This window comes from Lygodium microphyllum, chromosome 5 (genome assembly GCF_053477565.2).
Source record: "Lygodium microphyllum isolate KBCC chromosome 5, Lygodium_microphyllum_v1.1.10, whole genome shotgun sequence".
NCBI classification, from domain to species: domain Eukaryota; kingdom Viridiplantae; phylum Streptophyta; class Polypodiopsida; order Schizaeales; family Lygodiaceae; genus Lygodium; species Lygodium microphyllum.
Genome location: NC_141139.1, coordinates 114,232,866 through 114,304,954, shown reverse-complemented (window position 1 = coordinate 114,304,954; position 72,089 = coordinate 114,232,866). Strand labels below are relative to the sequence as shown.

General features: G+C 41.5%; 1 protein-coding gene across 1 annotated transcript; it reads right to left on the bottom strand.

The window, feature by feature from the left end:
* Positions 1-23,409: 23,409 nt before the first annotated feature.
* Positions 23,410-67,638, bottom strand: LOC148036308 (Glutathione S-transferase family protein). Its single transcript, XM_087678304.1, has 3 exons — positions 66,729-67,638; positions 44,428-44,677; positions 23,410-24,677 (listed from the first exon to the last, which is right to left on the bottom strand). Exons 1-3 carry the CDS (start codon positions 67,610-67,612, stop codon positions 24,492-24,494), a joined length of 1,320 nt encoding a protein of 439 aa, XP_087534430.1. The 5' UTR covers positions 67,613-67,638; the 3' UTR covers positions 23,410-24,491.
* Between the last annotated feature and the right edge of the window lie 4,451 nt (positions 67,639-72,089).

Here is a 72,089-nt window from a genome sequence, read left to right as displayed (position 1 = left end):
TTCACACAAGTTCACTTCCACCATTACGCTTGCACTAGCCTCAATCCTTCCACCTACTTGTAGCCACCCAAGCTTGCACTATCCACTACATCTAGACTTGCACCACCTACCCCTTGCATCACCTAGGCTAGCACTACCCAATACACCTAGACTTGCACCAAGTACCTTTTGCACTACCAAGGATGCATGCACATAATTAATTTGTGTTAGCTCCTTTGCACCTAGGTTAGGTTAATTTCCTTTACACTAAAATTTTATTCACACCCAAGTAGGTGTGCGAAAGTGCGAAAGATAATTCTGCCCCTAGGTTCAAAGTTCATTCGCACTTAGGCTTCTTTGGACCAAAGATAATTCTGCCCCTAGGTTCAAAGTTCATTCACACCAAGTACATAAGTTCATTCGCACCTAGTTACCACTCCTCCACAATGACTCCACATTGTCCTACCAGTAGTTGCACCCTTGTACTCAGACTCTACCACTCACATATTGTCACACCCATTCTACTTCTATTACACACCCAATCCCATACACACACTTGTCCATCCTTCACAACATCAATTGCATCTAGGCATCTTGTTCTTGCATTATGTGTGACTAGTTTTGATACATTGATGTCTTGTTGATTAATACATACAATATTTCTTACACAAGTGCAACTTTGCTTTTTTTTGGGGGGGAAATGTCTAATTTTGCACAACTCACTCTTATGAATGTTGGAATGTTGGAATCAAAGTGTTGCCAAGTACCTACATTTTGGCATCAAGCATTGAAAGTAAATACCATAATGCTTAAGAACTCAACAAGGAGATTATTAAACTAAGAAAAAACTTCATCACACCACAATCCATTGCAAGTCAAAGGGGGAAAAATCATCCAAGCTTCCACCAAGAGCTAAAGTCCAATCACTATAATAAGGGCCTAATGAGAGAAAAGCTATTAACCAAGATATCAAGAGTACCAAGCCAAATTCACATCACTCCAGGAATTTAAAAGAATGAAAATACACACAAGAAACCACATAAGAGATTGAGTTTTAAGGAAGAGTTGATAATTTTGTCATCTAACCTTTATGAGCCTAACAATCAGCTCACATACCTCATAGCAAACTAGGTCATAGGTCTACGAGTCCTGAAATCTTAAGAGTCAACAACAAAGAGAATCATTTCCATCCATCTATCCATTGATACTATGATTGAGCTAGCAACTCAAGAACCCAGGCCACATCTAATAGACCAACACATTCACAAAGGTTGACCTCAAATGCATTGAGTGTGGCATCACTCACACGTATCATGTTTGACATGCAAGGAGTCTTGTAGCACCCCAACAAGGTATAAGAAACCTCACATTAAAAAGGTCCAAGCCTCAAACATTGACCTTGAAGATGAAGAGCTGATATCTCTAACATATCTTAAGGTCAAGCTAACTACCAAGTAAGAGCTCACCATTAATGCTCTCATTGACAAATGTTCAAATAACAATATTTTTTCTTACAATGTATGGACTAAGATTTGACAACCTAAACTCATCCCAACCAATGCAATCATTAGAGCATATGGAGGATCACCATATTCCCTCCTACAACAATGAATATTCTTTTGACTGTAGAGATTGAGAGCCTACCAGTCATTTTCTATGTGTGTCCAAACTGATAAGATATGGGCAAGGAAGTTCTACTTGGAATACCTTTCAAGCATGCAACCAAATGCATTGTGTACTATGAAGCACATTGAATATAGCTGAGCTTATAAGAAGCTGAGATCGTCACTAGTTTTAGCAAAGGGAACCATATCTCTTCTCTAGGAAAAGGCAAATAACATGTCTTAGAGTTAGACCAAAAATTTAGTGAGAATGGTGAGGAAATTCTAAAGGAATTGCTCCTCACACACGAAGACAAGAGGGAACTAGTCAATAAGAATCCTCCTAGAACCCAAGGAAAGACCAAAGCTACTAGGAAAACTACAATAGCCTCTAAATTTGTCAAAAATAGCACTTCATCTAAAAGGAAGAGGAAATCTAGGGTATATCCTTGCACATGTTGATGGAGAGTTAGTATAACACCGTGATGGGTTCCCAAAGTGTTGAGCCTATCATGGGCTTTTAGCTCTACATTGCTCATTTTGAAATCTTTGAATGTCATACCTACATGCATGTGCCAAAAGGTCAAAAGGGAAAGTTTAATGCTCAATCCAAGTGGGACATTTTCAAAGGCTATAGTTAGGAAATCAAAGGCTACATGCTTTTCAACCCTAATTTACAAGAGATGATTGTGCATTGAGATAGAATGTTCCATGTGAATCCTCCCATTTCTTCTTGTTCAAATGATGCATCTTCTCTCAGTAATCCTTCTTTTAGTTCATCATATTCCCCTCCTCCATTGGTTTATCATGACCCACCTCTTCATTTCAGGTTACCCCCCCTTATCCATGCTACAGAAACTCCTTCTTCACCTTGTCCCCCAATGCCTTCTTCACCAATGGTTCTCTTGGCATCTTTCCTAACTTTTAGAGACATGCTCTAATTTTGATGATAAGGAAATCCTTCCATATAGAAGATATTTAGAGGTTCTAGTGTGTCATTCAAAAGATTCTTCTTTCCATGTCCCTTTCTACTTCTATAGCATAACTAGGACTCTAATGTGTTGGTACCCTTTGTATATGTACAACTATACATTCATATATAAAGAAAAACAAGAAAGAATAAGCATACCTATAATTTTTTGCCCACAATACTCTATTGTGCTCTTCTATCTCTCAACCCTCTTGCACTCCATAGCTTCTATCTCATATCCCACCATTACTTCCCTCTCAACTAGTATCACAACAACATTTGATGTCCGTGGGAACCTCCTTCTTGGAGCAAGGAGTGCGAAGAGTGAAGGTTTATTGTGAAAGTCAAGGATTCAAACTTCTTATTCAACATTGATGCTTGTTGATAAGCAAGTGCTTCAGTAACCATTGAGGCTCAATTTGGGGCTGCAATAACCTACGTTGGTAGTGATTTGGTAGCCACTTGTGGCTTGGTTTGAAGAAAAATAGCTTGGCTTTGGATGTTTGAGTAGAGATCTCGGTACATGGTTTTTTATGCATGCAACTACAAGGGTTGCTTAAGCACATGAGTAGCCTATTTTTCAAAAGAATGGGGTTTAAGAAAGGGATTTTTTTGGACCTAGTAGGGGGCTTGATTAGTCTCAAACTCTCCTTCTTTTAGAAATAGGGGATTTTCCTATGTCTATAATAAAGAAACAAAAAGAGAAAGAGACTTGATGATTTTCCAAGATAGTGATGTCGTTGGGGTAGCTCTACTGATCCAATTGCTCCAAGAGGATATTTATGTTAAAAATAAATTTTAAGGATGCATTTTCATCAATGGGACTACTTTCCAAATTTTTTATTATTTGGAAGCTACATGGCATTTGTTTTATCGCAAAAAACCTTTCTATAAGGTTAAAAATTGGTCAAAAGTGACTAGTTTGCCCTAGAAGACTTCCGATCGCTCACAGCTTTGGATTGCACACGAATTCTGATGAATTCATCAACTTGAAGGATTTCCAATTCTAGTTTATGCTCAGTTTTTAGAGGTTATCCGGGCTAAAATTGACTTCTGAAGGCAATTTCCATGTACTTGGTCTCTAGTAAGATTATTTTATGCAAGACACTTGTTAGTGAGAGCTTTTAGAAAATTACTATGCCTTTGGAATAGTTAAAGTATTATTTTTACATCAAATTTATACTGATTTGATATTTAGAAAGCTTTTTTTTTTGCTTTATGGGACAGTCCACTTGTAGTCTATTGGTCTATTTTGAGCTTATAGTTAGGTATACCTTGTTGGTTTTGGTGTGAAGACATACTTTTGACATTATGGCTTCTTTACTAAGTTCATAGCCTATCAAATGTAATGGGATTAAGCTTAAGGACATAAATGCAAATGTATGGGAGGAATTAGTTGAGCTAGTGTGCTCTAATATCTTGTTTATACTTTCAAAGTCCATGTATTTTAATGTGAAAGGTACAACGTGTGCACGTGGTATATGGAAAAATCTTGGTGACCGATATGAAAAAGAAAGTTCAACCTTGCAAGTTTATTGGTTGAAAAAATTCATTGATCTCTGCATGGAACGGGATTTGACATAAAACTACCTCAATGAAGTCTAACACTATTTTCAACCATTTAACATCTTAATAGATCATCTTTCATGATTTAATGAAGTCCATGTTCTTGTTAGTTATCTTACCTAATAGTTGGGATACTTTCAGGACTACAATGAGGATATTTACATACAACAATCTAAGGGGTTTGTCGTGGAAGGAAAGGAGCAATTCACATTTAAGCTGCATAACATCATATATGGTTTTAGACAAGCTCCCAAGGAATGGTATCCTAAGTTCAATGCCTTTATGCAATCTCAAGGGTACACTATGAGGGACCACTTGCTACCTATATATGAGGAAGGCTAGTGGTGGTAGCCTTGTGATCTTGATTTTATATGTGGATAAAATGCTAATTGTTGGGAAATCCATAATGGATATGGATGCTCTAAACAAAAGGTTGCATGAAACCTTTACTAACTATGAAGTACTTGGAAAATGCTAGTCGCATTTTTAATATGTAGCATTATGCAAGATCAAGATAAAAAGATACTATATTTGTCTCAAAAAGGAATACATTGGTAAGGTATTCGAGCCTTTCAATATGAAGAGGGGGAAGACTATCAATGTTTCATTGTCTCCATGTTTGAAACTTAGCTAAGAGGACAACCCTAAGTCAAATGAGCAGAAGGAAGAAATAGCTAAGATTCTGTATATATCCGTTGTTGGTAACTTGATGTACGCCATGGTGACTACACATCCAAACATTGTCTATGCACTGGAAATAGTTAGTAGATACATAACAAACCCTAGAAAGAAGCATTGGAGACAGTAAAGAGTATCATGTGATACCTAAATGACAATAGATCTATATGCATATGCTTTAGAAGGAAGAATGCACTTCTTCTTGGATGTGTGTGTGTGTGTGTGTGTGTGTGTGTGTGTGTGTGTGTGTGTGTGTGTGTGTGTGTGTGTGTGTGTGTGTGTGTGTGTGTGTGTGTGTGTGTGTGTGTGTGTGTGTGTGTGTGTGTGTGTGTGTGTGTGTGTGTGTGTGTGTGTGTGTGTGTGTGTGTGTGTGTGTGTGTGTGTGTGTGTGTGTTGTAGGGAGTATAGACTCTCTAGGGGAGGTCTACTATAGGTTTCTCTTCACTTTGATAGGTGGTGCATTCTCTTGGATCTCTTGTTTGTAGCCATATATGCTTTATCTACCATTGAGGCAAAGTATGTTGTAGCCACAAGTCTTGCGAGGAAGCTATGTGGCTTACTTGTCCAATGGGAGACTTGGGAATTATGGGAGAGGTACCTCCATTGACATATGATAGCCAAAGTGCCATCTAGTTGGCATAGGACATTTTTTTTCATACAAAGACAAAGCAAAGTGAGGTAAAGTATCACTTCATGAGGAATTTTCTTAAGGGCAAGCACGTTGAGCTTGACAAGATCCATATGAATGATAACCATGTAGATCTTCTTATGAAGAGTTTCCCTTCAGAGAGCTTTGCACACAGTGCAAAGTGATGATGGACATTTGATAGTATTTTCAATTTTTTTAATACTCCCATAAACATGCATTGGCCTTTAAGTGGGAGGTTATTTTGTTAGAGGCCAATTGCCAATAGCCGAGCAGGCACCCCTTATATATGTACACATTGTATATTCATATATAAGTAAAGATAACAAGGAATAAGGGTACCATTCATTTTGTACCCACAAAACTCTTGTGTTCTTCTCTCTCTCTCCTCTCAACCCTCATACACTCCATAGCTTCTACTCGCATCCCACCATTGTTTCCCTCTCATAATATCATTTCTTTCTAGAAACATACATTAATTGACATTGACAATTGACAACTATGTCCATATGACCATAATTATGGACCTTTGGGAGCCTACCATTATTGATGAGGGTCTTTCCAAGATACATGGTGTCAAATTATTTAAAAAAAAGTTGAAATCTAATTGAGCTAAATTATACTTTGGATTATGTTTGATATTCTCCACAAAGAAAAGTGATTGGTGTTCAACAAAATAATAAGACCAAGTCTATGACAACCTAATCTCATTTGATGAATCAATCAAGTGTGTTTGAGATAAAGCCGATTAAATGTCAATATAAAGAAGTTTGGAGGGTATATTTGATAGCTGTAAGTTGGATCTAGTGCATTCTCCCATCTTCAAAAAAGTCATTTCATTAGGGAAGTTTTGAAGTCTCGAAAATGCCTCTTAAAAGGTGTAGAGTGAGTGCACTTTAAACCAATGGGACCAAAGTCTCCATATAATAAAAGTTCTAATTTTGAAAAAGAAAAAATTCCTTTTACAAAAAGATATGGATACAATATTACTACGAAGTTTTATTATGAATATCTTTTTTCATCATCTTGTAATTGCATTTATGACATCCTTTACATTAATAACATAGGGTCTCGACCACTTTACGTCAATGATATATCTCACATTATATGATAATGACAATTGAATCTAAACTTAGATTACAAAAAGCTTAATGCTCATCACTTTTTCGTCCCTTCTTCCTCTATGTCTCCTCTCTATGCCATGGATACAAAAAATTGACCTTCATCAAGGTACCTAAGCTCTAAAATCACATCCATATCTATGTTTAATTCATTCAAAATAGATGAAAGATGGATTCCTCCCATTATTAGCAAAGGTAGTTAGATTACCATATCCAACAAGCAAAATATAGAAAAAGACAAAGATGTGAGAGCTCTTTCATCTCTGCTTGGAAGGGTAAAATCAAATAATTTAGACTTGGAGCAAACAAGAATAGCATAAAAGAAGTTGTAGTCAAACATGTATTTTATGCATAGAGAGTTGCATTTGGAACTTGGAGCTTCAGATCTTCCATTGCATAGAGTGAATTGTAAGCATTCATTCTCAATACTTTTCTTTTATTAAACTTAGTATTACTTTTTTTAGTGATAAATTTTATTTTTATCAATAGATATCTATCCTTCAAATATTTCAAAATGGCATTTAGTCGATTCTATTATTGATGTTATTCATGTTATATATGGTTTGATTGGAGATAAAATATACAAAGATAGAATAAAAACACAGCTCGCAAAAAATAGAATATTTTTAATGACCATTCTTATATTATCCCTATCTAGCATGGCCACAATGGAGAGCAATATTCCTTCTTCCTTTGCCTAATTTTACAAGCCTTGGGTGGTCTTTGCTAAGTCTAGCTTCTAGTAAAAGCTATTGAAATGTAAAATGTTTTCCGAGATACATAGAGTATTAAAACCTAATGTCTCAAGCAGGCTAAGTAAGATTAATTTGTTATGCATATTAATATATTTATTGATTTCTTTTGCAATGTTAAGATAAGAATACAAAAGGTCATGTTATCAACCAAGAGGCTAATATATGACCATGTCTTACAATTTTTCAACAAGGGGTGGAATAATAGGATAGAAGGCAAGATAATTTGTAAGATAAATCAATACTACTACTTACAAATACATGCTTATAACTCAAAATTTCATGCTTAGCTTTCATTACAATAGATGGCATTATGCTAGTGGCAGTATAGTCACTTTGGACCACTATATCAAGTGAGGATGGATTTATAGAGTGAAGATATTTAATTGCCATATTAATTTATATTTCAACTTAACAAAAAATGACTAAGTTTGTACATCAAGTTATATATAGTAGATGTATATTTGATTCCACCTATTGAATGTCTAACTTCTATGGTAATTTTTTTGCAGATATCAAAGAGAATAGAGGAAAATATACAATGCAAGTATATTGAATAAAAGATCTCTTTACTTTCAATTAAAAGTTCAAATATTTAAAAAAAAAGTTATATTTGCTTTGTTCATGATTTACATACATGTCTTACAAGACAATATACAAAAACTATTTCTTTTTGTGATGAGGAACATCCTATTTAGGAGTTATTTGGGCTTTCTTTGATTCTTTGGTTGCCTTAGATATTGAGAGCATCTCTCATCTCCTCTGCTCCAACACTCTCTATGTCTTCATTGTCTCCTTGTTCTTTTTGTGAGAGTGCGCAACGGAAGAAGAACACGAACACGGAGGAGAGGAGAGAGAAAGCATGGAATGAAGGAAGAAAGTCTGCACTGACTGAGATGAATGTTGAATACACTGAAATGGACAGAGCAGTCTCTGCACGCAGCCCGGAGCGTCAATGAGGGCACCAGAACAGACTGGAAGCAATGGCAGCACCAATGCCGCAGCGGGAGACGACGGAGACAGTGCTGTACCTGCAGAATACAATGCTGGAATGACTGGGGGGTTGCTATATATAGCCCCCAGGCCAGTAAACTGGCCGACCTGCCAAATCTGGCTGACCTAGCCAGATTTGGCCAACCAGCCAGATCTGGCCGACCTGCCCAGAAAATTGGGCCGACTGCACAAAAACAGCCCAGTATGGGCTGTGTGTCTCCCGCAGGCTATGGACTGATGAAAACAGCCACTAAAGGACTGACAGAGCTCCTCTGTCTCCTGTCAGACTCTAACAGGAGCTCACAACCAGGAGTTGACAAACTGAGAATGATAAAGAGCAGGCTAACACCCCCTCTCAGATCCTGGGAGGGTCTGAAGACCCAAGAACCGCATGTGATGAAGCAAAGAAGCCTGAGACAAAGGCTTCGTAAAGAGATCAGCTGCATTGGCCGTCGTAGGACAATAGACCACCACCAGCTCCGAATCCACGATCCGCTCTCGAACATAGTGATAGTGAACCTCAATGTGCTTCGTGCGAGCATGAAACACCAGGTTCTTGGCCAAAGCAAGAGCACTCTGGTTATCCACGCGCAGCTCCGTAGGTCCGGTCTGGGAAAAGCCAATCTCCGCCAGTAAGCGACGGAGCCAAACTGCCTCCATAGCGGTCGAACATAGGGCCCGATACTCAGCCTCTGTAGAAGAAAGGGCCACAGTAGGCTGCTTCTTGCTTCTCCAAGAGACAGCACCGGATCCAAGGGTGAAAGCATAACCTGTAGTGGATCGTCTCGAATCCACATCACCTGCCCAATCAGAATCACTCCATCCAGAAAGAGTAATCCCATCTCCATACATGATCCCGAAGGATCGAGTCCCCTGTAAATAGCAAAGAATCCGCAAGGCTGCCTGCCAGTGATCCTGGGTAGGAGTCTTCATAAAAGAAGACAATAAAGCCACCACAAAAGAGATATCCGGCCTAGTGTGAAGCAGCCAGATGAGAGAGCCGACAAGGCACCTGTAACGAGTGGCATCTGTAAGGGGAACTCCATCTGTCAAAAGCTTGGACTCTGGGTCCATGGGGTATGAGATAGGCCGACACGCAGCCATATCAAACTCCGAAAGAAGCTCGGAGATGTACCTGTGCTGCGAGATAAAAATGCCCTGTGCCATCTGATAGATCTCCAGGCCTAGAAAGAAGTGAAGGATCCCTAGATCCGTCATGTCAAACTCCTGCTGAAGAATGGACCAAGTATGCTCCACCTACTGAGTGTCGCTCCCTGTAATGATAAGATCATCCACATACAAGATAAGGAACACAGAAAGAGAATCCACAACCCATAAGTAGAGATTGGGATCATAAGCGGAGCGCGCAAAGCCACTCTGTAGAAAGAAGCGGTCAATCCGCTGGTACCAAGCACGAGGAGCCTGCTTCAGGCCATAAAGAGCCTTCCGCAGCCTGTAGACATGATCCTCCTTCCCCTCCACAAGAAAACCAGGAGGCTATGAAACATAAATCTCCTCCTCAAGAACGCCATTCAGAAAAGCAGACTTGACGTCCATCTGATAAACAGACCAACGGTGGTGAGCAGCAAGAGCCAAAAGAACTCGAATGGTGGACATCCTGGCTGTAGGAGCAAAAGTCTCGAAGTAATCCAAGCCTACGCGCTGTGCAAAACCCTTGGCAACAAGCCTAGCCTTATGCTTGTCCAAGGAGCCATGTGCAAGATACTTGGTCTTAAAGACCCATTTCACACCTATCACCTTCCGTTTCTCGGGACGCGGAACAAGCTCCCAAGTATGGTTTCGCTCGATGGAATCGAGCTCGGCCTGCATAGCCTGTCTCCAAATATCCTGTGCAAGAGCCTCCTCCACAGTGGAAGGCTCGGAATCCTGAAGAATCTATGACATAAGAGCATAGTTCACACATAGTGAACTATCCCGTTGGGCCTGTAAACGTGCTGAGCGACGTGGACCTGTAGAAGAAGCAGGAAAGTGAGTAATACCTGAATCCTTCATGAGCCGGCGATACCATAAAGGAATCCTGAGAGACTCCTGCTGCTGTGAGGGAGACCGGGGGGTCTCCGGAACCTGCAAAGCACCCAAATCGGAGAGGGACTCCCCCTCACCGAATGAAGGTAGATCCTCCGCATCAAAAGAAGGCTGTGTATCCCGTGAAGATCCCGAAGTGGCGGTTGAAGAGCTCGTAGAAGACGGAGTCACATCCACCAAAGGGGAAAGGGAAGCCGAAGGAGGAGGAATAGGGGGGTGCTAAGGGGTATCCTGGAAGGAAGAGAAGGTAGAGAAGGTTGGGGGGAGGGGTCCGTCGATGACGAAGAAACATCTATAATGGAACCATCAATCGGATCCTCAGAGGCTGAAGCCTCATCAAAGATCACATCCCTGTTCACCTCAACCTTCCGCGTCGTCGAGTCGTAGAGCCGATATCCCTTCGTGGTCGTGCTATAACCCATGAAGATAAGCTTTCTCGACTTAGAGTCGAACTTCGTCTTCCTCTTCTTCTTGTCCACATGGACAAAAGCATCGCACCCAAAGATGCAAAAATGGGACACGGAAGGCTTCTTGCCAAAGAAAGCCTCATAAGGAGTCATGTCCTGTAAAGCCGAAGTCGGAGAGCGGTTGCGAATATGCACCGCTGTAGCCACCGCCTCACCCCAAAGGAAATGAGGAAGACTCCTATGCTCCAGCATAGATCAGGCCATCTCCACCATGGTCCGATTCGCATGCTCCACCACACCATTCTCTGATGGTGTGTTCGGATGGAAATACTCCACCCGAATACCATGATCCCTGCAAAACTGAGAGAAAAGGTGAGAAGTGAACTCGCCACCGTGATCAACTCGAACGCCACGAACCTTGGAAGTTGTTTGGGTCTCCACAAACACCTGCCACTCACAGAAACGGGAGTACGCCTCGCTCTTGTACTCCAAGAAATAAGGCCACACATAACGACTAAAGTCGTCCACAATCAGCATCAAATACCTGGCCTTCCCAAGGGAGGCCGTGCCCATAGGTCCGCAAAGGTCGGTGTGAACCAACTCAAGCGGAGAAGTATCCCTCCTAGAAGCAACCTGAGGGTGAGGCTGCCTGTGCTGCTTGCCCCTCAAGCAGCTAGGGCACAAAGTGTGAAGAGGAGGGAAATCAGGAAGTCCCTCCACCATCTTCCTCCTAGAAGCCCGCCGAAGAGAATCGAGGTTCAAATGACCATACCGAGCATGCCAAAGCAGCCCAAGCTCATGGGAAGTCCTCGCAGCCAAGGCTGTGAGCGTATAAAGCCCACCCTCCTATGTACCTGTCCAAAGAGCATCACCTGTAGAAGCATCCTCCACTGTGACTGCATCCTATGTAAAAATGACTCGGGTACCTAGCTGAGTAAGGCCATGCACAGATAATAGGTTAAAACCCAAATCAAGAACATAGAGAACTTTGGCGGAGGAAGACCGCCTGTCAGAAAACATAGGTAAAGTCCCCACTCCTCAAACAGGGACTGTACAGTTGTCACCAATGGTGACTGTACCCCCTCTGGAACGAAGATCCTGAAGCCAATGCTGACGGAAGGTCATATGTGAAGATGCTCCACTGTCGACGAGCCAAGGCTTCTCCTGTGTGGTAGAAGCTAAGGCTGTATCCTCCTCAACAAAGACATGCACAAATGCAGATTTTGTTGTGGCTGGGGCCGCCTTCAAGTCCTTCTCCTCAGGCTTCAAATGGGGATACTTCTGCCAACACTTCTCCTCGGGATGAGTGCCCTTCCCACAATGGGGACATTTGGGCTTCTTCTCCTTCGCATCCTTCTTGTCCTCCTCCTTCTTGTCCTTGGCCTTCTCCTTCTTTTGTTTCTTCTTCTTGCCGCCACCTGTGCCGGCCGTAAATGCCTTGGTGGAGCCACTGGCTCCCACCTCTTTGAGTCGCTCGTCATGCTCCAAGACAAGCGGGGAAAGCTCCTCCCATAGGAGTGTCTCACGGGTCCTCGAGGTGATGAGGCTGGTATAGAAGACATCATAACGGGGTGATGGCAGCTGAGTCAACAGAATCATTGCCATATCCTCAGACAATATCATACGACCAAGAGAGGCTAACTCGCCTCGCATATCCTCCATCTTCGTGATGTGTTCCTTCATGGAAGGAGAATCATCAAGACTGAGCATCCGCAACTTCTTCTCCAAGGAAATCTTGTGGGCAAACGTCTTGTGCTAATACAAAGACGCAAGCTTCTTCCACACTTCCGCCGCGGTCTGTAACCTGTGAACATGTACAAGAACGGAATCATGTAGACTCATAAAAAGAAAGAAACGGGCTCGAGAGTTGAGCCTATCCCATAAGGCTGCACGGTCCATAGAGGTGCCATCAGACGAATCCACAGGGGGACGGTCGATGGTGGGTGAAGAAACAAGCTCCCAAAGGTCAAATGTATCTAGGATGCAGGCCACCTTGCATGACCAGAGGGAGTAGTTGGAACCATCCAACTTATCTTCCTTCGGAAAGGAAGGGAGAATCGGCACTTGAATAGAGGGAATCAAGGAAGGCATCCGCACATCTGAAGTAGTCTTCACGGAAGAGACCTTCGCGGTAGATGGAACCCTCTGAGATGCATGGACTAAAGAAGGACGAGTGCGAGGAGGTTCTTCCCGACGTCGAACCTCATGATAATCCCGCTTCTGCTCAGAGGAATGATGAGCAAGTAGTTCATCCTCTAAGTCATCAAAGCCTGAAAACTGGTAAGACATCTTCCAATCTGCAAAATACCAAAGAAAGTTGTGCCAATGTCGAAATATGACCAGCAGTGTGGTCAGCAACCACCAAGACGCAGGCTGAGAATGCCTACAAACACCTGGATCTGCAAAACGCAAAGATAACTGATGACGATCACCAGAAAAGAGACCACCAACACCAGGAAGCAGCCAGGAAAGAAGTGGCCAGCAGGAAATGTACCGCCTGGAGTGGAAGCGACCAGTAGAACAGCAAAACGCAGGCTGTAGATGAGTCGCCCAGCAGAAGGAGGGACAGCCTGGTGGAAAACGCAGGGTTGTTGGGTCGCTGGATGACGTGGCAGCCTCTGTAGACAGCGTGGACAGAAGACGTAGGCTGAAAAGCCTCCAGAAGAAGTCGCCTGGGCAGTTGTTGATCAGATGGCAGCAGCAGTAAGGTATATCTCTCCAAAAGGTATGTCCTCCGTGCTCTCAATCAGGCGATGATACCATGTGAGAGTGCGCAATGGAAGAAGAACACGAACACAGAGGAGAGGAGAGAGAAAGCAGGGAATGAAGGAAGAAAATCTGCACTGACTGAGATGAATGCTGAATACACTGAAATGGACAGAGCAGTCCCTACACGCAGCCCGGAGCATTAGTGAGGGCACCAGAACAGACTGGAAGCAATGGTAGCACCAATGCCGGAGCGGGAGACGACGGAGACAGTGTTGTACCTGTAGAATACAATGCTGGAATGACTGGGGGGGCTGCTATATATAGCCCCTAGGCCAGTAAATTGGCCGACCTGCCAAATCTGGCCGACCTAGCCAGATTTGGCCGACCAGCCAGATCTGGCCGACTTTGGCCTGATCTGGCTGACCTGCCCAGAAAACTGAGCCGACTGCACAAAAACAGCCCAGTATGGGCTGTGTGTCTCCCGCAGGCTGTGGACTGATGAAAACAGCCACTAAAGGACTGACAGAGCTCCTCTGTCTCCTGTCAGACTCTGACAGGAGCTCACAACCAGGAGATGACAGACTGAGAATGATAAAGAGCAGGATAACACTTTCCATATGAAATTCATAATTATGTACTTGAAAAGCTCGTACATACCAAATATACTCAGTATTTTAACAATATTTGAAAAACTGTTGCACGCTTGAAAGAAAAACAATGTTAGTTCAATGTTATTTTGTAATGGACTATCTTTTGAGTAAACGATCTTAAATGTAAACATCTTTCACATTAGCTTTATAATTTTATCCTCATTAAGATAAATAAACTTAACTAACTACAAGCATTTGCAATTACCCTCTAACCACAAGAATGACTATCATCTTGATGAGGAGCCTACAACCAACATGAAGCAAAATTATGCAACTTATTTATGATAGTTTATGGAATCAACAAACTTGATATATTTTTATTAAAATTTTACTACAAATTATCAATATATAAACTATCTTGATATAATTTGATAAAAATGTTACCACAGTTTATCTATACTCCATTGGTGCAAGTACATTAAAAGGCGTATAAGGTTTTTTTTATAGCACTTTAATAAATATTTTTACTGCTCCATTACCAAAAAAAATTAAATTACTTATAATAAATGAAAGTTCAATTGATCAAGGAGCCTTAGATTATTCAACTTACATCTTAGCATTTTCATAGATTTGTTTCAAAGATTTGATTTAAAAACACTACTTATCAATGTACTCTATGACAATTAGGTTCCAATGAGATCTAGAAACAATCATAGGTAAATAATTTAGTATGATAAACTCTCTTGAAATTAGACAAAATACCAAACTACTTATTTTTCATGATGTGGAATCAAAACAAGCTCTAAAGTATCAAAATCAATTCATTGAGTCGATGGTCAAATCTGTTTGTTTTAAGCTCACTTAGCATCATCATGTAATGGGAGATTGAAGGATCAAAAATATCAATTTGTTTATGTATATTGAAAGGGAGTTCATGCATCATACACCTAGTAAAAGTATTTAGGCATTGAGTATATAGCCAAAAGAAATTATTGTTGGAAAAATATTATTCTTAAGAATAAACAAATTTGGGTATGTCATATCTCAATCCAGTAAGAAGAATAGACTCATTTACTTCGCTTCGTTTATCCTTTAGGATCTAAACGGAAACTGTAGACAATTGTGCAGGAAGTGTAGGCCATAGCTGAAGAAGAGAGAAACTCGGTAAACATTTTGAGTCTAAGGAAATGATGTCATTTCTATTACCTATATCACTAGGTAAGAAGCAAAACACATTGAAACCTATTAGATTAACCCACTCAAGCATGTCAAAGAGCTCATCCTCTAGTGCTTCTAATTGATGTGCTTCTTTTTCTTCTACTTTTTTTTGTTGTGCTCCATTTCTCTACTTGTTCCTCTATAGCATTTTTCTCCCTCTCATACAGTCTCGTATCTCTCTCGTGTGTGATATCCTCCACTTTAGAACCTATGTTTTTATTTTTCTTCCTATATAGTGGCACATTTAAAATTTTGTATGCCTTCTCATCTCTAAGAGAAACTAACTCTAGAAACATGGACAATCTATCTTAACCTTATAAAGATATCCCCAAGTATCAACCTATGTGCATGGGAAAAATAGATGTATGGATCTTAAAAAAACTTGATCAAAAAGTCCTCTATAGCCTCCTACATGCAATTGAGGACACTCCTTGTCCACTTGAAACTACTGAGACTATGTTTATCACATATCTCTCTAATCAATTATTGGAATGGTAGCTTTAGAACTATACTATTAAGAGGTTTTATTGCCTTTCTAATCTCTCTCAGACATCTCACAACTTGTGGAAATATTCTCTTATGCTTTCGTAGTGGCTTGGATGGCTTGGAAGCCTGATGAATCTTCCAAGAAATATTCCTGGAATCAACCTTCTACCTTTTTGCAGTGGCTTTTTGTTCTAGCCATAGCTAAACTCACCAATTGTAAAAGAAGTCTTGGAAAGACACTCAATAACCCATCATGTCCACATTGATGTCTGAAATGTGAAAACCATGCCATGCAACAAATAGACATCTACTAAAATTGTGTTTTTTATATGACATCAATCAAACCTTTGATACAAAAATGTATGAAACGTGAAAAACATGTAGGTTAAGCAATAGCACGAAAATACTCTCACTTTCCACATGACAACCTTACAAAGTTCTTTCAAAAATGGGCAAAACAAGAAGCTAAGATTGCATGAAAAACCACAACCAACAAAATTCATGTTTCATACGACAAAGGTGCAGACATCCTCTATCAACATGCAAAACATGACGAGATAGCTAAGAAATGACACTTGAATACTAAAATCATGTTCCATGAAATAGGTTTGCTTTAAAGCACCTAGAAAATTAGGTTTTTTGGCCCATACCTTGTGATTATTGAAGTGTCCGCCTTAAAAGATTGAGATTTGCTTGGATAGTCTTGGTGGAGTTGGGGAGCCTATTAGATTCAAAATGCACCTTTGAGGGAATAAAATGAGATTTTATTGGAAAGGTTGGATTAAAATTTTAAAGTTTATCTTAGCTTTAAAAAAGCATTGAAATGATTTACTGTGGTGTTTGATTGTACACTATTTGATTAGACACTTTTTTAGATCCCGAAAATAGCGGCATGTGTGAAAAAATACCCTTTAAAAGCAAAAAAAAAAATCTCTTTTCAAGTTTAAATTGCCTTTTTCAACACAAGTTCCAAGAACAATGGCTCTATTAGTAAATGTTTTTTTTTTAAAGCCTTTTAAGAGTAGAAGCTCACATAAGGCTTTCATTTTTATATGCAATCTTCTCACATCTCCATCAAAGTTAAGCAAAGTCCTCATGTGCCCCATTGCAACAAAAAGCATAGCATCCATCAATTAGTGCTCCACAATATCAACAAATCAAACCCTATACATTATCATTCCAACTCAATTCCTCATTAAGTATCTTGTGAAATGTAATTTTTTCATCTGTGATTGTGTTTTCCTAAGGTCTTTTTGCATTTCATATGAATTATTGACCAATGATTTTTCCTTTAATGTTGTCATATGAAATGTGAGTTTCATATAACAACATTAATGTTTCATATGACCAACGATTTTTTTTCTTTAATGTTGTCATATGAAACGTGAGTTTCATATTGTATTTTCTCCTACCTATATTTCTATTTCATGTTTCATATGACATCGGTTGTAATTTGCATCTCTCAAAGTATTTGTCAAATTTTCTTTCTTAGTTGAGTTTTTATTTATAGTTCTTAGTTTTTGTAAGGTTAAAACATTAAAAAATGAAGCTTTCCCTTGAAGTAATGAAATAAGAAAAATTGGAGGACAATTGTGATGATAGACTCTTTGATTTTCTTTAGAAGACAAGAAACTCATCCAAGTTTATGTATATCAAGGATATATTGAATGTCTCCTTTGATTTGCAAAAGCTCTTGAGAGATCTTGAAGAGAAACTTGAGGTGTATATGGAATATTATGTAGACATATATGGAGCTTCAAGTTGATAATTATGTTCATTATAATCATATGATTCAAGCAATAAATGCTCCCATGACAACTTTGATTACATGTTTTATCTTATTGATGAGGAATTTAGAAGCATGAAGTAAACTGCGCTTTTCATAAGGATCAACAACAATGTCTCTTCATCCAAAAAGACATAAGGTTTCTTGTGTATCTTCAATATATGGAAGATTCTTCTTTAGAGAGGGGACAAGACAAGAAGAGAAAATATATTGCATGAATGGATCAAGAGGTTGAAGAGAAAGCAAAGATTTTTTCAAGAGGATATTGAGAACCAACTAGTGCAAGGTTTTGATCTTGATGTGTTTAAGAGTGAGAACATCACAAAGGTAAAAGTAAATGAGATAAAATGGAGTATAGAGACTAAAGAATATCCTCTTGATTGTATCCCTATATTTTCTATCTACCTTATATATATATATATATATATATATATATATATTCCTCAATGATATTCAACACCTTTTTGATATTAGAGAATATTACAAGCTAGCTATTCTAGCAACATGGGAAAATTTTGATAAGGATTTTATTAATTTTGAACCATACCCACTAGCAGCTTTGGATGTTGATGGAGAGAATTTTCAAGATAGCTCCATAGCCTTGCATTCATGTATTGATCTGATTGTGGAATATGAAAAGAAGGGGTATCCATAGAAGAGAAGTTCTTAGAGGTGTGGAAAAGACTTGCCATTAAGGCCTCATGGGGTATGAAGAAACACTAAAATCTCCATTAGAGAAAAAGCCAAAGAACTTAATGAATAGTTATGACTCGAGCCTTCTTCAATATGATAAAAACCCAAAGGTATGAAAGATATTTCCATAATATTTATAAGCTTAATGCTAGAGTTTTGTTGTACTTAATGGATAAGTGACTTTAAGATTTTCATCTATTGACAAAGAATACTTTTTGGTTATTATGCAAATTGAAATTAAAGACCTTGATAACTTTCTTAGAAGAGCCAATGACTCTAACCCACTGAAGATTGGGAAAATCAATGCATTGGCCACTATATTGGAAGCTTGAATAATCAAATTATTACAATTTATCATAGTAGATTCTCATGCTCTCCTAGTTTATCAGCAATCGCTTTAAAAGTTATTTTCAAATTCATTGGATCTAAATTTTTCAGTAGAGAAATGAAGATAATTTTGATGGAGTCTAGAGGCAAATACTTCAGAGTCCTTGGCTCCTATTTACTCTCCCATGTAGGAGACGCAAAAGATTTGAAGCTTCTCCCAAGCTATAGAAAGCAAGAGTGTTTGAAACATAAATGCCTTATTGTTGGGATAAAACCAAAGAATCCTCTACAACAAAATCAAACTAAAGAATCTTAAAGACTCGAGGGTTTCTTGAAACCCATCTTTTGGATTCTCTTTGTTTAGGTTGTAACCATTTAACTCTTTCTCCTCCATGTCATGAGTATCTGAAAAGTATTTTGTTCTTACCTAATAATGTGCTTTTTTCATGCATTGGGTCAACCTGACATATAAGCTTTCATATTGTTTGATGGAATATAGAGCATAGTTATATAAAATATATTTTATGATTAAAAAATAAAAATAGTTTGTTAAAAATATTAGATTAGTTAGATAAGGAAGAAACTTAATAATGCTAACTTCTTACTATATAGTGAGTGAAGTATTGATCATCTCTAATTTTTATCATTGCTTTTTGAAAATGTTCAATTGGTCTCTGAAGTCTTTGAGATCATCATCTTTCCAATCCATTTTATCACAATTAAAAAATACTTTATCTAGTGTTTTTCAAACTTTGACTTTTCTATTCCAAGCCTATCCATTATCATCACAATCCTTAACTACATCATATAGGGATTTCCATTGATTATATTTCTAGAGTTTATTTTGCCAAGTTTTCCATGAAAGCCTAAGAACCTTCTAGCCTTCACTCCACTAATAGATGGCTTTTTTAGAATACGATTTCCATCCTTAGACTTTTGAGGATCTGGTTTAATAACAACATTGCCTCCATGCAAACCAACTACAAATATAAAACTTGCTCGATCTTTATTATAACATCTTGTTTAGCTGATAAGGTTTTAGCTTCTAAGAAAACCCTATATAAAGAACGAGATTTTTAATTATTCTATAAATTATATAAAGTGTATATATTTAAGCATTATTCAAAGAAATATCTAAAACTAGCTTGAAGTGTTGGTCTTTGATATAGCTTGGGGCGGCTCTATTCCAGTTGCTTGAGCTAAACTATACAATTGGAGACATGCAATATCGGTAGAAAGATCTAGAGTTTACTTCTTTAGACACATTATACATATACTTGAGCTCCTTCAAGTCATCATCTCTATGTGTCATTTGATCTTGTAGCTTCCAAATCCCTTGACAAATAGCTCTTCTCCTACTTGTTGGCTTTTAATCACAACTGATATTGATGTTTGATGGAAAACCCAAAATATAGTATATCAAAATCCTCTATCTATTTCAAAAGCTCCTAAACACCATATATTGTATTTAGATTGAACATTAGATAGCATTTAATCATTGCAATGACTTGATGAAAGTACTCTATTCATCAAGGTAATGGAGACACTTTCTAATTTTATACACTTCTCACTTTCATCAAGTTTAATCACAAATCTAGCTACTCCTTATGCCTCTTCTAAACATCAAGTCATAGAATCTGATCATCAAACTTGTAAGGTGGTTAAACCAAAGGCTTACCCAAAACTTCTATCACTTTACCATTAACTCTTTGTCTAAGTCTTCACTACAAATGGCCTTGGAAGTAAACAATTGCATAGCTAACCTTGTTTCATATTTGATTTCACTAGTTGTAAATTTTATATATATACATCTTGACTAATAAAAAGACTATTCAAAGTATCCTACACTAGCTCAAAATCCAAAGAATGATGCTTAATGAAAGAATCCAAGAATTGTCTCTTTAATTTTTTGAATTTCTTCTTCTCAAGAATATCATTTGGGATTGTTCATGACAAAATGTGATCAAAAAACTAAGATGCCTTCAAAGCATCTCTCTCACTTGCATTTTGCTGAAATGGAGACCTAAACAAGCTCAATATCATAACTCAAACACTAATATAAGTAAAGTTATTTAACATATCTTAAGTAAAAATATATACCTTAATACTTGGTTTCTTTTTCTACATCCACCTCCCCCTCGTTTGAGATTCTTATTATTCTTGAAAGTTCTTTGTTGATTTCTAAGGCCTGAAATACTTTGTATTCCCTAGTATGCTTTGATGCGTTTATCCAATGAGCAGATCTTCTATTCATGACAATCCCATAGTTTTTGTAACAAATCTATATGTTTTGTTAATAAGTGATTCTTTAATCTAACAACATCCTTCTTTGTAAAATCAAATTAAGACTATATTCTAAAAATCCATTATAACTATCGTCAATAAAAATCATTAATGAACGGCTATTATAAAATGGAATACTATTTTTTATAGGATCTCTAGGATATAATCGTCCATCCAACCAAAGATCAAGATTTTTCTTTTCTTCAAATTGAAATGCATATTTCATGGACTCTAAAAGAGTGTTTTGTTTGTTATTTTCCTAATTAGTTCATATTCACATTCTAACTCAACGTGAAGATGATAGAGAGCTTTTTTACCAATGTTACAAAGATCCTTGGATGATTGATCCATAGCTAATGATGTGATCTGCAACTTTGAGTAGAAATATTGTTTGAATTTGAAAAAGAAGAATAAGAAAGTAATTAGCAAGGAGAAGAAATTAAAAGGAGAATAAGAATGGAGCAAGATAACCAAATGTTAACAAAATTCACATTGAATATTAACTTCACTTTTATCAAGAGAATGTAGGATTTTATCAAGTCAATCATTATCATCTTTATGGCAATTTAGATTCTTACGTTTGCTGCAAGCCACGATAATATTATGATAATGATGTTTTAATTATTTTAAATATGTTTATTATCAAAATATAAACTTTTGAATATCTCAATTATTTTTATTTTCTAAATTTCTTTTCTAGGATCTCTTACAAGGCATTTTCGAGACCTCAAATTTCTCTTAATACCCTTCGTTCCCTTTACACTTCATCATGTGTCTTCTCAATCCTCATCCACTCTCACAATCTAAGAGGATATGTTAGAAGTCATGATTTTTGTTCATTCCTTTCTATATTTCATCTTTCATTTGTGCACCTCACAAACAAGATCATTTCAAGTTCTCACACTATCTAAACCTATGGATCATCTTCTCCCTTTCTTTGTAAGACTAAAGTCATACATCCCTAATTTTGTGAGTGTCTAACCACTTTGCAAAGCCTCAAAGGTCCATTTTCTACAAACTAGCTACATTTTTTACATCTAAGTAAATTAATCAAGTTGACCAATATCTCATTTATTTCCTATACATAGGGTAATAGGTATTCATTTCATCTTTCAATCTCTTCCTCGTCCCCTTTCCCTCTTAATCGAAGTGAGTTGTTTCCTATCCCTCTAAAACTTACCCATGCGTACCATCTTGTCACTATGCACTTGCGCAAGGGCTCCGTTCATTGCATGCACTCATCATTTTTAGTAAGTCATGTTGTGTTTCTTCTCTCTCTCTCTCTCTCTCTCTCTCTCTCTCTCTCTCTCTCTCTCTCTCTCTCTCACATTGGACTCAACTTCCACCTACACTCACTCGCCCTTCCTACCAAGTTCCACATAGTAGAGCACCACCAAGGGTTACTTATTAAGGCCCTCAATAATTTAGGCAATGTCGCCTAAAAGCCCCTATTTAGAGACTAAAAACTTTGGAAAGATCTTTTCATACTTGAAAACATATTATTTATTTGCATATAAAATAAATATTTGCACCAAAGATTGCAACATTGAGTCCTATATTAGTTTTATTTCCGTTAGATTTACCTCTTCTTTATGTTTTTCAATGTGGCTTGTCTCATTTTCCTCATATAGCCTTGTGCAAAGGCTTACACTTTAAGTGAAGCTTGATTTCGGCTCTCGTTATCTTATGGCTATAGCTCGTCAAGGACTTATTTAGACGTTTGTGACTTTTTTGCAATCATTTCAAGAAAGGGATTTAGCTAGTAAGACCTTGGATAGAGCTCTCCGACGTTGTCTATCATTAAACTTGGGAGACATTAATGAGGGTGTTTCACTTGAATCGTTTGTGAATTAAATTGCAAAAACATCCATTCCTATCACTATGTGAGATCATTGAGTCAATGCTCTCACTCCAATTGCACATATCACCAAGAGCCACAAGTATATTCTATGGGCAAAAGAAATTCAGCTCCACCACCTTGAGATCATACCGACATTGGAAAAATATTTTTAGAGCTACTTTAAAGCAAATGTTAATGCATGTGATAAACATGGATGTTTTTGAATGAAAATGACTTAAATGGATTGTTAGATCTCATGTTAAACCAACCATTGAGACTTTATTCAAGTTGTAGTTCTCAAGCAAACACAAAACTGGTTTGCAAGAAAGTTGAAAATAGTAATGTCTTTAGTTGATTCAAAATGGAGATCTTAACATGACAAACTCTTGATTTTTAGGCTACTTTTCAAAGGATCAATTTTAGACTAAATAGTGTGATCTTCCTCCACCACCACACTTGCATAGGGGTAAACCCTCTTGTAACTCTAATGCTTCACACATGGGCATGCTTTGGCATCCAATATATCATCGCATATCTTGTAGATTAGTCACTTGGATTGCAATATCATTTTGCACCTTTCAAATGAAAGTTGAAACTACTTTGTTGTAAGTAAAGCCCACCACCAAGGCAACCTTAAGAGACATTGCATATTTGTAGGAGCAAGGTTGCAAAGTGGTTTCATCCTCAAAGCACACAAACTCCATGAGAATGTGGACGTGTTGCCAGCTTTAGGCATTAGATTTGTATTTATGGAAGTCAAATGATTCGACATTGTTATATGGACAACAAATGAAAATTCTCTCTTAGAGTATTCCCATGGTCAAGAATGAAGATTCTCTATTGATACTCAAATGGCCATGCATCCAAATGTATTCCTTTGAGATTTACCTCTCAACTCTTTAATCAACTGCAGGGTATTAAAAACGTCATTTTGGTTTATCAGTTACATGACTACAAAGCAACACATGAATCATCTATTCTGCGTATGTTCCTAGTATTGCAAAGCTACTATGGGATGAGTTCAAGAATGCTCTAGGGCTTATAGATTATTGGATTGCTTTGAGTAAAGCTTATGTGATACACCCTTAAAAATTCCCAAACCTGAAGTGTACTGGGCTAGACTTGAAGGAATCTAAGTCATCAACTCGCTAAGTGTGTGCCGCATCAGGCACATTGATTGAGGTGTTTGCAGGGTAATATGATATTGCAAGGCCTGCATTCCCCTTTCAACTTGCTCAAATCCAACCACCGTAATTATAGTAGGAGTGACAATGTATTCTAGCTAGCCAATTGGCAACTAATATAAAAGGACCTACCATACATCAAAAGTTAAAAAACTCCAGCCAACCTTCCCTATAGAAGGAATGCATGCACACGACTCTTTACAACAGGGTGTAATGCCCCCTTCAAACATTACCTCTGGTAAGGCAAGAGTTGCACGGGAACGTCCTTGAAGGGAAGAGCCATAAAAGGTGGTGTCCACACAACTGCCGAAGAAGAGAGTACTGAAGTGCAGATCCAGTCCAATAATGTTGTTTCTCGATCTCTTAAGCTTCGTCACTTCACTAAGGCTCCCATGTTTTGCTATCGGCAACCCATTTCCTTAATGGCCCCTATACTTCCTTCACTCTACATAGCAACCATCTCAGCTGTATCAACTTGTCTTCACAGTTCTAGATGTCGACTCCAACCATCTCCAGTTGTATCAAATCACTTCAAAGCTCTTCCAATTGGTATGTGCTAGTATAAATACAAATATATGCAAGCTGGACAGACAGCTCCCCAGCTATTAACAACTACTTACAAGACTGCTGTGGTCTTGATTGAAGAAGACAAAGTGTCCCTGTTATGATGCAACATTAAGGATGCAGGCTCCGACCCACCAGGGATGATGGGAGTAATAGCCCCTGGGTTTAACGGGAAAAGTACTTTGTAATATCCATCCATCACAGTTGGCATATCACAAGTTGAAGCAACACCAGGGACCTGAAATCATTCCAAAAAGTTTAGAAGCAGCAGCTAATAAAACACCATGATAATAGAACTTAAGGCACAGTTTCCAGTCACAAAAGTAATCCCAATGATTGAAGCTAAAATGCACATTTCTACCACTCCTCGAGGGAGGTAAAACTTCTGTACATTTAACTGACCACCCTGAGTACTTTTGTATGATGAGAAATGCAGATTGACAAGCTTTCTTGTTTTTCCTTTTTCCATTTTAAAATCCAGAGAACATCAAAATGGAAGAGCAGCAAAAGTTCAAACCACCTACTTCTCAAACCATGAGCAAGACTCAGTTAGTTCAATGTGGATGCAAACTTTTCAGGAGTATTAATGTGTAGAGAAAGGTTCTAGCAGTGAATACATAGCAATGCTCGCTTCATAAATTGATCATCCAATTTCCTAAACCACTCAGTCATCATCTCCACTTCTCCAGGCAGTAACACAAATCTGCAGACTTTCTAGCTTGCATGTGTTGTGGAAGGTCAGTCCTACGTCATTTCAAACCTTGCCTGCTGCTATTCCCCCCCCCCCCCCTTTTTCTAGCTTGGCAACCAACAGGCACTCTTTTCTCTCTTGCCTTCATAAGTGTAGACCTTCCCCTATGCAGTTTTTGTCTCAAGACAGCAGGGGCAAGGCAGAGTCTTCGAATTTCTCTTTTCTTGTGCAGGCTGGGAAAGCCATATTTCCATCTCTAAACAGCTCGGCAGCATCAGAAAATCTTTCTTTCTACGTGCTTCTGTAAGAGAGGACTTCGACAGCGGAGTTCCAGATAAAGAGGGCATGTTCAAAGGTTACTGAGAACATTTCAGTGGGGACCCTAGTCATATTTAGTAGTTTGCTCGACTTCCGTAAAGATGAGTGCTATCTCTGAGGAGGTAGCCACTTTACTACTACAACGGTGCTTTAGTAGATTTCTTGCATGAGGCGCTTTAGTGATTTGGGAATCTGATTTTTCCCTTTGGCATCTGAAAGCAGACTCTGACCATGACAGTTCTAAGGCTTCTCATGGTTGATCTCCAGTAGTCAAACTTTCGAGTTCAGTACAGGCAGGAAATGATGCTTAAACATCCCATGTGGCAAGTGTATCATTTGCTATATAGGCTTCTCTGCTCGCACTGAAGTGGCATGGCAGCCAAGGTGGAGCAGACACATTTCAGGTATTATTTCGAGGTCCTGAAGCACATTTCGGGGCTATTTCAGGGATTGTTTTTGCTCTCTAGGACTGTGTTAGAGCATGGTACACTATTGGCAACTGATGTACACTTTGGAGCTATTTTCAGAATTTGTGTTTGCTCTCCCAGAGTGTGTTGATGAATGGAAGAATCATACACATAATTTAAGGCCCACACTTAGAGTCGAGACCCAAAACAAATACACTTCAAAACATTTACAGTACTTACTTCAAACACAGGTGTGAAAGAGAAAATGCGAGTTTAGATGTGAGAATGACAACTAGCAAATGATCTGGTTGGTCATTGGTGATGCGTCAATCCTCCAACTTTTATTTAATTGTCCTTAGCTATACAGCTTCTTCATATGCCTAAAGAGTATTTCGATAATTTTTCATAAACTTTACATCTACCCATTGCACTTCTGTTGTTGCAGATAAATTTTTGAATTTTAACAATAATTTTAATATCACAAAGCCACTTCTTGTGGTTTAATCCTTATGAAACAAAATCAGTTCAAGTTTCAAGAGTTGTTCTATTTCTTTAACTTCTAGGGGATCTTCAATAATAAGTTCCTCTGGTGCTAGTCATGTGTAAGGCTTTAGCAAGCTTACATGCAAAGCATTGTCTATATTGCAATGAGTAGAAGCTCAAATCAATGAGAAACTTTATTGATTTTATCAATTATTTTGAAGGTCGAAAGTATCCACTAGAGTTTTGAAAAAGATGAATTTTGATTGGAACCTTATTTTAGCCTGTTCTTATCAAATTTCCGCATGTTATTCTAACCATTTTCAAAAGTCAAATGTTAGGGTTGGGTCTAATACCCTTAGCCTTTGAGTGACAATTGCCTTCCACATGGTTGGGTTTCTGGCAAAAGTTATAAAACCTATTCTTTTAAGGCAAGTAATGCTAGAAGGGTCTTTGTCATTATTAAACTTTACCACTCCCTTTTTCCTTCAAGGAAGAAGTTGAGCATCGGCATCAAAATTGATCCATGTTTAGGATCAATCGAGGAGGGTGGGACTAGGTCTAAATGAAAAATATGTAGATAATTCATTTTCACTCATAAAGGATGTGATTCATCAACACAAGGAGGTTATTACATTAGAGCAACCAAGAAGGCTGATACAATATGCAAGAGGGGAATTCCCTACAAAACAAGACCAAAGATCAGAGATTGATGCACTTGCTCATATGAGGGAGGTGCATAGTATGCAGGTGGCAGTCCCAACAAGAAAACACCAAGGTGCAAAGTGGTACACCTCTGAGTGTCTAATGATGGCCTAAAACCTAAATGCGCATCAAAGATAATGTGAGCTAAGACTGGATAACCTATGTTAGGTCTAAAGTAGGGTTCTAGATATAATGTGGATGAATCTAAAGGTAAAGTCATAGTGGAAGAGAAGGGTGGGAAATATAAAGGTGATTGTGAAGCACCAAACTTGTACTAGAATGAAAGAGGGATTGAAGGATTACCTTGTGGTACATCTCTTATCATAGATTTTTCTGTTAAGTATGGAGCCAACAAGCTATGGTGGATGAACCTCCATACTAAAGACACAATAGGAGAGAGAGAGAGAGAGAGAGAGAGACTACTCTTGTACATATACTGCAGATAAAATCATGTGATAGATTGATGATGAAGATACAAAGCTTAGGGTCTCATTATATAGGCCTAAGGCTTCCCCAAGCCTTTAATCCTTATCTAATGCTAGGAGGTGTAAAAGGTGTTCGCATCTTTAACACTCATATTCACCCCCCTAAGTTGTGTTTACACACAAGGGCATGCATAATAAATTAATAAACAAACACCCCCCTTCGAATCATGGGTGGTTGAGCCTTTGAAGGGACTCCCGACCAACTACTGCCTTTGAAGGGACCGATTAGGCACGGAGATCGAGGTAGACAGTCGTTACATGCAGTGAGAGACAGAGAGAGTGAGAGTACCGTTATGAGCCTAATATATATGGGTGTTATTTTGTGAAATAACTTGAATTTCGAATCACTTACTTGCTTTAACTACTTATGCGATGGACGTGGGAGCATTAATTCTCTTTCTGTGGGCTTTTGAGAAATAAGAGAAACTTCTCGAATTCCATGAAAGAGTTTCGGAAGGCAGAGTAGAGAGTGAGCACGTTTTTAGGTACAATGACGAGTGTGTACCTTTAGGTTTTTAAATAGATATATATGTGTAAGTACAAGTGCTAAGGGTGTGTTCACACCCGAGCACATTTAAAAGGCACAAGGCCTTTATTCCCAACAACCTCCCACCTAAAGGCAAAGTGCCTTAAGAGGAAAAAAGAATCAGCTAAGTCTAGGTATATACAAAGCTGAAATACATATATCTATCCAACTCCCATCATCTGTCGGCAATGAGCAAACCGCTCTGCTAGAAGATCCTTCATGAGAAGGTCTGCAGGGTTATCATCTGTAAGCACTTTGACAAGCTCAATGCTCTTGCTGTCAAGTACATCTCTAATGAAGTGGTACTTCACCTGTATGTGCTTTGTCTTTGCATGAAAGACAGAATTCCGTGCTAGCATGATAGCACTCTAACTATCACAATGGAGAACAAGTAACTCTGAGATGCCAAGCTCTCCCACCAAACATGAAAGCCATAAAGCCTCCTTGCATGCCTCAATGGCAACCACATACTCTGCCTCTGTAGTAGACAATGCAACACACTTTTGTAGCTTGGAAATCCAAGAGACTGCTCCTCCTGTGAAAGTAAACACATACCCAGAAGTGAACTTCCTGCAGTCCGCATGACCAGCATAGTCTACATCTGTAAAGCCAACAACAAATGCCTTCTACTTTCCAAAGCAGATGCACAACTTCTTTGTGCCTTTGAGGTATCTCATAATACCTTTCACTGCATCCCAATGCTTCTTGCCAGGGGTTGCTATATATCTGCAAGCCACTCCCACTGCAAAGGCAATGTCAAGACATGTAGCAATCATAGCATACATCAAACTGCCAACAGCTGAAGCATATGGTATCTTGGCCATTTCAGTCTTCTCATCATCAGATGTAGGGTTGTCCTCTGCACCGAGTTTCACATATGGAGACAATGGAACCCCAATTGTTTTCCCCCCCCCTCCATATTGAAACGCTGCAAAACTTTGGAGACATACTCTTGCTGAGATAGATAGAGTAAGCCTTTTGATCTATCTTTGAGTATTCGCATGCCAAGAATGTGATTTGCATCACCAAGATCCTTCATGTCAAAGCTGCCATGAAGACTTTGCTTCAATGAATCCAAGGCATGAGTATCCCTGCCAACAGTCAGCATGTCAGCAACATACAAAACTAAGATAATTAGGCTACCATCTACTGCCTTCTTGGTATACAAGTAGTGATCCACTTGACTTCTATGAAAGCCTTGGGACTGCATGAATGTATTAAACTTATGATACCATTCTCTTGGTGCTTGTTTCAACCTATACAAACTCCTAGTGTTCGTATTCCTTCTTCCGCAGCGCACTCTCACATGGTATTAGAGCCAAAGGAGAGTACACGAAGCTGAGATCTACGCGGGAGAACACCCACAACCTTGCGTTTGCTGGTCAAGACGACTCCAACAGTTGAGGCGTCATCTTCTGCACCATCTCCTTGAACAAGGCCGCCTGTTTTTTGGTGTCAATCTATTTGCGTTTGCTGCTGGTGTCATCCCCAAAATCTGCGTTTTCAGCCTAGGCGGCCCTCCTCTAGTTGGCCGACACTCCACCAAGCTGCGTTTGCAGCTTCTGTGGCTGCGTTCAACCTCTAGCGGCACTCTTCCCAGCTGGCGACCTAATTCCTACTTGCGTTTTGAGGCAAGAGGCTGTTTTTTTTGTGGCGATTGCATCGTTAGCACTTGCGATTGACATCATCCTTGCGTTCTTTGCAAGGCGGCCAGCTCAGGAGCTTCTGGTGTTTGCGTTTTGGCACCGGCAACCTTCCCTTGTTGTGTTTTGGTGTTTGCAGATATCGAAGATGTCTTATCATTAGTTTACGGGCTTTGATGACTTAGATGACGAGCTTTTGTCTCGACACTCATATGAGTTTGGGATCGGCTCAATTCTCGAGCCTTATGGGATCAGCTCAATTCTCGAGCTAGATCTTTCCTCTTTCTGAGTTTGCAGGATTCTGTCCTTGTTCATGTTCACAGGTTGAAGACTGCAGCAAACGTGTGGAGAAAGCTCGCGTCTCTCTATCAACAGAAGACGTTTGCCCACCGAATCTCTCTCGAAAAGAAGTTGCAGATGCTCGCTATTTATGATAGTCCTTCCATGAAGGACCACACCAACAGATTACAGGATATGAGGGATGAGCTTGCATCCCTCGGTCGGACGATATCTTCTGAAGATATGGCTATGATTCTCTTGACTCAGCTGCCATCGCCTCGGTTTGATGCCTTCTACACCAGCCTTCTTACTTCGAGGACCCGTAGAAGCTTCTATGGGAGGAGCTATCCCCGCTTGTCTTGGAGTATGACAAGTGACTTAGAGAGGTCAGTGCTAGTGGATCCAACTCCACTAGAGCCTTTGTTGCAGGTTCGGGAGGACAGAAGAAGAAGAAGAAGTCAAAGGCTAAGAAGAAGGACAATTCTTCGGGCTCTGACTCAGATTCAGAGAGACCGAAGTGCCCACACTGTGGGAAAGAGACACATCTTGAGGAGAAATGCTGGAAGAAGTACCCTCACCTTTGTCCGAGAGAGAAGGGTGGATCTACATCGGAGCCTTCTTCTACCTCTACACCAGCTGTTACCCATGAGTCAGTGTTCCTTCATATCCATGCTTTGGAGGAGGATCCTTCTTCCGTGGCTGTAGTGTCTTCTGCGCAGCCTTGGTTAGTGGACAGTGGTGCTTCGAGTCATATGACTCCCCAAGGTGATTTGTTACAGGATCTCCGTCCATCAGAGGGTTCAGTCTCACTGTTGGTGACATTTTATCGGTGCCTATTTGTGGTCTTGGTACATTGCCTTTGTTTGCTGACCGACCTTCGAGCTCCTTTTCACAGGCCCTACATGTTCCAAATTTGGGCCTTCCCCTCCTCTCAGTTTATGGCCTTACGAGGCTTGGCACACGAGTGATCTTCACCGAGCATGCCGTTGTTATTGAGGATTCTTTTTCAGGAGCTATCTTATCTACAGGTTGGCAGGAGAGCGGGCTTTATATGCTCCATTCCCCTTCTCTTATACAGGGTCCTCCGAGGCAGTTGTCTATTGCTACACCCGTTCCCACGTGTGCACCCTCTTTTCCACAGGTTCCTTTCCATTCCCCACCCTCTCCTCCGATGGTTCCCTCGTACCCCCCATCCCTTTTAGCGGGGGACGATCTCGGTGATGTGGCTGTGGATGGGGCGCCCATTTTAGGGCATTTTTAGGGTTTGTTCTTTTGCCTATTTATAGGCAGCCCCCCTCCCCACTTGATCACTTGTCTTCTTGCAGATTCGGACACTCCATCTCCCCCGTGGTGGTGCTGCAATCTTCATCAGCCTGATCTAGTGCCCTCACTGACGTTGAGGGGTGCGTGCAGGGACTAATCAGTCTCCTTCCGCCTTCCCGTTTGTATTCAGCATTCATTTCAGTCAGTGCAGATTTCTCTTCCTTATTTTCTGCTTTCGCTCTCTCTCTCCCTCCGTGTTCGTATTCCTTCTTCCGTAGCGCACTCTCACAAATTTTGCACGGATCTGAGATTTTATGCTTGCGTGCGCGAAACCCCGTCAAGAAAGAGGTAGAATCTGATTTTTTTCTTTTTTTTAAAGAAAAAATAGGAACGTGACGGGGTCCATTGAACCCGTGCAGGTTGCCGATGGGACATCGCCTGCGCCTACCTCCATGGACCACCGTCGTGCAACTACTGCCTTGTTACGCACTGTTTGCTGCCCGCTGTTCTTCGTCAGTTGTCTCTTGGTTGCCGTGTAGCGTGCCGACTGCTGCCCCTATCGCCTATTATGCGGCAATCGACTGTAACACGCCTCTCGATTGTCCGCTCGCCTGAGCCTTATCGCACAGCTATCATCTATCACAAATTGTCACACGCCCTGCAACACTTTTTGCTCACCTGCAACTTGCCGCCTAATTCAGGCTACAGCTCCCGTCAGTCGTCTATTGACTGGCAACACGACTGCTTCTCCTGCACACAAGCCTGCCTTCAACTTGTCTTGCCTACTCGCTCGCGAACTCAGAGAGGCACAAACGCATCAACCACAACTTTGATACCAGTTTGAAGGGACCGATTAGGCACAGAGATCGAGGCAGACAATCGTTATGTGCAATGAGAGACAGAGAGCAAGAGAGAGCAGAGTAGAGAGTGAGCACATTTTTAGGTACAATGACGAGTGTGTACCTTTAGGTTTTTAGATAGATATATATGTGTAAGTACAAGTGCTAAGGGTGTGTTCACACCCGAGCACATTTAAAAGGCACGAGGCCTTTATTCCCAATAGCCTTGGCCACATCGACCAATGCCTCATTCACTATCGAACCACTAACTAAACACAATTTTCCAAACCTTTCACTTTTACATCTAATAAGACCCATGTCCCTACACCCATCCCCAGCCAAGCACAAATTGGGTGAAAATTAGGGTTTTTCATTAAACCCACCTAATCCGTCAAAATTTTAACTCTAGCTTTGGGGATCTCCGTTAATTTGAAGAAATTCTTCATCAAATTTTCAAAATTTGCACTAGTCATTGTTAGTTTTGGGCCTTTTTTGTTAAAATGTCAGATCTACAACATGGCTATGGCCGATATAACACAAAGACAATGTTCATGATGACATACACTGGAGAGACTGTTACTCAAGTGAATTAGGTTCCAAGATGGAAGCTTAGACTCATAAACACAATCTTGAGTATGACACTAACTATGAATGAAAAGACAAAGTATAGTTGTATTTCCATCATTGAATGATAACAAGGTACATCACTTTATAGGCTCATGATGGTTCCCTTTTTCTCCATTGTACTTATGGAATTCAAGAATCCTTTCTAGCAAACTGCTCGTGTCTTGCCCTATTGCTCCATACAAAGAGATTGTCACGTGGACGTGATTGCATATTTCTCAATACCCCTCCTCAATCACAACCGTAAAAAAAACATTAAGTGTACAGAGACTGTCATGAGTAGAACCTTGCTAAGTGTGGGTATGCCACAAACATGGTAAACAGCAGAGGCTATCACAAAAAAGGCTAAGTGTGGGTACCAAAAAACATGGCTAACATCTAGGGGTTGTTACAAGGCCTCACTAAGTGTGTAGAGGTTGTTTATGCACACGCTACATGAGGAGTTTTACAAGGCGTATGTCAGGAGCCTGGAGCATTAATGACAAGGACATACAATAATAAGTTCTAGTGAAAAATGGAGACAAGGACCAACAAGCCCTTGTGGTTTTATTCATCAGATATGTCATGGTAGGCATAATAGATCTTCTTTTCTGTCTTCTTCTTTGATGCAGTCCACTTTGCTTTCTTTGATGTTTTTTTGTCTTCATGGTTTTCTTTTTCTTGGTCTTTCTCTTTCTGGTATGTCTGGTCTTCTTCTTCATTATGGCTTTACTAGTCTTCTTCTTCATTGACTTTGCTTACATTGGTCTTCACATCCATGTCCCCCTCAAGTAGAGGTATTATCATCTTTGAGACAGTAGAAATATCTTCAAAATCTTCAAATGGATTCATCAATTGCTCTTTGATGTAGGTAGCTTCATGTGTTCCTGCAAGTAGAATAGACATTTCTCCAGTGTAGTATAAATAAGTAGCAATAATCATGTTACTTCTCATGAATGAGTTCCACATTAGGGTCTTCATGATTTCCATTGAGAATCAGCTTGAAACTCTGAAACCTTTCAGCGATAGAGTTGAAATCTAGTGTGTCAAAAGACACAAACAATGGCAGTGTGAAAACACACTAAGTAGATAATATGCTTAACCTTGATATTGAGCTTGAAGATGATTCTTTGATATTTGTCTTGTAACTTGAGTCCCCTCCTTGCTGGTTTGATGCCTAAATGTTTGCTAGAAACTGAGGTTAGAGTGGCAAGAACTCCAGTAGGTGAAATTGAAGTGTTTTATGAGCTTGAGGAAACTTGGCTATGGCTGCCCTTTAGGGTTTCATGACAAGGGCCTGATTTTTCACTCATTGCAGCTCACAGAGGTAGCCATTTTGAAAACCCTCTGAGTGGGAGAGAGCTTAGGTGTAGACCTTCCAAAGCCCTATGATCTCGGCGGGAATCACGCTGCGTGGAGAGAGAACGACTGTACGGACGGAGTCAAGCGTAGATTAGATGGCGTCTTTAAATTCGCGAAATGTTGAGCAGCTGGGAGGCCAATGTCCCACTGTAATGTGCCAAGCAGGAGTGCAAGGAGTTCAAGAATGTTTCCCCAGAAGAGACCTTGGAGAGATATGGCCTCTATGTGGAGATACAACTCCTCCAAGTCAAGTAGATATTGCTGTCCACAGACACAGTTATGGCAGCGTCTCTAAAAAGAGGCAATGCTGAAGCTATAGTTGCCCAATGTCAATGATTGAGGTGTGAGGAAGAAGCTCTGGAAGTAGAGAAACACTTCTCCAAAAGGAAGTTCAAAGAGATTTGGCCGTTGGAGAGAGATATGAAAGCTTTAAGCTGACAAGGTGCTGTTGGCTATGGCTGCTATGGAAGGTTCATTGAAGGTAGAAATGCAAATGAAGTTGGAGATGGGGCCCAACACTCAAATTGAGCTAAGCAGAGATGGAGAGCAGCTAAGAGGAGTGAAAGGAGAGCTGGGTCATGCTCAACTAAGCTCTCATACCATGTTAAAATGTTAGATCTAGAGCATGGATATGGAAGATGGAACACAAAGACAATGTTCATGATGACATAGACTGGAGAGACCAACTGTTACTCAAGTGAATCAGGTTCCAAGATGGAAGCTTCTGCGAACAAAGACGGAATCCGCATGTGCCACCGGTCTATAATCTGCGAGCAAAGAAGTGTAGGAGACTGTGCAGACTGCAGCGTACTTCGAGGTGAACAGCAGGTTGCATTGTCGAGGTGGAGACACGCAGTCCAGCGCACTGCGCGCGTGTATATATCTGCATATCTTTGTATTCAGCACACTTTATACAGCAGATCTTCATCTTCCACTGCCTCTTTCTCTCTCTTCTCTCTCTGCATTCTCTCTCTCTCAGTCCTACGTTTCCGCAAGCTGTTCTTGCCTTGGCTGGCCATAGGAGATGGCCTGTTTACCAGTTGGATGTGAAGTCAGCCTTCCTCAATGGTGATTTGAAGGAGGAGATCTATGTTGAACAGCCTCCGGGCTTTGGATCCTCAAATGGGAAAGTCTACAGGTTGAAGAAGGCCTTGTATGGCCTCAAGCAGGCTCCTCGTGCATGGAATGAGAAGATTGATTCGTTCCTCCAGTCTCAGTTGGGATATCGGCGTTCTAAGGCCGATCCACAGCTTTATGTTCACACTTCCGATGATGGTTGTGTGCTTTTTGTGTTGTATGTTGATGATTTGATTGTCACAGGTGATCATGCACAGCAGGTCCAAGAGACGAAATCAGCTTTACATCGGACGTTCAAGATGACGGATTTGGGTCTACTCCATTTCTTTTTGGGCCATGAGACTTATCAGTCTCAGAGGGGGATCTTCATCTCTCAACAGAGATATGTACAGGAGCTCTTGGTGTCTTTTGAGATGGAGGATTGTCAAACCCTTTCTACTCCTATGGATCCGAACTGGAAGGCCACTTCCCATTCAGCTTCTGCTATGGCGGATGCTTCCCGCTATCGTCAGTTGATTGGATCCTTGATTTGGCTTCTCAACACTCGAGTTGATCTTTGTTTTGCTGTTGGGCTCTTGGTCGGGTTCATGAGTGAACCTAAGACGGTGCATTGGCAGGCTGCTTAGAGGATACTTCGGTATTTGAGGGGGATGTTTGATTTAGGGATTCATTATCCCACAGGGACAGATGGTTCAAATCTTGTACTTGCAGGTTGAAGCGACTCGGATTGGGCCGGTGATGTGGACCACAGGCGGTCTACTACAAGTTACTGTTTTACCTTGGGTGCAGGTGTTATCTCATGGAGTAGCAAGAAGCAGCCCACAGTAGCCCTTTCGTCTACTGAGACGGAGTATCGGGCCGCGTCTTCCACCACATGTGAGGCTGTGTGGCTTGGGAGATTATTGGAGGAGCTTGGGTGCCCCCAGACTCGTCCTACTTTGCTACAATGTGACAATGAGAGTTGCATTGCCTTGGCACGGAACCCTGTTTTTCATGCCCGAACGAAGTACATAGAGATCCAGTACCACTTCATCAGAGAAAAGCTTCTGGATGATACCATCACTGTGGAGTACTGCAAGACGGAGGACAATCTTGCGGATTTGTTTACGAAGGCCCTTCCCTAGGCTCTACTTCGGCGACATTCCAGATCCCTCAAGCTTCTGCCCTGCCCAGGCTCTGAGAGGGGGTGTTAGAGGATCACAGCCTGATCAGGAGCAGCAGGGCAGGTGCAGTCGGACAAGAGCAGCAGTGACCAGTCGGACAGGTACAGCAGTGTGCAGTCGGGCTGCACAGTCGAACTGCCACGTGGCAGTCCGACCTGTTTAGGCAGTCGTCTGTTTTCTGGCGCCCTGTTTTCGCCCTGTTTTCTGGCTCTAAATAGCCGACATCTCCAGTAGTCTCCTACACTTCTCTACTCGCGCAGATTACAGACCGATGGCACGCGCAGATTCCGTCTTTGTTCGCAGATTTCAGACAAGAGACAGTGCAGACTGCAGCGTACTTCGAGGTGAACAGCAGGTTGCATCGTCGAGGTGGAGACACGCAATCCAGCGCACTGCGCCCGTGTATATATCTGCATATCTTTGTATTCAGCACACTTTATACAGCAGATCTTCATCTTCCACTGTCTCTTTCTCTCTCTTCTCTCTCTGCGTTCTCTCTCTCTCAGTCCTACGATTCCGCACCGCTGCACTCTAACATGTCTCTGTGTCCATTACCAATGTCTCGCAGTAGCATACAAGACCATCCTGTCAAAAAATGCCCCTGAACATAGGTGACCATGGATTCCCCGCCTTTGGCCAGACCGCCAAAGTATCCCCTCATGTGAGCTCCAGACGAAAGCCTCCCGCTCTCTGTCAGATAACCTGCTCATCATGAACCTAGATGTCAATCCCAGCTCTAGGATTTAATTCCGCCAGACTGAAGTCGATGCGTCAGGGATGTCCCTCTCTGGAACCTGTGCACCTGTATAAAAGTATAGATGAGGCGCGGCTGCCCCATCTGAACACCCGCTCACACTCCCTCTTTGGCACAAGAGAGTCGTGAGGGATGACCTCATCACCACCACTAGAAAGTGGCCGAGGAAGGGGCCAACAAGCCCTTCCCACGATCCGAAGAAGAGGATCCCTTCCGCGCCTTGGACTTCACCTTGGTCTAAGGATCGGAGTCGGAGTCTGATGAAGGAGAGGACTCATCGGTAGAGTCAACATCCGCTTCCTCTTCTGCTCCTTCTTCCTGGAAGCCGCTAACTTCTTGCAGTCCTTCCGCAAATGTCCCTTCTTGCCACAGTGGTAACACTGGGCCTTCGACTTCTTCTTCCCGTCACCCCTCTCTAAAGCTACATAAGCCTCACCTCCATAATGTGCCGGAAGCCGCCCCTGTAATCTCAAGGATGTCTCATGGTTGTCCTCATCAAAGTCTTCAGGAAGAGGAAAAGGACGGAGAGGTCGAGGAATAGCTCCACAGACGATGTACCATAACCGCTTCTGCACAAACCAAGCTTTCAAGACAGCACTCCAGGTGAGATAATCAGGTCCATGTAACTTATCATCAGTGGAAGTGCACGGAGGAGCCATATGGAGAGGATAAGAGGAGAAGTAGAGAAGAGATGGAATGTAGAGAGAAAACACAGCCAAAACACAAGCACAGACTGCAGAAAAGGAGAGTTCACATGCAATATAACCCAAAAGTTGATCAATAGAAGACAAAATCTGCTGCAGAAAGTCAAAAAATCAGTCAAAAACTGCCAAAAACAGCAAAAACGGCCTGAAGTAACAGTCACTCAGCCACGAGAGACGCTGAATCAGCAAAATGTAGGCTGTAAACTGGAGAAAAACAGGTAGAAAACTGTCGCCAGCAGCTGCTGATGGAGAACGCAGGCAGCAGAGGGTGCGGAGGCAGCAGGCGATGGTAAAACTGCAAAAAACGCAGGCTGAAAACAGCCGTATTTGTCAGCTCATGTGTGAGTCTGAGCTTGATCTGGGCTGGGCATTTTTATTAGGTATTTTAGGTATTTTTCTGGTGTGGCATTTTATGCCTGTGGAGCATTTTTATGCACCAGTCGGCCAGCATTAATGCTGTCCGACCAGCATTATTGCTCCCCACTTTATCAGCCTATTTATACTCAATGCTCCTCCTCAGTCAGTATCATCATCATCATCACCTTCACCATCTGCAGACTCTGTGGAGAGAGGAGCCAGTGCCAGTGCCAGTGCCCAGGCAGCCAGTGACTCGCTGTTGTATGCGACTGTCTCGTGTTCAGATATATGGATTCCATTTCCCGTGCATACATCTGAGTTCTCATCTATATCGTGTTTTTTTCTTCTCTCTTTTTGTCTTGTGTTTCAGCAGTTTATTTCAGCACGTGTTTATGCTTCCACGGCTGCTCCACTTCTGACAAGTATCTGAACACGAGACAGTCGCATACAACAGCGAGTCACTGGCTGCCTGGGCACTGGCACTGGCACTGGCTCCTCTCTCCACAGAGTCTGCAAAAGGTGAAGGTGATGATGATGATGATACTGACTGAGGAGGAGCACTGAGTATAAATAGGCTGAAAAACTGGGGAGCAATAATGCTGGTCGGACAGCATTAATGCTGGCCGACTGGTGCATAAAAATGCTCCACTGGCATAAAATGCCACACCAGAAAAATACCTAAAATACCTAATAAAAATGCCCAGCCCAGATCAAGCTCAGACTCACACATGAGCTGGCAAATACTCTGCTAACAAATGGTTCCCTTTTTCTCCATTGTGCTTATGGGATTCAAGCATCCTGTATTTCAAGCCATTTTTCTAGCAAATTGCTTGTGTCTTGCCCTATTGCTCCATACAAAGAGACTATCACATGGGTGTGATCGATGTTCTCAACATTTTTGTTCATACAACTCCAGCTTTTCTTCAATTTTACCGGCAAACTCGAGGCTTTTGTCAATCTTGGCCAAATTCATCCGAATGAAGGTCTAATTTGGCCTTTGATGCTACCTCGAGCATCGTCCAAGTAAAGATTTTACAAAATTACTCAAATTTCACTTCAACTTTTGAAAACCATTTAGGACTTTTGCAAATCTTGCTTGAAGAAAATGTCATACTTTGGCGATAGCATATGTGACAGACGTGTCACAACAGAGTCTTTCATAGACACGATGTTAGCAAGGAATGCAAGCTCATCTTAAATCTCCTCCATCTTGTCGATGTGATCCTTTATCATAGAAGAATCTGTAACAAAGAGGTGTCGTAGTTGCAACTCAATAGTCATGTGATGTCCAAATATCCAAACTTAATAAAGAGATGCCAAACTAGTTTGGGCTTCTTAGGAGGTGTTAATACATCTTACATGCACGAGCACAAATTTTATACAACTCCAAAAGAGAAAAAGCAAGCTCTGGCATTGAGCCAATCCCATAAAGCTACCAATCAAGTTCAAGTCACTCCAACATTGGGATCCATGATAGGTCGATGATGAGGGACTACGAAAAAATCCAAATAGTTCAAAGTATTAAGGATGCACTTAACTTTGCAAGACGATAGAGAATAGTTGGTCCCATCCAGCTTTTGAAAGCGAGACATAATTGCCAATCATGGACTGAAGCCACAATACAAGGAGAGGATGGTATGAGGGTAGTCAAGAAGGAACCCAATCACGGTCCATCCACATCACAATCTTTGTCTCAATCTCGACAATCTTTGTGACAATCCTCACAGCCACAACAATTAGAACATCGGTCTTCTTGGTCTCAGTCATCACTTTGATGGTCCTCACAGTCCTTATCCACACAATCCTACCAATCATGCTGGTCTACCATCTATATCCTTCACCTGATGTGGGAAAACACCTGTAGGATAGTGACATCAGTCTATTCAGGGTCCACCTAACTGCTGATCTGCAGTAATCTGATGCGGAGCAGATCAATCGGGAAATGTATGGAACTAAGTTGTTTGAAAACGCAGCTGTTGAGGAGTAAAATCTGCAAAATGCAGGGTAGCACAGGTGTGGGACAGAAATACACAGGATGGTAACAGCTTGAATTGGCTTGAGACACAGAAAAACAGACCACCCTGATCAAAAATGCCACTGGAGCACCCCTTAGTTGAAGAACAGCAGGGAAATATGGTCACCAGGAAGCTGATGATGCCACTCAGCACATGGAAGGTGTCATCCTGCAAAATGTAGCAATCGCATGTCTATCTAGAGAGTAACAGAGCTAGAACAGACAAATACTAGAGAGTGCACAGCAAAGGAAAGTGAACACGGAAACAATAGAGAAGATGAGAAACGCAATAGAATGAAGGAACAAAACTGACAAAAGACTGAATGATACAAGGCTGCAACACACAGCTCGGAGCCTCAGTGTCAGTGCCAAAGGGTGGCAAAAAGATGAGACAGAATGATGAGGAGGGCTGGCTGATCAAAAAATGACCGACTGATTGGTGGAGGGCAAGCAGCATTCAGATAGACAAAAGTGCTGTAGCTTGCCAACTTGCATTTAATGCAGGTGGGACCAGTAAAAAAATGCCCAAAATGGTGACTGCAATGCACTAAAATGCTGCCTGCCTGTTAGATAAAACCACTCTGCCCTAGGCAATAAATGCCTACCCAGAAATGAGAGAAACATGTTACATGGATTGAAATCCAAGCGTGGACCTCCACCTAAAATGTCTAGGACAAATGAAATGATTAACAAATACACTGCCAAAGCTCCAAATGTCCCCGTCTGACTGAGACTGAGACTTGCATGCATGACATGACCATGCATGACACATGATTGCTAATAGGTGGAAAAGTGTGCTGATAGGGAATGTCCCACTTGACCAGCCCAAAAGAGAGAGTTCAACTCACTTGTGGATATATGGGAGGTGAATAGTGCACAAGTGGCATTCTCGGCAACAAAGCACTAGGATGCTAAGTGATACACACCTAGGTTACTAAAGATGGGGCTGAAAGCGTAGGTGTGGGTCTTAGACAATGTTTCCTAGAACTAGATAAGCTACACTGCCAAAGCTCCAAATGTCCTCGTCTGACTTAGACTGAGGCTCACATGCATGACATGACCATGCATGACACAACTGCTAATGGGTGGAACGGTGTGCTGATAGGGGATGTCCCACTCAACCAGCCCAAAGGAGAGAGTGCAACTCACTTGTGGATATATGGGAGGTGCAAAGTGCACAAGTGGCATTCTTGGCAACAAAGCACTAGGATGCTATGTGACACATATCTAGGTTACTAAAGATGGGGCTGAAAGCATAGGTGTGGGTCTTAAACAAGTTTCCTAAAACTAGATAACCTAAGGTGGGTTGAAAAGAAGGCTCCTAAGTGCAATGAAGAAGAGCTTAAATGTGTGCTTGAACAGGATGGGAAGGGCGGGAAAGAGAATGTAAACCACCAAACTCATACTCCAATGAAAAAGGTATAGATGTACCTTGTGGAGCACTTTTGACCGCACAATTTCCCCTTTGTCCATATTTGTATTATCAATCTAGGTCTCCATGGTGACTTGCAACTAGCTCTTGCATAACAAAGGAGAAATATAGACAAAACCAGGTTCACACAAAATAAGATTGTACAACACTACCACTGGGCCTGACTCAGATGAACATCTTTAATTGATGATTGTATCTTGAGTAGAGGTAATCGATCTCGTCAACCCAACTGAGAAGCACATTGTGGAAAGGAATGTGAATAAAAGAAGAATTTGGCTTCGATAAATGGTCCCTAGATGAAAACTAAGTGGAAGATGATGAGGTGATGCCTGTCACATCCAGACCATATTGCCTCATTGCGATCTCCAATGGAGTGACTTGAAAGGACACCAAAGGATCCCAAGATGAAGGAGTTAGAACCATTATAAATTGGATTCGTGTCCCTTGTACAAACCAAGCTTTTCAAAATAGTTGCATGATACTCCTTAGAAGAGCACCAACTCTGATCTTATGTGAATATATGGTAGGGTTTGCACATGGAAAACACCCAAAGTGTGTGAAATGACTAAAACACAAATTACAATGAACTCAAACAAGGATGCAACAAAATGCAGAAAGTAATAAATGAATAAATACAAATGAGTGCATGAATGAAGAGAACGTAAGACAGAACAAGCTGTAGGGAGCTCAAGGAGTGGAGATTGTCCAACAGTCAGTGTCTCTTGTGACAGCTGACTGAGGGACAGTGTTGACGAGTGTTGCCCTTCAAGAATGGACCTCAAGTGCAGCAAAACCACCAATAATAATGTGATGCAGTGGACTGGAGTTGAGGGTGAATAAGACATAGCACCCAAGGACAAGTCGATGCAGTAGATGATGTTGTAGAGCAGCTGGCAGCTAAAACATGGCCGCTTCGAGATAAACTGAAAGAGTGGCAAGCTAGCAGCAGGGGTGGCACCTCCTAGAGTATGGGTGGCAGCCTGCAGCAGTGGAAACAGGAGCTGGTGATGAGGGTAATGATGATGATGATTGAAATAATGATGGCAGCAAGGCACTGAATGTGGGAAGAGGGATGAAAGATGTGCACACTTAGTCCCCTTTATAGAACAAGCTGGAGCCAAAAAATACCAGACAATAGGCAAGCCAAAAGATGAATGTGTTTAGTTAAATCATCATGTACATGCTAGATTATATAAGTCAAGTCAAAATCTCTTTATGAAAAATACAAAAAGATGAATGGGGGCTGGTTTTAACAAAAAGTGTCCGTAGAATAGTAGACGAATTTTTGGCTTTTGGAAACTAAAAGCTATAAATGTCAAAAAGTTATAGCTGAAAAAATCACAAAGAGAACTAAATGAAAACTGAAGCAAAATGAAAGAGAAAACAACCTGAAAATCTACAGCAGAACTTGGCCATCGCACACCATTAATGGGAGCATTCTATGGTCGCCAGTAGCAACTGATTTAAAAAGATGTTGCAAATAAAAAGGGCAAAGGATGAGCAAGAGGAGTGACTTGGATTCCCCAGGGTTCTTTGGAAGGAAAAACAAACGCAAGGCTTTACTTCAGCAGCACATTAGAATGCAGCTCAGCATAGCACTACAGACAGCAACAAACAGAAAGACAACTAACAATAAAAACACAGGCAACAAATCAAAATTTCCTTCACCACAAAAAGAAACTCCAACTTCTGCCAAAAACCTTAGTTCACTTCACATGAGATAATCCCCAGAAATCCTTGTTTCCATAACAATTATTATTTGTTCCATATGAGGAGTAGAGTTTCAAACTCTAATCCTCATGGAGCAAGGAATCAAAAGATAGAGCTAAGCCATCAGACATTAATGGTGCACAAAAAGCCTCATGGACAAGTGATCTCATGGAAGTAAGGAATCAGAATATGAGTTTTCAAGCCCTAGTTTCCATAAAGATTGCTATATTGCAGCATATTAGGACTGAGTGTTCAAACCCTGTCTTCATTGAAGCAAGGAATCAGGAGATAGAGCTAAGCCATTGGACATTGATGGTGCACAAAAAGCCTACAACCAAGACCGCTGTAAATGGGAGCAGCGAGCAAGTGAGAGGGAATGCAAAGACAAAACAGCACAGCTAGCATGGGAGCACCACCTTTCATTGATTTATTTGGTACACTTCTAGGGAAGATTATCGCTGTTTGGGAATTTCTCGTAAAAAAATCTTTTCCTTGGGGGGGGAGCAAAGATGCAACATAATAAGATGCGTGCCTGCAGCCTACACTTAATCTGTGTACATAAACCAAGGCGCTGGAAAGAAAGTAGTACAAAAAGAAAAGAGGAAACAATGGAAAAGGAGGAAATGGAAAATCTCAATGATGTTTATGTATCTTTTCACAGATCTCGCACAAAGTGAGACTATCCATTAGAAAACTTTTGAACTAGACACACAGTGACTTGCAGGATACCTTTGGAACCTCAAGCAGCAAAGCAACCCAGAGAACAGCTAGATATCTATTGTCCCAAATTAACCCATTGAGAATAGTTATTGGACAATTAACCCAGCAATAATAGTTATTAACAGATGACTAAGTACCCCTTCAATGAGACATGTATTGCTCAGGACTTAAAATGGTTACAGGTCTTAAGGCAGGCAGTATGTGTACACTGACCTTGAGTGAACCTTTTCATGATAGTACTACACAGCAGGAGAGCATTAAAGTGCATGAGGCTTTATCTAGAAAGAAATATGTCATAATAAATTGTGCCTTCAAGATGAGATAAGCCACTTGTTTCAAGGAAAGTACTTGAATAGATGCAGACCAAATTGACTAATAAATCAGCAATAGCTAAACTCGCGTTAGTAGCAACAAACAGAAAATTTATTATCTCTCACAACATACAAAGTACCATACCTGATATATATCCTGTAAGTACCCATAGAGATTAGGATACTCAATCAGTTTGCGCTTTGAGCATTTGAAAAGAATATGGTACACAGCATCAAAGCGGTAGAGAGTTGTGAACAGCCGAATGTCTGCAAGAGTTAAACGATCCCCACACAGATACCTAGAAGAAGAAAGATGTTGTTCCAAAGTGTCCAATGCAGAAAATGTGTCTTCAACAGCCATATTGTAGGCCTCTTGCCCTTGAGCAAAACCACACCTGTACAATAAATAGAGAGCATCATATGTAAAAATACAAATAATATTTTGTATGAAAGGTGCTGTAAGCACTGGAGCTAGTCTCTGTAAGCCAGCTTCTACATAAGAAAATTGGGTTAAGGTGAAGAAACTAGCTTCAGGTGAGAATCATTATTTTGTAAGTCAACACATGGAAAATCATTATGCAACAATCAAATCAATCCTGCCACATTTACGCCTTGAATGCTGGACCGCCTAGCACTTCCGAACTTCATCAATGTTCTCACATCATTTTCCAACATTTATGTGACTAGCTACCACAATGATGTGGTATCAAAGGGATGGCTTTGAATCCCAAAAATGAGTATACTACATCTTTGTTGCAAGAAGCAGTTGAGGCCCATAAGAGGCATAAATGCAAAACCAATAAACATGTCTGAAGAGGATTGGTTGGAGTTTAATGCATTGGCCAAATCCAGTATTAGGTTGCACTCGATAGAGCCTGTGTATATTATTGTTGGGAATGAGACCATTATACATGACTTATGGAAGAAACTATGTGGCAATTATGAGAAGGAAATTGCCTCTAATAAGATGTGTCTCATGAAAGAGTTGTTTGAGTTACAAATGGTTGATCCACATAAGCTTTGCAAGGTTAGTACAAATATCAATTATTACAATACTCCATTAATGGTGAATTGCTTTCAATGAGGCCAAGCATGTGTGCATGTTTGTAAGAATATCGGTGAGTAAATGTTCTATGTGCATCTTGATAGTAACACCTAAGTGCTAGACACCTTGGCATACAAAATAATTTGACATTAAACAACCAATCCAAGCTTTTCATCCCTTACAAATGCCTAATCGATAATAATGTATCCATGGGTTTTTGGAGGTGATGTGTCTATGTCACCATGGTCATGTTGCAACCTGGGTCTTAATAGACAATTACTACAGATGGCCCATTTCATTCTTGCGAAGGCAAACCATGCACAGCCATGAATTGGCATATTTGTCTAAACCTTGGTACTAATGGTTTGCTACTCAAATCAGTAAGGTTTCTCCATCTAAGAATATTGTTGTTTCTAGCAACTAATTTTCCAACACTTGGAGACCCGATTGTTACAAAACTTGCCTGATGAAATCATCAATGGCTCTCACTATGCACTCACTAGCCATTTCTAGCAATGGACTTCCATCCTTGGAGTCTGGCTTCTCTATGTCATCCTTGAGAACATCTCAAGACTAGTGGATAGACCAAAATCAATCATCACAGCCTCTCGGGGTCTCCTTGTGCTTCTCTAACTGCTCCCCATGCCTCATATTTATAGCTAAACAAGAGAAGAAGGGTTGTGGCTGAGAAGAGCAGCTTTTATGGAGGGGATCTTGGAAAAATCAGCAATCTGATGCTCAAATCACAATTCTAATAGTTCAGTTGGCTCCGAAAGAGGGGTAAAACCCAAGACACTTGATTAGAAATCTTCCAAATCACTCCTTCTCCTTGTTCGAAGTGCTCTTTACTGCCTCTAAACTGCAATCGCGACACGTGCAATTTTGCCAATCCTTCTTTTATTGTATTAAATCTCTAAAACAAGCTGAAAAAATCACTTGCTTTTTTTTTTACATGACATCCTATTCTAGAAATCTCCATGGCTTTTTAGGATATTTACAATAAGTAATATCTAAAATATGCTAGTTTTGCCCAAAATTCTAATAATTTTGGACCATCCATACTATACACATTAACATTAGTGATTAATATGGCTCATAACTCTAGAGAATATGATCTAGCATGCATCTCTTATTCTAGATCCAATTAGGAGCATCATATTCCTATAGTGCACCTACGATGTGACAACATTTTCCTCATCAAGAAAAACATTTTTTTGCCAACGTAAAGAGTCAAAACCTTGTCGCAAATGTCCCTAGACGATGGGTACATAATTGACCAAATATAATTAAATGATTTGCCCGACTGTGTAATTATGTTAAAAGTTTGGTCTACTTTGTAATTCTTTCAAGGGTTTGGGCGATTGAAAGCTAATGTTGGCTTTAAGTCATTCAATCAATTGATCACGGAGATCATGGATCGTGCCTAGCCTTCTAGCACAGATCATGGCTTGGAGCTGATCGTGATCTCCAAAGACTCCGATAGAAAGATCGCAACTACTAGACGATCCAAGTGAGAGCAAGAGGTTTAAGAAATGTGAGGAGAGCTTGTACTCTACAAGTACGGGCAAAGGCTGATTCTAACTAATCAAGGGACTTGGGCAAGGATTTGCTCTAAGAATACAAAGCGTAGGAGCCTGCTAGATAGCACTAAGTTAAAAATGCATCACAAACATAAGCTCTTTTAAACAGCCCCAAAACATTTAATCACTGAAACTTTGATTAAAAAGAAATGAAAAGAAATGTGTTCCTAGAAAGTTTCTCTGTCTCATAAGCCAAACTCTACTCCTTTGAGATCCTACTATGTCTTATCAGCTTCTCCATCATTGGAGGCCATTGACAAGGAAGATGATGCTTCATCTTCACCTTCTAGGCCAGATACACATTTCATGATAGATAAAGAGTTCCAAGAATACTTGTGTATCAGGTATCTCAGCTACCACCCTACAACTCCTGAAAACCTTGCGAATACATCTGAATCAGTTAGTGAGGTTGGCCATCTCTCCAATCAAGGAGAACATATGGCATTTGAGTCGACTGGCAATCCATCTTCTTCATCACAGCCGCCCAATATGAAGTTCGTTAAGAAATGCCACCAATTAATACTATGCCTTACACAGACCTGCAAGTAAGCATATCTATGAGCTTCTCAAACGCAGGGATATCCATCCTTTGCCTATCATGCATCATCACTTACTCCATGAATCACTCCCCTGCAAGGATATCCATCCTCTATCTACCATGTCCCTATCCTTCCTCCTTGGGCTGCACATGTGGCTACCATGCCCAGGCCCATGCCCAATCAATCCATACCCACTTTTGAATCAACTGTACACATATCCTATGCAAATGGTGGGCACTCTACAGTTAATTCCCAAGTGTACTCCAACCCCCCACTGTAGGCCTAGCCACTCTACTCATCCTATTTCTCTTTCAACACTACCACTCTTGTTGCTACAACGAAGAATGCCTTCATGGATAAGACTAGTTTTAAGGGGTTCAATTTCACTACTTGGCCTAACCTTATGCAACAAGTGCTTGCGTCTCAAGATCTTTAGAACCTAGTGGTTGACTTAGATCCTATATTGGATCCTCAATTAGCCCACCTTGACCACATACCTCAATGGAGAACTCGCAATGCTACAACAAATGTCGAGTTAATGCAGGGGGTATTTCTTGAGTTCCATTCCTAGTTACAATATTTTCACAGAGTTCATCACTATTTTTCTTAAAGAACCCGCCCTCTAAATACTTCCATTTTAAGCTGCACGTCATTTCGTTGACGCGATTGCCACACTTCTACGAGTTTGGATGACAATTCTTGTGTTATGCAAGCCTATATGACCAAGTCCACATGAAAACCCCATTTTTCTATTCAAAGGGCCGGGCTTTGGTATCCAATTCTACGAAGGGTAACACTAGAGGTGGCAAAAAAACACTCAAGCTAGAAAGACAAAACAAAACAAGGGTGACACCCCTTCCTCAAACAAAACCAAAGAAACCAAACCCATCTAGCAACAGCTCCCTAAAAAGATTAAGTTTTGCACACACTACCAAAGATCATGCCATGTAGACAAGGAGTGTCATACTAAGGCCCAAGATCTCCCCACTAAGAAACCAAAGTAAGCCATGATTTCCTCCCCTCCCCCTAGACAATCAAGTAGAGCTACACCTCCCATTGTTGCGCCATTTGCTCCTCCTAGCACACATGCCACTAGACATGTAGGAATCGATTAGGCACAAAGATCAAGGCAAACTGTCGTATGCACTGTGAGAGACAGAGAGTGCGAAAGAGCAAAGTAGAGAGTGAACACGTCTTGCGGTACAATGACGAGTGTACCACTTTAGGTTTTTAGATAGATACTTCCATTGTGCACTCTCCCCTTCATCATAGTCTAGATATATTGGTAAACTCCTTGAGAGATTTGGCTTCCAAGATTGCAAGCAAGTAAGCATACCAATGGAGACTAGACTTAAGCTACCTTTGCATGATGACAATGATATGTTTGACATCCATACATCTACTTCAACAATTGGCTGCCTCATTTACTCATTTATTTATACAACACAAGGTCAGATATTTAGTTTGTAATTTCGGCCTTGAGCAGATATATGCACAACCCACACATGTCACATTAGCAAGCTGTGAAGTGTGTTTTAAGTTATTTGCTCGGCACAAGGACTCTTGGATTGCTTTATGCCAAGGGGAGACTGCTGCAATTACATGCTTACAGTGATTCAAATTGGGCTAGTGATTTTGATTCTCGTCACTCTACCAATGGCAATTGTTTCTTTCATAGCTCTTCTTGCATTTCTTGACTTAGTAAGAAACAATCCACTATTACCACATCATCTTATGAAGCTGAGTACAAGGCAGCTTTCACTACTACAATGGAATGTGTATGGGTGAGACATTTGTTGGCTACTCCTTTGTTTACTAACAATCAGAATTCCATTGCAATGGCACAAAACCCAATGTTTCATGCACACACAAGACACATTGAGATAGAATATCACTTTGTCAGATAGGCTACATGCAGGGGATATCAACCTTGTCTGTTGTCCTACCAACAAGAATGTGACAAACATCTTCACCAAAGCTCTTCCTCACAACAAATTTGAAGCATTCTGCAATGCTTTAAATTTGATCTCCTTTGGTGGATGACCCTTGTATGCTAATCACCTATCACTCTAGAGGGGTTTGTTGGGTTTCACTCACACCTATAGGCTATGCTCACACGAGTGTCAGTGATCCGCACATAGGACACTGGGACACTTTTTACTCTCCATAAGAGAGGTTTTTTCCCCTTGTCGGTTTTATTTTCATCTGTGTATTTACATTACAAATTTTTTGGTCACTTACTATACAATACATACATTTGTGTGTGAACGCATTGTAAGTGACTTACTCAACCCTAAAGCCTAAGGGTTGTACTTTATACTTTGCACTTTACATTTCATTATGCAAATAGTCGTGTTGTGACAACTCCCTCTCTCTATCAATCGTGTACACTTCTTTCTACTCTATTGTTGTACTTGACTCTTACAGCAACAAAGGCAAGAAGAGGAAATTGTCTTCGAGAGCTTCAAGACAGCAAGATGTACCAAAGGAAGAGCCAATACAATTGCATGATGTTCCAAATGTGGGTAGTGAGCATAAGCAAATGATGCCAGTGGGGCAATTGATGCATATACAGGGCCAACTTGGAAGTGCCAATCCAATGCTTTTTGGACAACGCGGCATGCATGCAATGATGGGGCAGCCATGATACTTTGATGGTAGCACTAGTTTCCATGCTATGGTAGGTTAGGGGCCACATATGGGGATGTATGATACAACTCCTTATCATATGCAACAATCAATACGTGGTGCGCAAGGTCCAATGTATCCGGTTATGGCTAGTAATATGTATAACCCAATGTAGAGCAATGTTGGCATGATGCTAGAGCACCACAAACTGATAAGTTTGGAAATGCATATATGCAATCACTATGTTTGGGAATCTTGGTATTAATGTGGCCATGCAAATGCTCCGTATAGTATTGGTCATGAGAGAAATGCATCTATTAATGGTAAAATGCATATTCCCAGGCACAGTCACATTGCAATGGTCCAAACTATGCAAACAAGAATGTTTCCTAATGCATCTAGTGCTCCTAGTATGTCAGGTACAAGAGAAAATAGTCAACTAGATGCAATGTTGCATATTGGCTAAGTTGGAATGGCAATAGTGTAAAAGTATAAAGCATCGTGATGCTTGAGGAACAGAAAGGCATACAACCTAGTGGAGGTTTGAGGCAAGTAAAATTAGAGGTAAAGTTGAGGTAGCACTTCCACTCTGCCAGTGTGGACAACTCTTGTATGTAGTGGATCTCGGATGTATTCAGCATACATCTAAGATATTGTGCTGATAGTATGTTTGCCATGAGATTACTACTCAGTGTACTAGTCACTGTGAGATGTATGTAGATGAGTATGGTTGTTACCACAGCTCTGAGACTTGCTTTTGCATCAATTTGGAATTGGTTCATGATTAGTCCGGCTGGCATGAGCTTTTGCCTTAGTTTTGAGGTCAATTTTTGATCAATTTCAACTCAGTTTTTGATCCATTTGAGAACCATTTATGGTCACCTTTGGGATCAGTTTTTGCATTAGTTACTAATCAGTTTTTGCAATGAGTTTGTGATCAGTTTAGGGTCACATTTGCAGCAATTTGTGATCAGTTCTCAAATCAGCAAATGAACAATTTATGATCAGATTATGCTCAGTTTTCAATGGTTTACAGCTGGTTCCTTGGACAGCAACATGTTAGTAAATGCCATCGATAATTTAAGCCATGGTTTATGCTAAGAATATGCTTTACAATGATTGTGAAGTCAAAATAGTTGAGAAACATGAGTTATGGATGAATCCAATGGGTTTCTAGCAACAGTTTTGGACTAATTTTCAGTTTTATGTTATGTATATGCTGGCTGGGAGTTTTCAGCAGGTTTGGGGCACATGGCATGTTTGGACAACAATGGCCAATGTTGTGACTATGATGCCTTGTGGAAATTTCAATGGAGTATACTTTTCCTTTGGCACAATGTAGTGCAATCGAGGACGATTGCAAGAATTTCAAGTGGGAGGTTTGTCATGGGGATGTGAAATTTTAAGATGCTTTAATCTTGCCGATAACATTTCAATAATTTATTAATCAAATGTGCAAGGTTGTTTAGTATATCTGATGCACATGGCAATTATTTCATGATAACAAGCCAAGGACCCCGAGAATGCAGTGGGTGTAAAAGGCAAGAGTTGTGATAAGTTATGCCAGTTGGGCTTTGGGGGTCAGTTGGTGTTAGTTTTAACCCTAGGATAGTTGTTTCGCCAATAAGTGTCAACGGTGACACTAGGGACGAGCATTAATTAATTAATTAATACCAATCTAAGAAACAACAAAGGTTGGGGATCACTCCACATTGCAAATGGCCTAGCCAATTCAATTACAGATGGGCACATTTAATTTTGGACAAGGTAATTTTCAAGATTATTTAATCTTGAAAATTAATTAAATGGTTGGATAATGCTGAAAAATGGGTTTAGAAGACTACCACTTGGCAAAAATTCCTATTCAAACTAAGAAAACTTTTTTGGGAGCTGGGTCCCAACCATTCAATTAGTTTACAACTTGGGAGAGAGAGAGGGAGGAAGGGAGCTACTGGTTCATTTTCGATCAAAGAACAACAATTTGCTACAAAAGACAACCATATAGGGGGCTCAGCAAGCAAGGGACAGCAGAGAGACACCTTCTAAGAGCTACCAACAATATTGCTAATCAAGTGATAACATTTTGGAGATGCCTGGCAATAGAGATGACTGCATTAAATGCAAGCTGGAGAAAACAGCAAGTAGATTTTAGTGTTTTCTCACAAAGAAAATCAGATTTCTCTCTCATCTTGGCTTCTCTCCCCTTCTCCAATAATTTCTCAAAATATATTAACACTTCTTAGCCATTCCCAACAGATCTCAACCAGATTTGGTAGACAACAAGAGGATTTCTGCTACTATAACCCCTAAATTTCCACAAAAATTAGGGTTTGACAGCCAACTTGGGACCCATGCCAATAAAAGAAAGTATTGTATGCTAAAATCAGCACCTGAAATTCGTGAATATGACCAGTAAGGATCCCCCTCTTTACGTACGTAAAGGATAGACTTTGATGAATTATTTATGAATCCTTGGCTGAGTAAAAAGGCATCAATCTTTGCATACCAAGTTCGAGAAGCTTGCATCAAACCATATAAAGCCTTCTTCAGCTTGCACACTAAGTGTTCGGATCCCACAACTGCAAAACCAGTGGGTTGCTATACATGCACTTCTTCTTGAAGTTCCTCATGTAAAAATGGGGTCTTTATATCAAGTTGATGCACAGTCCATCCATAATGGGCAACCAAAGCAACCATAGACCTAATGGTAGTCATGCAGGATGTAGGAGAAAATGTCTTCTCATAGTCAATGCATTTCTTCTGTGTGTAGCCCTTAGCTACAAGCTTGGCCTTATATTTGTCAATGGATCCATGTGCATTCCTTTTCAGTTTATAGACACACTTTGTACCAATGGCTTTCTTCCCAACAGGCAAGGACACTAATCCCATGTTTGATTCTTTATGATGGAATCAAACTCGGCTTGCATTGTTGCCATCCAATGCACACTATATTGTGCATCCTCAAAACATTCAGACTCCTCATCATCAAGTTATCTGCTGCCATAACAAACTCCATGGTATGTGCACCATCATGCATACGAGCTTGCCTTCTAGTACGATCAGCAATAGAAGCATCCAATGACTATCTTTCACAGTCTGCAAATACCATCTAGGCATATGCATAGCCTCCTAACTGTGTACAAGCTCTTGCTGAATTTCAAATTCAACACCTTGCTAAATATTCAGATCAGCCATGGGTTGATTTTCTGCATTACCCAATGGGGCAGCTGGCTGAACATTAAGTTCACTTGCTAAAGCTCTAGCTGTATCACCAAAGGAAATGGGCAGCAGCCCTTCAAATACATCATTGGCAGCCTGATATGCCTCAAAACCAGCAAGGAATAATTCTGATTTTTCATTGAAAACCACATCCCTACTGACAAATACCTTCTTAGAGACAGGATCATATAATCTATATCCTTCGCTCTCACTACTATACCCCACAAAAATGCATTTAACAACTTTGTTATCCAACTTCTTACCTTTGGAATGTGTGCATATGCAAGACACCCAAAAGTACGAAAATGTCCAAGAGAAAGTTTTCAACTGTTCCAAGTCTCAAAAGACATTACATTCTTTAATGCCTTGGTGGGGCACCTATTCAAGACATGGCAAGCACACATAACTACTTCCATCAAAAAACTGTGTGGCAAGCTCTTTGCTTTTAGCATACATTTCGCCATCTCCATGAGTGACCGATTCTTCCTCTCTGCAACCCCATTCTATTGTGGAATATAAGCAGTAGTATACTGATGAACAATGCCTTTCTACTTCAAAAAAGAATTCAGCATAGAAGACATGTATTCCCCCCCTGAGTCCGAACGGAGAGTTTTTACCCTACAACCAGATTGATTTTCAGCAAGTGCTACAAAAGCCAAAAATGCATCACTTCTGACTTTTTCACCAAAGAGTAGACCTAGCAAAAATGAGTAAAGTCATCAATGAAAGTGACAAAATAGTAACAGCCACCCAATGACTTTGTCTACATAGGGCCACATACACCTAAGTGCACAATCTGTAATCTGGCAATTGCTCTAAAAGCAATATCATGGGAAAACCAAAAATGATACATTTTTTCCAAAATGCATCCCTCGCATATATGCTCAAGAGATCTCTCCAAGAGAGGTAAACCATCAAGCATCTGTGTATACTGCATAAGAATCAAGCTACCATAGTTTACATGCCCCATGCAAGCATGCTAGAACTCTACCTGTGACATAGCAAGAGTCAAAGTAGACGCTAGATAGACCAACTAATCAAGTAAAAAAACATCCAACTCATATAACCCATGACATAGAGTACCAATCAAAACCAAAGTCAAGTGTTCCTGATCTCTGACCATACATTTGTCATCATCAAAGGTGATCTACAAACCACACCTTGCCAAAGAAAAAATAGATAACAAATTCTTATTTATACCTGGCACAAATAAGACATCCTGCAAGCGAAGAATAAAGCCACCAATGGCTGTCAACACAATCTTCCCAATGCCTCTAGCACGGTATGATGCATTGTTGGCACACTGTACAAACTTGCCAACCGGGATTGCAATAACAAAAGAAAACAAATCTCTGCGAGATGTGATGCGCCTAGAAGCACCACTGTCAAAAAACCATATACTCACATCCTCAGTAGAGCTAAATGCTCTATCAGGTCAAGAAGAGTCATAACTACATGTGTAAAAACAATAGTCCCTATCTACAACAAAGAACATGGACTCAATAGTAGTAGAAGGTGCATCAAAAACAAACATCCCTAACTCCTTCTCCTTGGCTATGTGCTTTCTACATTCAGTGATGTAGTATCCTGGCTTCTTGCAATAGTGGCACTTGCCCTTCTTGGCTTACGTGTGTTAGCGATTCAGATCCTGTTCTGGTCTGGTCAGTCGGACTGCCACGTGGCAGTCCGACCTGGCACAGCACCAGTCGGCCGCATTTAATGCAGCCGACCTGCAGTTACCAGGCGCCTGTTTTTTTGGCTATTTATAGCCGATTTTCCAGCAGTCTTCCTCCACTTTTCTGTTCGCAGATTCAGGCTGGAGATTCGTGCAGATTCCGACTCTGTTCGCAGATTTCAGACAGGACTGCAACGGACTTCGAGGTGAACAGCAGGTTGCATCGTCGAGGTGGAGACACGCAGTCCAGCGCACTGCGCCCGTGTGTATATCTGCATATCTTTGTATACAGCACACTTATACAGCAAATCTTCATCTTCCACTGTCTCTTTCTCTCTCCTCTCTGCGTTCTCTCTCTCTCAGTCTTGGTCCCACGCTTCCGCATCGCTGCACTCTGATATGGTATCAAAGCAGTGCAGAAGGGCTGGCTGAGTGAAGAACCAACCTGAAGAAGAGTTTCCATTGCGACACAAGGCTGCGTTTCCAGAGTTTGAGGGCAAGCGGGAGGGCTGCGCCTCGGAACAAGGCTGAAGCGAGCGTAGGCGCGCGGGAAAGGAGTCCAGTTGGTGGATTTGCTGCTGTTTGCTGTGTTGTCTGAAGAGGAGGAAGGCTGAGTTTTCAGTCTTCAAGTGCAGGTTTTGCTTTTTCGTCGCCTCCGACGGGTGAAGAAGATTCGGGACGCGGAAGAAAGAGCCCTAGCAAGCTGCGTTTTCACAACAATCAGAGGGGGCTGCTTTTGTGTTTGTGAAGGCATTACAGGTGCAGATGTCTACAGAGATTGACTTGGAGTTCCAGACGATAATGGACCGGAAGGTGCTTGTCTTACCGGCTCTTCCCGCAGATCAAAAGCTCGATGGCGACAAGTACCACATCTGGCGCATGATGATGTTGGCCATCCTTGAGTCCTACGATTTGGTGGAGCTTGTACAGGAGATCCACCGGCCCTCGGTAAGAGATGAGTCCAAACTCTCTTCCGATGCTCGTGCGGAGTTGGCCAAGGCACAGTCTCACTGGGACAAACTGAATGCCCGGATTCGTTCTTTTCTTTTTCTGTCTTGTACTACAGCCGTGATAGCCCACATCGAGCACTTGACAGTGGCTCGGGAGATATAGCTGGAGCTTGATCAGATGTATAACCGGATGCCCCTTATGAAGCGGGTTTCTTTGGAGGTGCAGATGCAGACCTTGTCCGTGAACAAGTCTTCCTCGTTGCGGGAGCACATCAACAAGCTTAGACAGCTTCAGATGCAGGTTCAGAATGTAGGGAAGCCGATTTCTTCCGAAGACATGGCGATCACACTATTGTCCCAGTTGCGGCCACGATTCAGTGCTTTCTACTCTGCCCTTATTGCTTCGCGGCGTGAGTCTACTCTTCGGTGGGAAGAGCAAGTTCCTATGGTCTTGGACCAAGAGGAACAATTAAAGGGACAGCATGCTTCCAGGTCGGAAGCCTTGACAGGTCAAGCCTCTCAGAAGAAGAGGAAGGACCAAAAGAAGAAGAAGGAGGACAACAAGTCAAAGAAGGGCAAGGACAAAGAATCCACATGCCATATTTGTGGAAAGGCTAGCCATTGGAAGAAGGATTGCCCTGACAAAGACAAGAAGAATACCAACAAGAAGGACACGAAGGATTCTAGAGCGGTGGTTGCACCCTCATCAGCTGCGTTTCTTCATCTAGCTGTCATTGAGGACTCTACACCGAATGCTTCTGATGCTGCGATGACAGCTCCCCAGGCTCGAGAGTGGATCGTTGACAGTGGTGCCTCCCGGCACATGACTCCTTCATCAGCTAGTGTTGCCCAGTTGCGACCCTTGCGTGGGCAGATTCTCATTGGAGATAGCTCTTCGGTGTCTATTGCAGGACGGGATGAGATGTAGCTTGTTCCAGATGGACGTGGTGGTACCCATACCTCAGAGGTCTTGCATGTGCCAGGCTTAGGGTATCATCTACTTTCGGTTCATAAGATTTGTTCCCTTGGACTTTTGGTGGAGTTTGACAGTGATTCGGTGCGAGTCCTTGATCGTGGGTCAAGGAAGGTTCTCTCATCAGGATATGAGGAGAACGGCATCTACAAATTGACGTCTTCTACTACCCTCTCTACTCTTCTTCTTACCTGTCAGACACAGTCAGAGCTATGGCATGCTCGGTTTGGTCACCTCAACTATGATTATCTTCGGAGGGCGTCATGTGGACAACTTGTTCGAGGGTTGCCGGACATAGTGGTGAGCCAGCAGCCATGCGTCTCCTGCATTCGTGGGAAACAGCATAGGGATGCGATTCCCAACAAAGCTTCGCGGCGGTCTACTTCACCGATGGAGCTTGTATCTATGGATCTTTGTGGCCCTATGAGGAACGAGTCCTTGAGAGGGAGCTCGTACTTCATGTTGATCGTAGATGACTACACCAGGATGACATGGGCCTATTTCTTGGCGTTGAGGTCAGAAGCTTGCTCCCACTTCAAGGATTGGCTTCTCTTTGAGGAGAACCGATCGGGCCGGAGATTGAAGACCTCAAACAAGGGTGGTGAATTTGTTTCTAATGAGTTTGCTCGTTTTTGTGCAGATAAAGGTATTCACCAGGAGTTTGCTAACACCAACACTTCTCAAGAAAATTGCATTCTTGAACGGAAAAACCGAAGTGTGATCAAGATGGCGCACACCAAGATGGAGCACCGACAGACACCTCAGTTTCTGTGGGCCGAGGTTGTGGCTACTGCAGTCCACATCCTTAACCGATCCCCCACTTCGGCCGTTGATGGGATGACACCTTTTGAGGCCTACTTTGGGACTAAGTCCGATGTTTCTTATTTTAGGGTTTTTGGGTGTGATGCCTATGTTCACATTCCCAAGGCTCATCGTGATAAATTTGAAGCAGCTTCCCGAAGACAAGTGTTTGTTGGCTACAGCTCTCAGTCCCAAGGCTATCGTCTGTATGATCCCGTCAAGGAGGATGTGTACACCAATCGAGATGTGCGGTTCGTGGAGGTTCCGGCCATAACAGCGGGTGAGGAGCATCCCGTTCTTGGAGATCCAGGGGAGAGTTGGGCTCCCGAGACAGTTCCTTTGGAGCCCGCGCCTTTTGATTCCGATTCTGTTTCTGATACAGAGTCTACTGTTCCACCGGTCACCCCCGCAGAGTTACCACCGGTGGATATCCCAGAGTCTTCAGCTGATGGAGAGAGACGAGAGGTCCAGCCTCCTCCTCGCTGGGCCCGTGACACACTCCGAGATTCAGGGATCAAGGGGGTCCCTGAGGAGTGGGGACCACAGGATGGTCCGCGGCGGTCACAGCGGCACCAGGCACATACTACGGAGCTTGTTTGCTCTAACTATTGTTTGATGGCCCGTGTTATGCAGGATCGAGAGCCCACCTCCGTGAAGGAGGCTTTACAATCCGCACCATGGACGAAAGCTATGGAAGCCGAGTTGGAGGCTATTGAGAGAAATGGCACTTGGTATCTCGTGCCTCGCCCCCCAAATAAGAAGGTGATTGGCGTCAAATGGGTCTTCAAGACCAAGTACCTTAGCGATGGTTCTTTGGACAAGCACAAGGCTTGCCTTGTTGCTAAAGGTTTTGCACAGCGCCCAGGGATTGATTGTCATTACACTTTTGCCCCCACTGCTCGTATGGCGACTATTCGAGCTGTTCTTGCCTTGGTTGGCCATAGGAGATGGCCTGTCTACCAGTTGGATGTGAAGTCGGCCTTCCTCAATGGTGATTTGAAGGAGGAGATCTATGTAGAGCAGCCTCCTGGCTTTGGATCTTCAGACAGGAAAGTCTACAGGTTGAAGAAGGCCTTGTATGGCCTCAAGTAGGCTCCGAGTGCATGGAATGAGAAGATTGATTCGTTCCTTTAGTCAGTTGGGATATCGGCGTTCCAAGGCCGATCCACAGCTTTATAGACACACTTTCGAGGCTGGTTGTGTGCTTTTTGTGTTGTATGTTGATGATTTGATTGTCACAGGTGATCATGCACAGAAGGTCAAAGAGACAAAGGCAGCTTTACATCAGACATTCGAGATGACGGACTTGGGTCTACTCCATTTCTTTTTGGGTCATGAGATTTATCAGTCTCAGAGGGGGATTTTCATCTCTCAGCAGAGATATGTACAGGAGCTCTTGGTTTCTTTTGCGATGCAGGATTGTCGGACCATTTCTACTCCTATGGATCCGAACTGGAAGGCCACTTCCCATTCAGCTTCTCCCATGGCAGATGCTTCCCACTATCGTCAGTTGATTGGATCATTGATTTGGCTCCTCAACACTCCTGTTGATCTTTGTTTTGTTGTTGGGCTCTTAGCGGGGTTCATGAGTGAACCTCAGACGGTGCATTGGCAGGCTGCCCAGAGGATACTTCGGTATTTGAGGGGGACATCTGATTTAGGGATTCACTTTCCAGCAGGCACAGGTGGTTCAGATCTTGTACTTGCAGGTTGGAGCGACTCGGATTGGGCCGGTGATGTGGACCACAGGCGGTCTACTATAAGTTACTGTTTTACCTTGGGTGCAGGTGTTATCTCATGGAGTAGCAAGAAGCAGCCCACAGTAGCCCTTTCGTCTACTGAGACGGAGTATCGGGCCGCGTCTTCCACCACATGTGAGGCTGTGTGGCTTCGGAGATTGTTGGAGGAGCTTGGCTGCCCCCAAACTCGTCCTACTTTACTGCAATGTGACAATGAGAGTTGCATTGCCTTGGCACGGAATCCTGTTTTCCATGCTCGGACGAAGCACATAGAAATCCAGTACCACTTCATCAGAGAGAAGCTTCTGGATGAGACCATAGCTGTGGAGTACTGCAAGACGGAGAACAATTTTGCAGATTTGTTTACGAAGGCACTCCCCTAGGCTCTACTTCGGAGACATGCCAGATCCCTCAGGCTTCTGCCCCGCCCAGGCTCTGAGAGGGGGTGTTAGCGATTCAGATCCTGTTCTGGTCTAGTCAGCCAGACTGACCAGTCGGACTGCCACGTGGCAGTCCAACCTGGCACAGCACCAGTCGGCTGCATTTAATGCAGCCGACCTGCAGTTACTAGGCACCTGTTGTTTTGGCTATTTATAGCCGATTTTCCAACAGTCTTCCTCCACTTTTCTGTTCGCAGATTCAAGCTGGAGATTCGTACAGATTCCGTCTCTGTCCGCAGATTTCAGACAGGAGATCGTGCAGACTGCAACGAACTTCGAGGTGAACAGCAGGTTGCATCGTCGAGGTGGAGACACGCAGTCCAGCGCACTGCGCCCGTCTATATATCTGCATATCTTTGTATACAGCACACTTATACAGGAGATCATCTTCCACTGTCTCTTTCTCTCTCTTCTCTCTGCGTTCTCTCTCTCTCAGTCTTGGTCCCACGCTTCCGCATCGCTGCACTTTGACAACGTGTCCCCCTATTTCTTATTGCTCGATGAAGCACCCGATGTCCCAGAGTTCTGTGGAGCATTTTTAGCTTGGCTGCCCTTGCCCTTTTGATGTGTCATAAAAGCCTACTCAGAGGCTATGACATCCACACCACTATTCTTTCTTGTCTGCTCTTCCTCTAAAAGCAAACTAGCCAATTGAAGGAAATCAAGTGGATGTGGAGAAATCCTCATGGTGAGGTTCAAGGCCATATGAAAGGGCAAATATGAGGGCGGCAATGAATTCAAGGTAGTAGATATTAACTGTGCATCTAAGTAATACTCATCTACATTCATAAGTTGCTCATTCAAGGCCATATGAAAGGGCAAATATGAGGGCGGCAATGAATTCAAGGTAGTAGATATTAACTGTGCATCTAAGTAATACTCATCTACATTCATAAGTTGCTCATTCAAGTCTTGAATTTTATTTAGACGATCCTACATAGAATCGCCCTCATCCATCTTCATAGTCTCAAGCTCTTTCTTCAAGAAAGAGATACATGTCTCATTCTTTCCAACAAACATCTGCTCTAAAAGGTCAACCATGCTTCTCATGAAGAAGCTACAGATCGAATGTGAGGGATGATAGACCGTTAAATTACCAATGCAATCGGCGACAAAGCCTATGCATCTCGTGTGTCCCATGCCTTTTGTGTTGTTGATCTCTGGAGAAGTGGCTGAGCTGGAGCAAGCTGAATAGGCTAAGTTGCCCGTTGTCCACATTCTCCTGGAGGAGTAGTAGGAGCTACAACTCTGGGCCTAACTTCTTCACCGCTGACGTAATCCCAAAGATTCTTTGCAATCAACACATTCTTCATCATAAAGGAGCATAGGGAATAGTTGTTGTCATCCAACCTATCCTCCTTGGACACATATGTAAATACATCACCTCCCTAATTTGCCATCATAAATGTCACTGATCAAAGATCAAAAGAGCAATATTTTAAGCTGGACCAGCCTGAAAATCTCAGAATTTCCAAAAATTACAGCAAGCACTTTGCTGTAATTAGAAAATTTAATCACACTTTATCAAAAACTGTCTGAAATGCACACTGTCCAAGGTGCAATAAATGCTCAGCAGCACTGAAAATGCAAAAGCCCCAAAATTTCATGTCCCAAAATGCACGAAATCAGTCTATTTCATACTGTCACTAATGTACATTTGCTAATCTCTGAGCTAACAACAAAAGCCCCAAAATTTCTGACCCGAAATTCACGAAATCTCTGCAATAAATGTGTTCTAGACACATGCAAAAACAAAGATACGCTGCCTGGGCACAACCCCTTCCAAAAGATTAAATCTGAATTAAAAATTTGAATTTTTTTCCTTTTTACCTCCTATATGGTCGGTGCAAAGACCTGGCAGTTCTGGCTGAGGAGGAGTGCAAGTGGCTGAGCCGGAGGCGCAAGTCGCACTGGCAGCTGGCGGGCCACAGCTGACCTGGGCTATTGGACAGGGACTGATGGGCAGCAAATCACAGGACCAAAGCCAGGCGACAATGGTGGCAGTCGCGCACGCAGTTGGCAGGCGTTTATGGTGGCAACGCACAGGACTAGAAGGTGCCTGTGGCGTTGGCGTCGTGGACAGAGGACATGCGCAAGCAAAGGCACTGCCTGCTAGAAGGTTGAGCTGGAGACGGCGCAGGTGAAGAGGACAGGTTAGGTGGCAATGCTGGCGCTGGCGGTGCAGACCAGCAAACTGGGCTGATTGGAGCTGCTTTAGGCAACTGGAGGTTGGCTGGCATTCTGAGCTGGACTAGCTCGCGGGGCTGAATGCCAAGGAGCTCAGTTGGAGATGGTGCCCACTAGCTGAGCTGAGGTGATGGCCAGCTTTGATACCAAATGTGAGATGGATAGATCAAAGCTCAGCTGAGAGTACAATTGTATGAGCACGTGTATGTGGGCGATGCCTAGGTGCATTACACTCAAACCAGCATCTTGTCATTGTATGTACTCTTCACAAATTGGTCCAGGCCTGCTTGCTCACTAGGCCAAAAGGTGCTCACCAACTATGCCTTGTTGTTAGTTATTATCTACCTCCGTGTGTGACCACACCTTATTGTGTGTAAAAGCATGTGTTTGCGTGTAAACACCTTTTACATCACTTTAGTATTAAATAAGGGTCAAAGGGTTAGGTATATACCTTAGTCTATATATTCAAGCCCTATTAGTTGTACTTTTATCTTACTTATCAATCTCTCTCTATTTAGTTTGTGAGTACTTGCAAGAATTCTGTGTGTGTTTTTTTTTTTTTGGTTTGTGGGGGGGGGGGGGGGGGGGGGTGGAAGAGTCACGAAATGTAGCAAAAGAGACTATCATTTACCAATGGACTAAATCCTCCTCAAGGAGAAGACCAGCATATTAAACAAGATCCAACTACCAATGTAGTAGTTCTTTCAACCTAGCAAGATGACTTTGAATCCCAGAAGCAGAATAAAAAATGAAAGCATTCTGGGTGACCTAATTGTCCCAACACTGAACAGCCCCAAAATCTAAAGAAATGAAATAATATTTTCATATGTGGCTATGCTAGAGTAGGATATTTTGCCTTGCCAAAGACCCAATCTAATGGACAAAGGAAAGAACCATCCACAACCCTCCAAATGTCAGACAACATGGACCAAATCTTCCTAGCCAATGGGCAAGAGATGAATCTATGGCAAGAAGTTTCCACACTGGTAGTACAAAAGAAGCAATTAATCATTTAAAGAGGGGCAAGCCACTGAACAATATTCTCCAAAGAAAGACTTTGCATTTCAATGGGGTCTTATTAAACCACCCTTCCATAACAATTGATTTCCATTGAGCCATGCTTTTGTGCAAGCCCCAAATAACATTGGCCTTAGCTACCAACCAATAATGGTCTCTAATCAAGAGATGATAGATCTAGTTGACCGAAGCATGATCTAGATGCAAACGACACACAAGTCCCCAATCTTGCCAAGGATGATCCAAAACAAGGGTGGGTAAGGGGTGGCGATCTTGCAAATGCATGGAGATCATGCCCCATAGATCACCATATCCACGAGGGATCCGTAAAACCAATCTGACTATGTAGAGAGACATGAGCACATTACGAATTGATAGGGTTGCATTTGGAAGAGAAACCAGACCCTAACACATTAGTTGATTGAACTTGGAATAGTCATCCTATTTTCCTTTCCATGAGAGCAAGCGAGAGAGAGCCAATAATTCCATCCACAATGAATTATTATGCAATCTATCCTCTAGTGGTTACAAATCCACCTTTTGTCTTCCATGAGCATATCAAATGGATCAATAGAATAGAAGATGAAATCAAGAGCAGGGAGTCATTATTGAGTGCACGTCACCACAAACCCTAAATTTTAGTATTACCCTACACAACTCCCTAGTCCTCCAAAAAGAAGCAATCAACAACAACCCAAGGCCGATGACCTGCACACATGGCTTGAAACACAACGGAGAACAAATGTGCGAATCTCAACCTCCAAGATGGCCGCTCTACCCATGCTCTTTGGAGTATAGGCATGGCTCCAAGATATCTAGGAAATACCAGCATGCACTAAATCTTTTTTTCCATAGCATGATACAGATACACCTCATAGGGTCGTACAAGTGACTCTTTGGCCAAGGTAAAAGAGGCAAATAATAAGCAAGCATGGGCAACATATTAGCCAGAGCCACTTTAAGGCAGATATGAAAGGGTCGAACCTGAGATTTCCAATACAAAACTTGGCATCCAACCTCTTGCTGTTTGGATTCACCTTACCTGCTTATGTAAGAAATCCATTGTAGCAATTATTTAGGCTGCATATCAACACCTAAAGGGTAGCCCAAATACCAAGTAATATGACCAGATGAAACTACTTCACCCCACCACCCCAAAGCTTGTAAATTTGATCCAATGCAACTAATCAATGATTATCTAGGGGCATTAATGCAAAGGCTTGAAGACTGGCCAAACAACTCTCAAATGTCCAATGCTTTACAAAGATTCTCCCTATTAGCTGTCAATATCATAAATGTGTCATCAGGCAATGTGTGCCCAATAAAATGTTGATTGAAAGGAAGGGGCAAACCAACCAACTCCCCAATCTCCACAAGATGGGACAACATAGTGAGAATTGGATGGGTAGCAAGGGTAAAACACAAAGGCCTGAGAGGACAACCTTGTTGGACCATCTTGCTAGAGTAAAGGGCTGAGCAACACCATCATTCAGAAAGAGAGACAAAGAGGCATTGCTGCTAATAATGTATATCAACCGAGACATGTGGCCCAAAACCCATGGTATGCATAATTTCTGCAAGAAAAGACCATCCCAACTAATCAAAGGCTGCCTCCAAATCTAACTGGACAAGAAAAACCTCTTGGTTGGAGTGCTAATCTATATCCATTTACACATTTAGAATGTTATTGCTAAAACTATAAAATTATATATCAAGAGGGGAAGAAACTAGTCACCAACAACAACTAGAGCCAACACGTGGCAAAGCAATGGAAAAGGTGCCAAGGACTGTTGATGATGTGGCAACAGTCGTGATGGGTTGGACAACCACTAGAGGGAGAGCTAATGGCTGAAACGGGCAAGACAAGGGATGGATTGAATGGTAGACATCTATTTATAGAGTTTGGCTTATGGAAAACAGACACTCTCTATGACCACGCATCATCTAATGAAACTTTGGATAATTTACATGTTTTGGAGTCATTTAAAGAGCTAATCGATTTATAATGCATTCTTTAACTCAACGAAAGAGAGACTAGCTTGGCCTATGTGCCAATATAGAACAACCTTGCAGATCTTTTCACAAAGGCTTTGCCTTATGAGAAGTTCGAAGCTTTCCGCAAACCTTTAGACCTACTCCCCTTTGAAGATTGGCAGTAGTCCATCGGGCTTGGCACTTCCCTATACATGTAGGAGGTTCCTTTTCCCCACCGTATATATATATCTATTCCCTTTTATTAATCTATTGATACTACCCAATACACTTTGTGTTGTGCTCTCTCAAGCTACTACTTCTCCAAGCTATGCATATGCATTCTTGCAACCCTAAATCCAACAATAAATAGACAAAATAAGTACACATAAATGATTAAGTCAACTGCATTAAATGAAATATCAATAAGTTCAATCAACACTAAACGCACCTGACTCACTAGTGAGCTCTCTAAAAACCAATATATGTACAAAGCTAATAGTTGTTGCCATAAACTTGTCTATTCATGTATTTCCACTATAGATACCAAGATACTAAAACATACAATGATATGCATGGTAATTGTCACCAAGTGACTTCTAGATCTCTAAGCCCATCTATACTAGGGGAGTGAAGGTGCTTTCTCCTCTTGAGCATAACGCAATGCTCAAGACCTCTCTGGCTTTCCTAAACCTGAAGGAACCTCAACCAAACTCAAGTCTAATTCAAAAGCCTCTGGATAAAGTTGCAAGACTAAGGTGAATCTACTGAGTTGCCCTTCTCCATCCACTTCACAAACACGATAAATCATTATGAAACTTCACCAAATAGAAATACGAAACTTTATATTTTCTCTTCCTTTCCTTATTTGCCAAGATTTGCTTTGAAACCAAAATCTCATCTAGTTTCTCAACTTCAAACTAAATTTCATCATGCAAATCCTCTAGCACGTCTACCTAAAAGGGTCTAAGAAGGCTCACATAAAGCATTATGAATCTCTCAGCCTCAGTTTTATGGATCTATGATTACATACATCCAAGTATGTGAAACTGATATTTCTAATACTTCCACATAACATGGTGTTTGTTTAGAGACTCTTGCATCTCTAAGAGCATCCAATCACTCGACGCTGTTATGGTGACATGTTCCGATTCTCACTGCTGGTCATAAAGAGCTGTGCCAAGATGGGATCTTAAGATACAATCATTCTCAAGTAGTAGGTGAAAGACCTTTTGATCAGATTTTCTGTGATTTACCAAAACGTGGCAGTACTTAACAGCATGAACCATATAAAGGAGTGGTCCAGTTTGAAATTAACCCTACAGGTTCAAGGCTTATGATGACTCCTCAGAATTAACACACTAGAGTACATATATATTTACTCTCAGAAGCATCAATTAGTTTGGTCCTCTCACAAAAGAAAATAATCCATCCGTGCATAGATGTTTGTAATTTCCTTCTAAAGCACCTAACCAAGTCTCCAGTACGACAAGCTCATATGTGCTGTTATACTGATATGTGGGGCTCCTCACTGTGAGGTGACATATTCCTGTGCAATACAACAGTATAATTTCTTTGTAGATAATCTTGATGTGTACAAGTACAACATATAAAGAGCATACGTGCTGTTATCTTTTGTGCAACCTGAGAAGTGCTTCGCTAAAAACTGTGCCGCAACGAACCTGTAGACACCATTGTTAATTTTGGGGTAGATCAGGTTGTTCCACTTCTCAATTTCACATCTAAGTTGGGGAGGTGCAAGATCCACCGCAGGATGAAGAGCAAGGCTATTGTAATCCGAGTTGAGGATTTCAATAATGTCAGCACTCTCATTGTTGACCACCTCCTTCTCAACTGAATCCCATAGCATCGGGACCGTGGCCCGGCCATCATACCCACTTTTCCGAAGCTTGTATACGTCGACGAGGCGAGCACATTGGTGGGCTTTGTCAATGGTGGGGACAAGGGTACTGCTGGGATTGGAGCGGAGCAGCTGGGGGTTGAAGACCCACATCCCAGTGGTGCTGGGGACAAGGACAGACAGAGGGAGGGCATCCTGCAAGCCCTTGAGGGCGTGGACAATGGCAGTCCGGTGGGCCCAGGGGCACGTGAGGGAGACATACAGGTGGTATCGTCCATGGGCAGATGGCGGCACGGGGTGGGGGCGACTGCGGAATTTGGAGGCAGGCCTCTGGTAGCCACCCTGGCTGTCACTGGGAGCTAGCTGCTTCATCATGACGGCCCATCCTGCGGTCCAGGCCGATCGGACGGTCCCAACGAGGGCTCCCGGCGGGAGGCCCTGGCCCCACAGGGACTGGCCCAGGGCCTTGATGAGGTCCGGGAGCTGCTGCTGATGCCGCTGCTTCTTGTTGTCGCTACCTTCCTCGTCCCGAAAGGAGCACGAACACGCTATCCTCCGACGATGGCCAGAGGTGGGCTGCCATGGAAGGTTATTGCGGGGGCAGACGGAGAAGAACGACTGCGAAGAGGCATAGCAGAACGACAGGCGCTGATGGGAGGGAGCAGCAGGAGAGTGATGAGTTGGTGACTTCCCAGCTAGTGCCATTTTGGGTCTAGCTACCTAAAAAGCACGACCCCCCCAGCCTTAATACTACTAGAGATCATTAGTTAGTTAAGATCCATGACATGTGCATGTCAACTTAACCTTGTGTGCGTCCACATGTAGTTAGCTATTAGCAACCCCCACACAAATATCAGAGGTAACACTTAGAGCCCTATCAAAACGAATACACATAGGTTTATCACCCTAGGAGAGAAAAAGTGACAACTTGCAAATGCATACAGGTATGCAAGTTGAAGCCATGTGTACATCCGAGTGGAGGGAGGGAGAGAGTTTTAAATGGATCATCATAGTTTTGGGCCTACTTTAAAGGCCACGTGGAATGATTTTTTGGAGTTTACATGTACCCTTGCTTTTTAGGTATACTACATGAACTCTCCAAGTTCACATTGCCATTGATCGACTTGCATGTGTTCTAGCCCCTACGCTTCCTTTAGTCCACTAATTGGACAACTTTTTTTTTTGGGTCTATCTAATATGGGATGAGGAACTCAAAGTCCATGCCTCCCCCCCCCCCCCAGGCACACACACACACCAAACATGTTATTCAACCTAGACATAGAGAAATTTTAAGAGGTTGGACACAATCAAGTGAGTTTCACTTATGCAAGTCCAATTAGCCACAAAGACAATAAAGTCAAGTAAATGTGTATCACGCACGTTGATTTTCACTAGTCAACAGAGGACAAACCCCCCCCCCCCCCCCCCCCTTTTGAGAGGCATGAACCCACCTGAAGTGGACTCTAACATGGCTCCAACAATTAGTTATTTAGCACGTGCTGGCTTTCATTAGTTAATAAAGTACCCTTGCCTTTTGAGGGATACTCCATGAACTCACCCACGTCACCATTGATGTGGCTACCAAAAATTTGTATTTCAACTATCTCTCTTTGCTAAGCTTGATTTTCTCTCATCCTCAACAACTATTTTCAATGAGATTCGCATTGTGTGACCTATGAACATCATGTGCAAATGAAAGGACTAGCATATATTGATTTGCATGTGTCACAACACAATATTTGTATACAATTGCTTGTGAGATGGAAACATATATACTTATTAAGATTTTTAGGGCCCTCCTTTTGTGTTCTTTACTATAATTTCTAGCTATTTTATGGGGTGGAGGGGCACGATATGCATTGCTCTTACATGTAAGAACATTAAATGCTTTTACTCGATCAAGATGATTAACTTCATACATGGTAATTACAAGCTTGCGAGTTTACCATATATTAAGTTGATGTATTTGACACTCTTATATAGCTCAAAAGTACCTCTATATACCAACTCCCTAATCATAGACTACAAGGCGCTTCACACCTCTCGCCTACCCAACACGAACACATGGAGAGGCCCTTTGAGAGGGCATGGGTTGGGGGGGAGGGGGAGGGGGGCGTCCTTTTGGGAGTGCATGGGCGGTGGGCCCTGTAAAGGTTTTGCAGGGGGCTTTGCATGCACCATGTGGCCCCCCTACAAAACCTCTCCTTAATACACGGTAGATTGATAGAGGTTTGAAGATGTATTGTATCACATGCTATTATATATACATGCATTCCAAATATATATACAAATTCCTCCACATTGTTTTGCTATTATGTTTTTGGTCTACTCTTGGCCATAATATTTTGTTTCGGTGACATTTTTATTTATGCCATAGAATAGGAAAAAATGCAAATAATAACTTATAAATATATTTTGTAGTAATTGATGAAGCCAACCATTATTGTAATGGCTTAGCCTTAATGGATAAACCTTAGAAAAAAAGTTCATTAAAACTTAAACAGCTAAAAAAGTTTCAAGCAAAAATGATTGTCATCTTTAGCCATGCCAAATTAGCCCATCATCTTCTTGACATAATAACTATTGTCATACTACTCAAATGAATCCACAAAGTCATCAAGATGAGAAGAGGGGGTCATATTTGTGGAGCTTCTATTGCGTTCTCCTTCGACAAGACCCCTTGCCTACTCTCTTAAGCCAAACTTCTCTCTACGCAAACACTACCTATACTTTCTTCAAGTCTATCCATACACCTTGATGAGCCACAGTTTGAGGAAACACAAGCTCAACTTACCGAAGTAAAAAAGAAGGCAAGGAATGTACCAACAAGATGGCCCCAATGCAAAAAAAATGTTAAAGTTGGATGAAAAGTAGCATGTGCAAGCAATGTCCCCATCATGCCAACTAAAGTCCAAGTTGTTTCTTCGTATTTCAAAGCAATCTTGATGAAATAATGATTTAAATTTGGATAAATAGGATCCATAATCTAGATTGCAACTACTTAGCATTCCAAGATCCTTGTGGAAACCTGAGATGTCAAGTAGATAAACAAGAAGTTATAGATGCTTAAGATGTTATGGGATTACAATAATCATTGTATTTTATCAAAATTCACTATGAAAATAAGATTATTTTAATTTTAATGTACATTTTGTCTATTTGTTGTATGATTCATGACTTATCCCACAAGTGCACATGTGTGATACTAGTCACATTTTATGCTTGGTAAATAGATAGAAGAATACTAATTGTAACAGAAACTCAAGCAAGGATAGCCCTTCCATGAAGTTTCTAGAAGATTCTAGAACATTCTAGAAGATATCTACTTATGTATTTGCTGATATCAACGTGCCATGTGCCAGTATGCATATCATGCCATGTGGCATTCTCTTATAATGGCATGTGTTCCGCTTAACCTCCCTAGGCTATAGTATAAATAGAGGTCATGGGCTACAAACCCTTTAGTCTTACTAACACTAGTTGTGAGGCTCCTGCAAGGTAAGTCCTCTTCTAGTTCTTGTCTTATCTTATATATCAAGGCATGCTCTTGTAAGCATTCTCTTGTAATCAAGTTATCTTGCAATCAAGTTCTAATTCAATTTCTCTTTCAAGTTCTTCTCTTGTAAGTTGTGAGAGAAATCTCCTCACCCTCAAATAGCACTTGACGTGCTCATAATAGTTTGGCAAGACTCTCCTACCACAATCTTGCCTAGTCATGACAGAGTCCACAATGGAAGGCATTGTTGCTTCTTTACAAGGCATCCAACAACAAATTCATTGGCTTCAAGAAGGTAATGCAAGGCTACAAGTAGAGCAACCACAAGCTCTAGGCCTACTTGTGCAAGACCTATAATGATAACTTCAAGAAATTCAAGAGATGAGCCTACATCAAGCTAGAGGTCCATTAGCTATACTAGCAACCTTCATGAACAACATAAGAAAGAATCACATATCAATCTTCCCAAGAAATTTGATGGCACAAGGTCAAAATTCAAATATTTTCCCTAGCAAGTATGATTGTTTACACATATGCAACCAGATCATTATCCAAATGGCGCTTATCATGTTGGTCTTGTAGGAACTCTTCTCTTAGGTATAGCTCTTTGTAGGTTTGCCTCCTTACTTGAGAAGGAATCCCCATTGCTATATTATATTGAGGCTTTTATACAAGAGTTCTATGTCATATTTAGAGAAGTAGACAAAGCAAGAGTAGTTGAAACAAATATTAGAAATCTACACCAAGGGTCAAGATCCACCTTAATATATGCATTAGAATTTCGACAACTCACATGCAATTTAACATGTCATGAGAATTATTTTATTAGTCAATTCCATTGGGGATTGAAAGATGATGTTAAAGATCTTTTGCTCACTATGCCAAAGGTGCATACACTTAGTGAATTTATCTCTCAAGCAATTGAACGTGACAACTGCCTATTTGAGAGAAGATAAGAAAGATGTTGAGGAGCCACCTTGAAGCAAGATGAAGACTTTTGAAGACCCAATAGGCCAAGAAGACTAAGTATTTGAGGTAGAGCTTATGCAAATTTGTATGGGACGGTTCAAGCCATTGACAGCTCAAGAAAAACAAAGGCAACACATTAATGCATTATGTGTGTATTGCGGCCAATTGGGGCACATAGCTAAATATTGTCCTAACAAAGGAAGGATGAGAATTCGTGGCACCACTACTCCATCACTGTCAGGAAATGTCAATGTCCAACCTTAGTAGAGACCATACAACTAGACAAAGCTTCAAGAAACCCAAAAGAAGGTCTATTTCTATTTGTGGATCCAATGTTTAGCTTTATGTTACCAATAAAGATTCACTTGGAGAGAAGACAGATAAAAAGACAAGCTTTGTTAAACTTTGGAGCTCCATCATGCTTCATGGATGAGAAATTTACAAAGCAACATGGTATACAACATCTAAGGAAAGCAAAGTCGGTATTTGTAGAAGTAATTGATGATCGACCTCTTGCTTCAAGAGTTGTCAATATGGAACTCAATCCATAAAAGTTACCCTGAGGAGTCTCATATTAGATGTAGCCTTCAATATCATTCATTACCCAAACGGTCCCATTGTTATTGGGCTACCTTGGCTAGAATTACATAACCCCAACATCATGTGAGGTCTAGAAAGGTTGAACAAAGGCCTATGCAAATAATAAAAGGAAGAATT

Coding starts and splice junctions, on each gene's coding strand:
- LOC148036308 (XM_087678304.1), bottom strand. CDS start 67,612: ATGGCACTAGCTGGGAAGTCACCAACTCATCACTCTCCTGCTGCTCCC. Junction 44,678..66,728: donor ATTAACAATGGTGTCTACAG/GTTCGTTGCGGC, acceptor TTTATTGTACAG/GTGTGGTTTTGCTCAAGGGC. Junction 24,678..44,427: donor ACTTACAGGATATATATCAG/GTATGGTACTTT, acceptor GAATGATTTCAG/GTCCCTGGTGTTGCTTCAAC.